Source organism: Elaeis guineensis, chromosome 6 (genome assembly GCF_000442705.2).
Source record: "Elaeis guineensis isolate ETL-2024a chromosome 6, EG11, whole genome shotgun sequence".
In the NCBI taxonomy this organism is placed as follows: Eukaryota; Viridiplantae; Streptophyta; class Magnoliopsida; order Arecales; family Arecaceae; genus Elaeis; species Elaeis guineensis.
In genome coordinates this window covers 133,005,917-133,078,005 of record NC_025998.2, presented here as the reverse complement: position 1 = coordinate 133,078,005, position 72,089 = coordinate 133,005,917, and the positions used below count along the sequence as shown (strand labels likewise).

General features: G+C 38.6%; 1 protein-coding gene and 1 long non-coding RNA gene across 14 annotated transcripts; both read left to right on the top strand.

Annotated features, from left to right (window-relative positions):
- The first annotated feature begins 33,618 nt into the window (after positions 1–33,618).
- On the top strand, positions 33,619–41,596 carry LOC109505974 (uncharacterized). 13 transcript variants are annotated; one of them, XM_073259929.1, is made up of 5 exons: positions 33,619–38,265; positions 38,895–38,991; positions 40,988–41,039; positions 41,158–41,322; positions 41,434–41,596. In XM_073259929.1, exon 1 carries the CDS (start codon positions 34,728–34,730, stop codon positions 35,727–35,729), a length of 1,002 nt encoding a protein of 333 aa, XP_073116030.1. In that variant the 5' UTR covers positions 33,619–34,727; the 3' UTR covers positions 35,730–38,265; positions 38,895–38,991; positions 40,988–41,039; positions 41,158–41,322; positions 41,434–41,596. The 13 variants fall into 13 exon arrangements, with proteins under 13 accessions (XP_073116030.1, XP_073116026.1, XP_073116028.1 ...); XM_073259925.1 differs by having other exon boundaries at positions 40,988–41,058; XM_073259927.1 differs by having other exon boundaries at positions 38,895–39,014.
- A 2,909-nt stretch (positions 41,597–44,505) lies between these two features.
- LOC105046399 (uncharacterized) lies at positions 44,506–61,509 on the top strand. The gene is made up of 3 exons (XR_832263.3): positions 44,506–44,613; positions 59,430–59,607; positions 61,337–61,509. It is a non-coding gene; the product is annotated as an uncharacterized lncRNA (long non-coding RNA).
- The last annotated feature ends 10,580 nt before the right edge of the window (positions 61,510–72,089 follow it).

Below are 72,089 nucleotides of genomic sequence, written 5' to 3'. Positions count from 1 at the left end.
TGGCCTGGCCCACCCCAGTCTGTTTCCAATCCTATTTGCAATCTTATTCAGTACTTTGGAACCATCAAGATTGGATTTGCCTGGATGCTATGCGGGTGTGCTCGTACAGTCTAGTCATCTGGCATGCTCCAAGTCTGCATGCACAGGACACGCATCCCGACTGTCTCTGTTTGCAATAATGTCTTTTACTTAGAAACTCAGTATTTTAAAAATTTTAAAAGTATTTCATTGCATATAACGATAGACCCATCTTTTGATTAATGTATATATTCTACAGCATCCATATATTTATATATTTTTATACGGATTGAAAAATTATATACATTGATCAATTGACTGTCTAGTTTGAACAGTTTGAGAATTACAATTAATTCTATAGGTAATTACAGTAATCAAACGATATGTTGAGGGTTTGAAAAAAATTTTAGACAGTATTTTTCTTTAGTTCTCCCCACACATCTTCAGCTGTGTGGAGAGAACTAAGAAAAAATATTATCAAATTTTTTTTCAACTTCTATTGCATATCATTTGATTACTGTAATTGATCTATAAAATTAATGCAATTTCTAAATAGGATAGAACCTTTTATACCTATTAGTTGATGATAGGATGTATTTATTATGTAAGTCATTTTAAATGATAAAATATTTGATAAGTATTTTATCTTATATTTGTATATATAGAATCCTTAGATAGTATGTCATGGACTGTACTTGGATGGACCGTCGAGTAGTTGACGGGATAATTTCTGTTGAATATAAAGAATCTTCGAAGAAATGATCAAGTTGACCTACCTTGAAAGTAATAGTATCATTTTATTTAAGTATCGATGGTTTGATACTGATAATTGTGTGAAGGTTGATCCATGGCATGAGCTTATTGAAATTAAATATGGATCAAAAGTATATGTCAATAATCCCTTTGTGCTAGTCCAACAAGCTGTTCAAGTGTATGATACTCTATTCCCATCAAAGGAGAGAGGAAGAAAAAAATAATGGACTATATGCAAAACTAAGTTTCAGACCGTTCATTACGCACTCGAAGAAGAAGAAGAGCCCTATTTACTAGAATACTTTCAAAAGGATGAAATATCTGGAGTTCATCAGTCTTTTATAGATGCAGAGTTGGATGCTCCATATTTTTTTCTATGTGATGGCCAACATGAGGAGGTAGATAATTCTGAGTTTGTTTTAAAGGACAATCCTATCCAAGAAGGAGAAGAAGAGGAAGAATTAGATAAAGAATCTGAAGGGTACCAAATATTTGAAGAGGCCAATGAGTAATGCTCCTCGCTTGCGATGAACTTCACCATCTCTGACTCGTTTTAAATACTTGTCTTGTATTGCCACCCATCTGAAGGATACCAAATATTCGAAAGATACCAAGAAGCTAGACCAACCAACTGATGTCGATCTTCCATCAGAGAGATCAGACTCTATATAATATCAAGCATGAAAAGCAGCTAGATGTGCATAATATGCTGGAGGAACTGCCCAAGACAAGATGTTATGTAAGATTGTTAGTTCATGATATACAGTTAAATAAATATGATACATAGTTATTTTATTCTGATATATAGTTAATCCAATATCATACATAATTATTTTTATTTTCAAAGATTATAAATCGTATCTTTTCGAGGTCGGAGCCGTCGCAATCGAGGAGAGAGCTCTTATGTTGCCAGCTCGCATGCTTCTGCGCTACACATACCATACGATAAATACTAATATTTTAGATATTTTTTTATATTATTTTATTTTTTACTATCTAATATAACATTCTTTATGATGTTTTGATACCCTAAGGTTCGGACGACATATGGTCACCAGTGATCCCACAGTCACACAGAGCCGCACCCAGCTCTCAGAGTCAGAGGCGTGGTAGAAGACCTGCGTGACTTGTGGCACCTCCGACTTGGCTAGAGGATAGAGTCGAAGGAAAAGTATCCGATCTGATTGGATCGTCAGGGTATGTTTTGAAAATTTTTCTATACAAAAGCTTGCATAACAATTATGGATTATCTTGATCACAGCGGAATAGGGATCAAATCTCCAGAGATTGCTTGAATTCGATGTCTCGCAAGGCTTGAAAGCACAGGCCCTCTACTTAGTATGCACGTCAGGCTCCATAGAGAAGAGAAATGATTTTCTTTTCACCAAACCTTCAAAAGGGATGGAGGAAATGGATGAGATCTGATCTCACAAAGAAGGAATGCCTCAGATGAAGTTCTCCACGCCAAGAGGATGAGCGTCAAGAAAATTCCATGCACCAAAAAATATATCGTCCGCCCTCTTCTTTCTTACATAGTGTTATGGTATTATTTTGTCACACAAAATCACTTATTCAGCAATGGTTAGAGGGCTTTCCTTTAAATAGGTGAGGCATCCCATATTAGATCAATGTCCTGAGTTGGTTAGGTGTCCTAACGTAATCCAAAGAGGGGTCCTACAAGAGAAAGGAGAGTCCCCAAGATACCTCACGCAATACCCATCACGTATGCACTTCATAAGGGCAGAATATTTAGTGCTCCTCTTTTTTTATGGTCGACTAATATGAGAGAGAGAGTCCTAGCTATTTGGGACTCTTTGGTTCTAAACCAATTTACTTTAGATTTGACTCATTTTGGATTCGATTCAAATCCGATTCGAACCAGATTCGAAGAGCCTGTCAATCCTAATTTAATTAAAATTTTGATCTAAGTCTAACTTAAATTTTTAATCTAATTAATCTTTAATTAAATCAGATCTAATCTGAAATTAATTAGGACATAAATTGACTCTCTCATAAATCTCATGGATCATTGATCAGATCATTATCATCTTTGGATTAAACTTGAACCTCATGTCCAGTGCTATCTAGACATAATCAACTTGTTTAATCCCGTATGACCCTTAACTTAATTCTTAATCAAGCTAATCTATTCATTCAATCAAGTCACGTACTTTCAAATTAAACTCATAGACTTAGATTAATTCTTTTCTATATTGTCTGACTTTGTACGTGACTCTATAGATTCGAATACTAAGTTGGTAGCACAGAAATCATTTTCTGTACTAATCAAAATAACCCTCTAGCAATGGTTCTCGATGTTCGGATAGGTCAAATATATGCAAGGCAATATTCAAGAACTAATACATATGATTATCGCATAATTTATCTCTTTGATCTCGAATGCTCGATGATGACTTAGGATTTAACTGTCAACCTGGATGAGTCATCGATATTGTATTTCAACTTTTCATATCCATCACATAGATTATCCAGATCTAAATTTTACTAAATTAAAATACAGTGATGCATTAACTCTTATAATTCGGAGGGATCAATCCTATCTTGATCCATACACAGACTTCGCAAGTATTTATCTGAACCCAGTAGCCTTCCATCACTGCATTAGAAATACAGGTAGTCTGGCACCAAAGCATAGTGAGTTGCTTGCAAGTCACTATGGTGAGCTCAGATCTGAGAGATATTTATAGCCATATGCTTCGCGAGTTGCTCTTAATAGCAGAGCGCTCTACAGATGAGTCATTTATTCGGTGACGATGCACTCTTACATCTCATCTGTATGCCATACCAGTGTCTCCATACTCCTAGATAAAGAGGACAACCAACCTATATGACACACAATGACCTACACTCGATGAACGTCATCATCCTTTAATGACGTATCATTTGGTTGTGAACATATTTAAAAACTATTCGATAAATCTCTTTTATCGATGGTCATATAGTTCTAAGGACTTCATCACAACATAAGAGTTTTAATAAGAAAGATGTACATCTTGTGATAAAAATATTAAAATAATTTTTATTTATTTATAATTCATATATTATTACAAAGAGCACAATCGTCTAAATGATTGACTTTATGATATATTTCTTAACAACTTCCATTTGGACTAAAGCCAATCAGTACATTATCTAATATCCATCTTCCATTTGTATTCATTGAACTCTTTGATTTTGAGGACTTTAGTAAATGGATCAACTAAATTTGTCTTTCCATCGATCTTCTGAAGCTTGACTTCACCTCGATCTATGATCTTTCGGATCATGTGGTAGTGGTGCAGAATATGCTTGGTATACTGATAGTACTTCGGTTCTTTCGCTTGAGCAACGGCTTTAGTGCTATTGCAGTACAGCAAAATAGGACCATCAAAGGAGGGTGCAATTCCAAGCTTGCTGATGAACTCTCACAACTAAACAGCTTCTTTCGCAGCATCAGATGCTGCAATATATTTCGCCTTTCAAGTTGAGTCAGCTATGGTGTGCTACTTGAAATTTTTTCAAAAGATTATTCTTCCATTTATGGTAAACACATAATTCGATATGCTCTTGCTGTCATCACGATCTGACTGAAAGCTAGAATCAGTATATTTCATAAGTTTCAAGTCAGTATCTCCATAGATAAGCCATTGGTTCTTAGTATTTCTCAAATACTTAAGGATTATTTTTACAATATTCTAATGGTTCTCACCCAGATCAAATTGGTATCTACTCACTATCCTTAGTGAGTGTGTCACATTTGGTCTCGTACATGTTGTGACTTACATGATAGATCCCACTACTAAAATATATGAGATTCTACTCATATGCTCTCTCTTGTGGAGTTATCGGACAATCCTTCTTAGAGAGAGTAATTCCATGACCTATAGGAATATAGCATTTTTTAAAATTCTCCATACTAAATCGTTTCAGCACGGTGTCAATGTATGAGATTTGAACAATCTAAGCAGTCTCTTAGATCTATTCCTATAGATCTTTATACCTAAGATGTAGGATGCTTCTTCCAAATCCTTCATGGAGAACTGTGAAGACAGTCAAAGCTTTACACTTTATAAAGCAAGAACGTCATTCTCCATTAACAACATGTCATCTACATACAGTACAAAGAAGATGACTACAGAATCATTAGTCCATTTATAAATACATAGTTCTTCTCTGTTTCTATCGAAGCCATACATTTTGATCATCTTATCAAAATACATGTTCCAATGTTGAGATATCTGCTTTAATCCATAAATGGATCTTTAAAGCTTGCACACCTTTGATTCATCTGTGAATGTGAACCCTTCAAGTTATATCGTATATACCTCTTCTTCCAACTCTCTGTTAAGAAAAATGATTTTGACATCCATTTGCTAGATCTCACAATCAAAGTATGTTGCTATCGCAAGTTTAATTCAGATGGACTTGAGCATTGTCATTAGAGAAAATGTCTCGTCATAGTCAGTATCATAATGTTGATGATATCTCTTGGTAACCAAACGAACTTTATAGATTTTCACTTTTCTGTTTGCATCTCTTTTCCTATTAAATATCCATTTACACCCTATAGGTTTAATCTCTTCGGGTGGATCAACAAGTATCCATACACTATTAATTTCATAGACTCCATCTCAGATTTTATGATCTCAAGCTATTTCTAAGAGTCGAACCTTTGCATGGCATCCATGTAGGTAATCAGATCCTTGTCGTTCTCATTGAGTCCAACAAGATCACTATCTCGAAACAAAAAATCATAGTATCTGTATGATCGATGCAGTACTCTATCGAATCTCCTTAAAAGTGGCTCAACAATGGGCTCTAGATTTGATCTTATCAAATCTGGTTCTATATTTTTACTTATTTATGTCGGTTCTTCTACTGATCGAACTTCATCAAGTTCAACTTTAAAGGCATCAGTTCCTTCACTAAGAAATTCTTTTCTAAAAAGACTGCCTTATTATTGATGAACAAATTTTATTCTTCAGTAAGATAGAAATAATATCCTTCAGTTTTCTTAGGGTATCCTATAAAATAATACTTATCGGACTTAGGTCTGAGCTTGTCGATCTGTAAATATTTGACATAAGCTGGACAACCCCAAACCCTAAGGGGAGAGAGTGTCAGCCTACGTTCAGTCTATATCTCATATGGTATTTTTGTGACTGATTTGCTCGAAATGTTGTTCAGAATATAGCACGCAGTCTAAAGAGCATAACCTCAAAAAGAAATTGACAGACTCGCAAACTCCATCATGGATCGAACCATGTCTAACAGAATTTGATTCCTTCTTTCTAACACCCCATTATACTGTAGTGTTCCCGAACGGGTCCATTATGAGAGAACCTCATTCTCTCCTAAATATGTTAAAAACTCATTGAAAAGGTATTTACATCTTCGGTCGGATCGAAAAATTTTAATAATCTTCTCAGTTTATTTTTCTATCTCATTACGAAATTATTTAAATTTTTCAAATAATTCAGACTTATGCATCATAAGGTAGATGTACCTATACCTCGATAGATCGTTAATAAATGTAATGAAGTAGTAATATCCTCCTCTAGTATCTATATTCATAGGTCCATATACATCACTATGTACTTGACCTAGAACATCACCGGTCCGTTCATCCTTTTCAGTGAAGGTTGACTTGGTCATCTTCCCAAGAAGACAGGACTCACAAGTTGACAATGATTCACAATAATTGATATCGAGGATTTTCTTTTTAATTAACCTATTTATCCTATTCTTATTTATATAATTGAGCCTATAATACCAAAGGTAGGCATCCGTCACATTATCTATTTTAGGATGTTTGTTCGATGTGTACATTATACTAATAGGTTGTGATAATATGTAAATGCCATGTTTCAATGTCCACGCATAATTATGATACTATTCATAATAATATCATAGTAATTTTTTTTATAAAAAAATTATAATCATATTTGCTCAAAAGGTCTATGAAAATAATATTCATAAGGAAAGATGGACAATAATGATAGTCATCTAAAACAATGGTGTTTGAATTTAGAGCAAGCTGAATTTTTTTTATAGCTAAAATTAGAAGAGCTCTTCCATCTCTAATATTCAGAAATCGTTCATTATTATCAAATTCTCTACTAATCTGAAGTCTCTGCAATGAATTACAGATATGAATTGGACTTTCAGTATCCAATACCCAGATAGCAGTATCACAGACAAAGAAATTATAAGCAGTACAACAGAGCAGGATATTAGCGACGTAAAAAATTCAACGCTAATACTAGATTTTCGTTGGTAATAGTTATTAGCGATGAAATTATCGTCACTGATATTTCATCACAAATAATGACGTCATTGATAATTTTTTACGATGAAAAAAAAATTTCATCGCCACTAATAGATATTATCGATAAAAAATTTTATTATTAAAAAAAGTTTTTTTTTCAAAAACTATTCACGATGAAAAATTTTCATCATAAAAAAAGTAATTTACAACAAATTATTACGTCACTAAAAAAATAATTTAAAAAATTATTTACGATAAAATATTTTTATCGCTATTAATTTAATTAAAAATTTTTATAAAATTCAAATTTATAAAAAAAATATTAGCAATATAAAAGTTTCATCTCAAATATGATAATTATCAATGAAAATTTTTATCGCAAGTAATTATTTGTGATGAAACTATTTTTATCATAAATAATTTAATATAAAATTTTAATATTTTAAAATTTATTAAAAAATTATTTATGACCAATTACTTTTGTCTTTAATAGATTTTTTGATGATCAAAATTTCATCAAAAATAATTTCATCGCTAAAAATTTACACATAATTTTTTTTGAAATAATTTATGAATATATATTTTTAATTTATATTTATAATATTTTTATTTATAATATATAAAATAAAAATAAAAAATTTATATAATAAATTTATAAATAAATTTTATTATTTTATTATATTAAATTAAAATTATAAGAGATCTGAAATAAAAATAAAATGTAACATATACAGGCCATCAAATGTCGGTATCTGTAGAAGGAGAACGGACTGGAGAAGGAGAGCATTCGAAAGAGCTCAGACCGACCTACTATTGCCTCATCAGCTGCATTATCTGCTCCATCTGTGCCATCTGCTTCATCATCTGGGTCTGGAGTTGCTTGTACTCGTCGATGTTGGAATATGTAAGCGATTTTATGTATGTATTTTGAAACTTTTCGAATAAATTACAATAAGAAATAATTAGATTAATTAAATTAATCTAATATGCATATGATCTAGTCATCAAATCAATCTACTCTAGGATTTATGGTATGATATGTTGCATATAAAATCTAAAATAATTCGAAGATAAAATCAGCATACATGCATGTGAGTAGGAGATCACATCTACTTCTAATATGAGTTCAGAACTCGATACTTGAGTGTGGGTTGACGATCATCACTGCTGAAAGATATAGTAGAGAGGATCCTCACTGGTTGCTCGCAGCTGCACATGCATTCGATCTCTACAAAAAATTCACTCAAAGCCCCAATCTAATCGATTTTCTCGAGAGTGCTAGCTCGTGCGAAGACCTTCTTCTTGACTGATCTGAATCTTTTTTTCAAATCTCTAAAATCTTTTCAGCGGCTGAAGATAAACTTCTGAAGGATATGAGGATATGAAAGAAGAAAGAAGAAGAAATAATTTTTCTTCATATTTTTTTCTCTTCCCAAACCCGAGGACCAAAACCTAGAATTCAGCTTTTATGCTAACCCCAAGAGAGAGGACTCTCCTCCTCTTTTCACACCATGAACCAAATCCAAGCTTCCCTTCATGTGAAGACCTCTCTTCCTTCTCTCTTACATGCATAAAAACAAAAATAAAAACCCATTTTTATAGGCGTGTAAGAAATAAGGGTGTAGAGTCCTAAAGATCATGGACTCTTACAAGATATCGCCTCTCTTCACAATTCCATGTCCCAAATATACCAAAAAAATATGGGACACCTCTTTCCATATTTTTTCATAGTAAATCAGTTCTCTAACTAATTTTTCATAAAAAATTTTCTCAAAATGTTACACATATAAGGAGAAAAAATAAGTTGGCATGGAGAGGTTGATTTGGATAAGAATAGATTCTCTTGATAAGAAATATTTTAAAATTTAATTTTAAAACCTTTTTTTTATCAAAATTAAATTAAATTTGGATATTAAATAGAGAAAGAAAAGAACTCTTTAGTATAAAAAAATCTCACACAAAAATTATTTGTGGTGGAGATAGATGGCATGCAAAGTGGATTGGCATAAAGGAGAAGAGTCCTATTCCAATAAGGACTTTTAATTTCTTTATTTGAATCCAAACCAAATCACATCTGATTTAGTCAAATAAAATATATAAAATCTAATTTAATTAGGTTCATAAATTTTTAATTAAATCTCAATCAAATTAAAATTGATTGAACTAAAATCTTGATCAAATCAGGGATAATCTTCCTTAGCGATTAGTCATCTCATAATCTAATCGGATCAAACTTAATTGAGTCCAATTCAATTAGACTTTATTTAATCTTTTTTGTCCAATCAAATTGAGCTAATCAGCAATCTAATTACTAATTAATCTTTTATTAATTCACTAATACTTGATGAATTAATTTATTACAATTTTGTATAAGGTTAACCATCAATCGAATTAATGATTGAGTCCTTGAATGATTCTCAATCATTGATTAGCCACATAATCAGTCAAAAACTTTTTTTGAATGTTACCCAATAGATTCGAACCTAAGTCGGTGGCATAGAAATAACTTCTTGAATCAATCGATATAACCATTTAGTAATGGTGATCCAACATTCGGATAGATCGAATGAAGGTGAAGCAACATTCAAGAATCTATTGATATATGGTTATCGTATAATTCATCTCTTTGATCCTAATACTCGAGGATGACCTCGGATTTAACTGTCAATCCTAGATAAGTCATCCACATTATATTTTAATCTTTTTCAAATCCATCACATGGATTATCCGAGCTCAGATTTTGCTAAATTAAAATATATTGATACATTAACTTTTCTAATTTAGAGAGGTCAATCTCATCTTGACTCATGCATTGACTTGATAAGTACTTGACTGCATCCAAAAATCTTTCGTCACTAAATTGAAAACTCAATTAATCCGACATCAAAGTACAGTGAGTTGCTTGCAAGTCATCGTGGTGATCTCAGATCAAAGATACACTTATATCCATACCCTTCGCGAGCTACCTTTGACAGCAGAGTACTCCATAATTGGTCACGTTCAGTGATGATGTACTCCTACATCTCATCTGTATATCATACCAGTATCTCCACATCATTTGATTACAAGGACAATCAAAGCATATGGCACACAATGACCTATACTTGATATCACTATCATCCTAGTAATAACGTATCGTTTGGTCGCGAACCAATTTAAGGAGTACATGATAAATTCTCTTTTATCGATCAAAGTAGTCCTAAAGACTTCATTACAACATATGAGTTTATTAGAAAATATAATCTTGTGATGATAAAAATCAAATAACTTTTATTATTGATCAATTCATATACATTTATAATTAGCACAATCGTCAAACGATTGGCTTTAGGACACATTTCCCAACAACTCCTACTTGGACTAAAGCCAATCAGTATAGTATCATATATCCATCTTCAATTTATCATATCAGAACTCTTAGATACTGAGGTTTTAATAAATGGGTTGGTCAAGTTCTCCTTTCCATCGATCTTCTAAAGATTGATGTCACCTTAATAAATTTTTTGAATAAGGTGGTACCGATGTAAAATGCCTAGTAAGCTAATGGGACTTCAGCTCCTAGACATAGCTATGGCTTTGGTGCTGTACAATATAGCAGGATCATTATTGGAGGATGTCACTCCTATCTTGCCAGTGAACCTGTACAATCACATAGCATCCTTGCAAGCATCGAATGCTGCAATGCATTCTGCCTCGCAATTTGAATTTGGCTATATTGCTATGCTTGAAACCTTTCCAGTAAATTGCTCCATTATTTAGGATAAGGATGTATTCAACACGTTCTTGCTATTATTATATCTAACTAAAAATTAGAATCAAATTTCATAAGTTTAAGTCAAATTCTCCATAACCGAATCACCAATCTTTAGTATTTCTTAAATACTTAAGGATAACCTTTCAGTGATTCTCATCCGAATCTTAAAGTATCCACTCGCTACCCTAATGAGTATACCATATCCGATCTCATACATGGTATACATGATAGAATACTCTATGTATGTTGGACTGAAAAAACTCAAGTAGTCTCTTAGATCTATCTCTATCGATCTTCATCCCTAGGATGAGGGATGCTTTTTCTAAAATCTTTTATGAGAATAATAATAACAGTAAAATTTTTATTTTCTATAATGTAAAAATATCATTTCTGATTAAGAAAATTTTATTTACATACAAAATAAGAAATACACTTATAGAACTATTAACCATTTGTATTTGCAGAATTTTTTTCATTCTTAACGAAGCCATGCATTTTGATCACTTATCAAAATAATGTTCCAACTCTGAAATATTTAGCATTACTACAGAAAAAAATATCTCATTATGTTCAATACCATATTATTGATAATATCTTTAGGCAACTAGACGAACTTTATAGGTCTCCATCTTCTCGTCTGCACTCTCTGATCCTATTGAAGATCCACTTACATCCTATGAGTTTTTCCCTTCAAGTGGATCAACGGGTGCCCACACATCGTTGATGTTCATGGACTCAATTTGGACTTTATGGCTTCAAGCCACTAATCAGAGTTGGACCTCTGTATGGCATCCATGTAGGCGATCAGATCTTGTTGTTCTCATCAAGTTCAAAAGAATCACGTCCCGATCTTAAATATCGAAGTATCTATTCGATGATTGTGGTACTCTATCAGATCTCCTTAATGATGCCTCTACAATAAATTCTAGGTTTGATCTAATCAAATCTATTCTATGGATTCACCAGATTGTGTCGGTTCTTCTACCTGTCAAACTTCATAAGTTCTATATTAAAAGTATCAGTACCTCACTAAAGTACTTCTTTTCTAAAAGAAATACCGAACAACTTTTGTTCTTTAGTATGGTAGAAGTTATATTACTTAGATTCTTTGAGGTTATCCTACAAAATAATACATATAGGATCGGGATCCAAGCTAATCGATCTGTAAATATTCGACATAAACTGAACACTCTCAAACCCTAAGGTAAGAAAGTATCGGCTTATGCCTAGTCCATATCTCATATGGAGTCATTGCGACTGATTAATTTAAATCCAACTCAAAACATGATAAGAGTCTTAAGAGTATAATCCTAAAAGAAGACTGGCAGACTTGCAAACTCCATCATAGATCAAACTATGTCTAACAAAGTCGATTTTAATAAGAGAGAATCTTATTCTTTTTAGATATGTCAAAAACTCACCGGAAGAGCATTCTCCTCTTTGTTCTGACCAAAGGGTTTCAATGCTCTTTTCAGTTTATTTCTTTACCTTCTTATGGAATCATTTGAATATTTTAAATAGTTCAAAATTTATGACAAATATATTTGTAGATCCAATACATCAGTCTGTATCGGACTCAGAATATCATTTGCTTGTTCATCTTTTCCAATAAAAGATGAGTTGGTCATCTTACTAAGGAGATAGGATTGACAGATTGATCATGATTCACAATCATTGACTTCGAGAATTATCTCCTGTTGATCCTATTTTTGTTTATATGATCGAGCCTAAATCGCCAAAGATAGACATGCGTGACATTATCTATTTTAAGATGTTTGTTTGATTGTTGTGTACAGTACACTAACAAGCTGTGTAAATATTATTTCTTAGTTGTCCACATGATTTTAATATCATTCATAATGATATCACAAAAATCATTAGATAATAGCGACAATCACTAAAATGATATTGTTAGAATTAAAAATAGACTCGAAAATTTCTAAAATCAGGATTGAAACATAACTTCCATTTTCAATATTCAGAAATCTCTTACGATTTTTAATCTTTCTACTAATCTGAAGTCATTGCAACAACTTACATAGATTTTCGATATCCAATACCCAGGTAGTAGTTTCATGATAGAGAAATCACAATGTGTTATCATATAAGTATCTTGTCCAACAACCCTTTGTTGATTTTCTTCTTTAGCCTATTCGGGTCAACAGACTCTATCAGACTAGGTTAATTTTAGACTTTTTTATCAGTTCAGACTCATTAGCCAAGCACGACTCTTTTGCACATTCTTTTTTTTTTCTTTCTCAAAGATTATTACCCACCGAAGATACATCTTCAGAGGTGCAAAAGAACTTCTTCAATATTTAAAAGTTTTTTGTCATTGAGATCATCGAATTTACAACTAAATTCGTGTTCTTTACTACTCTCAAAAAATACCACCGGATGATATGATCATTTGGCCACTTCTGATAAATACCTTTGATCACATTATGTGTGTTGGATGTGAGAATATCAGGTGCTGGATCCATAATCATATTTAAGATTCATTCGTGCTTTAGAATTATTTGCGACTTCTGATACTATCTATCGAAGTTGGATCCTATAAATAAGTCACTGTCAAATAGTGAATGGAGCAACGAATATCTAACCATAATTGAAAGAAAAATACAAGACCTCTATATTAATGAATTGGTTAAGCCTAAAGACTTGAACTTTAGTCTAAAGATTCTCTCACTATTTTGGTCGAATTGATAGCCTCTACCTCTAATCTCAAAAATTACTCTAATTTTTTAGTGGGTACTAGATCCACACAGACTGCATACGAGCCCGACTTTGGCCGGCTCATCCATGTACATCTATGGATAGGTTCTTAACCAATTATTTCACTAAATAATTTTTAGTAATTGATTTAGCCCAGATAACTTTTCAGTTAACTTTGATCTTCTCTGCAAGTCCTAGTTAGGTCCAATCATTAATATGATCATCCTTACGAATCCAACTATCAAATAATCAGGTCCGATTTTGGTCGGCTAACCTGACCACTTGACAGAGAGACTCGACTAAGTCATCATATTATGAATGATAATTTCAATAGCAGATGAACATCATGCTTTTAGGCCTCCAATGATCATCATACTAATGGACCCATTATCACTCAACTTAATGGGAGGCTATGATCTAGTTATTCTCATAATTAGCTCATTTTAGGGACATAATAATTTAGAAGATTTAATTTATGAGTCAAGAGAAGAGAAGAGATCAATCAGTAAACCACAATTCTTCTACTGACTTCATCAAGTCATTGAATTGGATTAAGGTTATGCTGGTTGAACTGGCTCCTAGATCAGTCACACTGATCAACCTTAATGGCATGGGTCAACTTGAATCACTTAGCGGTCTAATCAAGACATAATTCATCAAATTGATCAGATAAGTGAGATCGATGGGAGGATCTACTAAGCTTGCCTTAGACACCATCAAAATGGTCAGATAAGCCGCTCTCAATTAAAAATCAACGATCAGAATGTCGAACTTATCTTAGACACCAATTGATTAATTAGTTTCGATTTGATCGATCTAATGATTCGGGTTCAACCACTGAGCCATAATCAAAGTCCATTTGGTCTAATCAAAGATATGGACTTGACCATCTACAACTATTATATTAGTTCTAGAGAAATTCAGATTTAATCTAATTCAATATTTGATTAGATTTAATCAATTTTTTAATTAGTCCATTAACTCTTTGATTCTAACCTTAGGTCTAATCTAATTAAGAGGACCTGATTTAAACTAACCCATGCCCCCATGTTTTATGCAATGTCATTAGATTTTAAATCATAATTCTAGATCTAATCGATCCTTTACTTAATTCTCAATTAAGTTCAGCATCAACATGGATTTAGGTTACGGTTTGAAATAATTTTAACCTTTTCATTTTGTAAATAATTTACAACAAATTATATGCAAAGATTATCTGTTCTGAAATTGGATCGACTCAATCAATATTGAGTAGGCTACATAAGGGGACTAAATCAACTCAGTTCAAAATTGGATCAGCTCAGTAATTATGTGAGTATGATTTAAAAAATTTCAGATCTGAAAATTCTTACATAATACTAAAATAAAATCAATCGTAATATTTTAGATCATATCTAAAATTTTTATGATTTGAGATCTTATTTTTTAATGATTGAAAAAATTTTAATCATATAGATTAGATACTTTATTTTTCATACAACTTTGTATCACATACAATAAACCTAAGATTTCAAGATCTAAGATTTTGTAAAAAAATAAGTTCTTTCTTTCGCATTCTTCTTCATGGGATCTAATCACATGGCACGTCTACATGCCATAAGAGTATCCCATCGAATAGAAAGAGAAGGCCTTTAAACCCTTCTTGCTCCTATGACTAGATTACCTGGTGATCAACTCAATCAAAGTATTTGCTAATCAGATTATTTAATCTAATCACATATCATATATGTATAAATTTAGATCTAATCTAAATTATTCAAATCTGATTATAACTTTAGATCACATCTAAATCAGGTCATAAACATCACATGCAACACCTAAAATCAGATTTTATCAACGATCAGCACAAACTAGGACAATCTTTTCACTGTAAGGGGTAAACTCTATAGCATGATAACCTTATGTCAGTTCGTGCGATCAATAATTAATTAAATTTAGATCAAAATATTATATATTAAATCTAAATAAAATTAAAATTTAGATTTAATATATACATATAATATGTCATAACGAATTTAGGCTCTGATATCACTGTTGGAATACGTAGGTGATTTTATGCATGTATTTTGAAATTTTTTGAATAAATTATAGCGAAAGATAATTAGATTAATCAAATTAATCTAACATGCATATGATCTAATCATCAAATCAACCTACTCTAGGATCTATGACATGATATATTGCATATAAAATCTAAAATAATCTGAAGATAAAATCAACATTCATGCATCTGAGCAGTATATTACATCTACTTCTAATCTGAGTTCAAAACTCGATATCTGAGCATAAATCGATGATCACCGCTGCTGAGAGACATAGTAGAGAGGGTCTTTGCTGGTTGTTTACAGCCACACATACGTCCGATCTCTATGAAAAATCTACTCGAAGCCCCAATCTGATCGATCTTCTCGAGAGTGCTAGCTCGCGCAAAGACCTTCTTCTTGGCTGATCTGAATTTTTTTTTAAAAATTTTTAAAATATTTTTAGAGGTTGAAGATGAACTTCTGAAGGATATGAGGATGTGAAAGAAGAAAGAAGAAGAAACAATTTTTTTCTCATATTTTTCTCTCTTCCCAAATCCTGAGGATCAAAATCTAGAATTCAGCTTTTGCGCTAACCCCAAGAGAGAGAACTTTCCTCCTCTTTTCACACCATGAATCAAACCCAAACTTTCCTTCATGTGAAGACCTCTCTTCCTTCTTTCTTACATGTAGAAAAACAAAAATAAAAATCTCTTTTTATAGGCGTGTAAGAAATAAGGGTGAAGAGTCCTAGAGATCATGGACTCTTACAAGATGTCGCCTCCCTTCATAATTTCACATCCCAAAATATACCAAAAAAATATGAGATGCCTCTTTTCATATTTTTTTATAGTAAATTAATTCTCCATCTAACTTCTCATAAAAAATATCTTCAAAATGTAGCACATATAAGGAGAAAAAAATAAGTTGGGATGGAGAGGTTGATTTGGATAAGAACAGATTCTTTTGATAAAGAATATTTTAAAATTTAATTTTAAATTTTTTTTTTATCAAAACTAAATCAGATTTGGATATGAGATAGAAAAAGAAAAGAACTCTTTGGCATAAAAAAATCTCACACAAAAACTATTTATGCGTGGAGATAGATGGCGTGCAACATGGGTTGGCGCAAGAGAGAAGAGTCCTATTCCAATAAAGACTCTTAATTTTTTTATTTGAATCCAAACCAAATCACATCTAGTTTAGTCCAAATAAAATATATAAAATCTAATCTAATTAGATTTATAAATTTTAATCAAATTTTAATTAAATTAAAAATTGATTGAATCAAATTTCTTATCAAATCAGGAATAATTCTCTTTTAACGATTAGATCATCTCATAACCTAATTGGATAAAATCTAATTAAATCTAATTTAATTAGATTTTATTTAATCTTCTTTGTTAAATCAAATTAAGTTAATCAGTAATCTAATTACTGATTAATTTTAATTAATTTACTAACACTTAATGAATTAATTTATTATAATTTTTGCATAAGGTTAACCATCAATCGAATTGACGATTGTACCTTTGAACGATTCTCAAACGTTGATCAGCCACATGATCAGTCAGAAATTTTTTTTGAATGTGACCTCATAAGTTTGGACCTAAGCTGATAGCACAGAAATAACTTTCTAAACCAAAAAGATGAATCCCGACGTCTGGATAGGTCGAATGAAGGCGAAGCAACATTCAAGAACCTATTGACGTATGGTTATCGTATAATTCATCCCTTTGACCCTAATGCTCAAGAATGACCTAAGATTTAACTATCAATCCTAGATAAGTCATCCACATTTTATTTCAATCTTTTTCAAATCTATCACATAGATTATCTGGGTCCAAGTTTTGCTAAATTGAAATATATTGATACATTAACTCCTACTAATTTGGAAGGGTCAATCCTATCTTGACTCACGCACTGATTTGACAAATACTTGACTATACCTAGAAACCTTCCATCACTGAATTAGAAACATAGTTAGTCCGATATTAAAGTACAGTGAGTTGCTTGTAAGTCTTTATGATGATCTCAGATCAGAGGGACACTTATACCCATACCCTTCGTAAGTTATCCTGGACAGCAGAGTGCTCTGCAGTTGGCCACGTTCCGTGATGATGTACTCCTACATTTCATCTGTATGTCATACCAATATTCTCACACCATTTGATTACGAGGACAACCAATGCATATGGCACACAATGACCTACACTTGGTATCGCTATCGTTCTAGTAATAGCGTATCGTTTGATCACGAACCAATTTAAGGACTACGCGATAAATCCTCCTTTATCGATCAAAATAGTCCTAAGGACTTCATCACAATATAGGAGTTCGTTAGAAGATATAATCTTGTAATGAAAAAGGTCAAATAACTTTTATTATTGATTAATTCATATATATTTATAATTAGCATAATCATCAAACGATTGGCTTTAGGACATATTTTCTAATAGTCGATGCGTGCGGCCAACTCATCAGCTCGCTGCTCAGCCCGCTGTCGATCCTCAATAGCCTGTCTCTGCATCTCTGCCAGTCGAGCATCACAGGCAGCATGGATGTCAGTCCTAGATGAGCGTGAAGATGAGGGAGCACTGATCCCATGCTCTCGATCCCTAACATAACAGGGTCTCATACCAAGCACCTGATCATAGATCTCGTCATTTGTGGATACGATCGAGCTCTCAGGGATAGGCTGAGATCTGATGTCTATCATACGATCTTGAAAATTAAAGTTATAGCTATTTTAATTTTATACTGAAAATTAAACTACAAATGAAAAAAATAATTAAAAAAATTTATAAAAAGCTCCTGACTTTCCATCATCCACTCTCCTGACCGTCCTTGATGGGTCCGCTGGTAGATATCGATCCTATCAGGAAGTTTGCCACTCTCTGCATCTCTCTGCAATTTGAGAACAGTTAATTAAAAAAATTTTAACTAGTTAGAGAGTTAAAATATATTAATTAGAAATTACTTACCATCTGCTCTATATGACGAGTGAACGATCTTGAACCTTTATAATGCGACACGATCTGTCTCGCTCGATTCATGGTGTTCTAAGCACATCATCTCTATACAGTTAGTAGTCAAATTAGTAGATAACAAACTAAATTTAAGAATAAAAGATTCAATCATTAAACTCTAAAAAAAAAAAGTTTGGATATGTAACTTGATATGCTGAATTCTCATAATGCCGACATAAGAGAGTCCAATCATCCATAGTGATGCTGTCATATGGCCGCTGCAATACTACCTCCATCCCATGATCCTGTATCATATGGTACCAGTGCTAATGAATATGATGGTGATACTTTTTAAAATACAAGCATAAATGGGCGTCCACAGCTCACCACACGCGATCCTCCTCAAAATCAATAATATCAAATATGCTCTGCCAATAACAAATATTAGAAGAATATCGTGCTAATTAAATATTCATAGTATAATTTATTTTATCTGTAACTAGATGTAAAAAATCTCTCTCTGAGCTCGCATAACGTGACGCCAATCGAAAAGCATCATGGAGGCATAGCTACGGCATATGATGTCCAGCTCAATCTGTCACGGCTCGCACCATCCCTTAATGGGCCTGGTATAGTCGGATGGTATCTCAATACAGAGATGCTATCCTGGGTGCTCGTGTCTCCAACGCTCTAGTGCGAGATTCTTCGATGGATCTTGCCCTCGCCTCACCACCGATGGAGACTGGTCTGAAACAATAATAAATAAATCATTAGTATGATAGTTATCCAAATAAAAAAAAATCAAATTTTATTATATAAAAAGTATAATAATACCACTCGGATCCGCCTCACTCGGACCTGCCTCACTAGGACCTGCCAGTGCAGGACCCTCTGACGACTCTGCTGGTGCGGCAGTGAAAATGGGTGAAGGTGCCTCAGCCTCAGGGATAGGCTGCGAACGCGAATGTCGTCGTTTGTCTCCTGGTGCCATACTTGCAATTCTTGATATATAAATAAATATAATATTGAACAATAATAGTAAAAAATAAATTACATTCTAATGAATAGAATTATATCGCATACCATTATTGCAAGAGAAGATTCAACAAAGAATATAGATCTACTCATCGATATTCGTATCTTCTTCGAAGTGTAGGTCCTCCTCCGAATCACAATAATTGACTAATGTATCATCTTTTATCTCATCATCATTTATGAACTAATTGTTGCCCTCTGACTCATCAAGATTAAATACAAAATCAGCTTCAACTTCATTGGACGGCAGATCAGCCCTATTCAAAGAAGCTGTTACAAGTTCTTCATCAATAAGAAGCTCGACTAATATTTATTCTTCCTCTTGAAAGCTTTCATATAAATATGAATTTTCATCCATCTCTAGTTGGTTGGTATTCATATATGTATCTAGTGTTATTTTTTGTACGATATGCAATTACCTTGATACTTTAGATCTTTCAAATATATTACTTGTTTCGCTTGAGTTGTTAATATATATGGCTCATTCTGGTATCATATTTGTGCAAAGTTTATATTGATAAAGTGTGGATCGATATGAATACCGATCTTTTTATTACTAATATCTCACCATTCACGCTGAAACAAGAATACAGAATTACTGGATCTATACTTCAATTCTATGATATCTATCAGTACACCATAATATTTAATCTCTTCTTCTCCTTCATATCCTATCATAGCAATTCTATTATTTTGGATCCGTCGTTGCATCTCAAGCTTCCTTATATGAAATCTCATTCCTCCCATGATACAGGATGCGTAATGGTTAACTCTTCGATCATGACCACAAGCTAAATTGTATAACTCATATGTCGTACTCTCTTCTTTATTGAAATACTTATATTTTATCTACACCATAACATAAAAAATTATGTTGGTTCAAATAATTATTTTATAATTATTAAAAATAATATATTACTAGTCCAGCAATCTTTTGTTGATTTTTCTTTCTAAGCTTGTTCGTTTCTACCAAACTCCGATCTACATTAGACTGCTTAGGATCACCATGATTTTTTTGCACCTTGCATTTTCTTCCTCTCTCAGAGGATCTATGCCATGTTAAGGACAAATCCTCAAGTGTGCCAAAGAACTCATTCAACATATGAAGCATCTCTTTTGGTTGAGCATCATCGAATTTACAACTAAATTCGTCACTCATAGTAATCCTCATTATGCAACATACTGTCATACAGTCATTGAGCCACTTCTGATAAGTGTCTCTCCTCATCGCATCTAAATTGGAAGCTTGTACTTTAGGTGTTGGATCTATAATCACATATAGGATCCTCTCATACTCGAAAACTATTCTCAACTTTTGATATCAATTATCAAAATTGGATCTCATAAATTTGTTACTATCTAATAGTGAGTGGAGTGATAAACTACTAGCCATCACTGAAAGAAAAATAAAAGATCTATTAGTATATAAATTATTTAATCCTAAGATTTGAACTATTTTATACGAATTGGTAGCATCTATCTTCAATTTGAGAAATTACTTTAATTTTTTAGCGGGTACTAGAATTCACACAGACTGCACACGAGCTCGACTAGAGCCGACCAACCCATGTGCATCTATGGTCAGATTCTTAATCAATTATTTTTCTAAATAACTTCTAGTAATTAATTTTATCTCAGGTTTCATTTCATTAGGCTAGGGTCTTCACTGAAAATCCTGGTTAGGTCCAACCATTAACATGACCATTCTTAGCCTATCTAACCAATAAATGATCAGATCTGACTATGGTCGGTCAATCTGACCATCCATTAAAGAGACACAATTGAGCCATCATATAATGAATAATAATTCTAATATCTAAATAAACACCAGACCTATGGGTCTGCAATGCTTACCTAGACTATTGGATCCATTATCATCCACTTTAATGGAAGGCTATGATCTAGTTATCTCCATAACTAGCTCATTTTATAGACCTAATAATTTAGAAGACTTGATTATAATATTTTGATAAGTAATTGACTAGCGAGTCTTAAATCCTTCTATCGATTTCACCAAGTTATAAAGAGGACTATAGACAAGCTGGTCCAATGGCACCTAACTCAGTCGAAATGATTTAATGATTTAAGAATAAGAGAAGAGATCAACTAGCAAGTCATAAATTCTCCTACTGACTTCACCAAATTATGAAGAGGATCAAAGATAAGCTTAGTCAAGAGACACCTAAATCAGTCATACTGATTTATCTTAATGGCATGAGTCAGCTCGAATTATTTAGTGACCTAATTAAAATATAATCTACCATATTGGTCAGGTAAATGAGATCGATGGGAGGGTCTGCCTCGACTTACCTTAGACACCATCGAAATAGTCAGATAAACGGACTGTCAATAAAAAATTATCGATCATATTATTCAGCAATATTTTCAAACTTATCTTAGACACCAATTAATCGATTAGTTTCGATTCAGTCAACCAAAGGACTCGGATTAAACCATTGAGCCACAATTATGTCTATTTGGTATGAGCAAAAATATGAACTTGATCAAGCTACAACTATTGAGGTTGATCTAGAGAAATTCTGATCTAATCTAATTTAACTTTTGATTAGATTTAATTAATTTTTTTAATTAGTACATATTTATTTTAATACTAGATCTATCTAGTTAGAAGATCTGATTCGAGCTAACCTATGACCCATCGATTTATGAGGTTCTTATTAATTCTCAATTAAGTGTATGAAACATGTGTTTCAGTTTGTAAAATTATTTTATTAAGATTTTAAGTGTGGCATATATCATATGTCATACAATTTTTAGATCTTAAAATCTTATTTTTAGATTTATATTTAACAATTAAACGTATATAAATTTGATCTAAATATCATATATATATCACATGTATCATGATCACTTTTAGATCATTACTGATTACATCGTATGCAAACTACAATTCAGATTTTAAAATAATTTTTACATCTGAATTTATATTGTTAAAATTATAATTAATCATAAATTATTTTAGATCTAATCTAAATATATTTATAATTAAAATAATTTTAAAATTTTTGTCATTGTTCTTCTTCATGAGATATGATTACAATGACACCCCTACACGTCATAAGAGAATCCATCGAATGGACAAGAGAGGAATTCAATCTCTGCTTTCTCTTATGACTGGATAGTCTGGTGATTATCTCAATTCGAGTACTAAACTACTAAGATCTAAAATCTAATTTCAAAAATTAATTGCATCTACATATGCAATAATCAAAAAATTCAAACGTGCACTGAATATGATCATATCATGCATATTATGTAATCTAATTAGATCAATGCATCAGATTAATTTTATATAAATTTTACATAAATTTTAGATCTAGATCTACTTTTATATAGCATATAAAATACTTAATTAGATCTGAAATCTCATAGAAAAATAATGCAAACACACACATGAATGCGTAGAAAAAAAATTTCTGGTTTGACCTAATTTTATGTTGTACAAAATTTTGCTTAAAACTAGATCTAAAAATCTATCAAAATAGATTTAATTCAGATCTTGATTAAATCTAACTTCTAATCCAAAATAATATCATAAAAATTTTGTTAGAATAGATTTAAAATAGATTTTAATTTAGTTATTATTTCAATAAAAATCAGCATAAAAAAAATTCTGTTATAACAGATTTATAATTAATTTCAATCAACTATTGATTTTATTCTTGAAATCTGATCAAAATTAGTTCAAAAAATTTTTAATTAATAGGTAAATTAGTTGTAATGTCCTATATAAAAATTTGATCATATATCTCATATAAAAATATCAGAAAAAATTAACTATGTATAGCATGTATTAATTCTGCTTTGATACCAGTTGAAGAGAAAATATCCAATCTAATCGGATCGTCAGGGTGTGTTTTGAAAATTTTTCTATACAAAAGTATGTATTACAATTATAGATTACTTAGTTCATAGTGAAATAGGGATCAAATCCCCAGAGATTGCTTGAATCCGATGCCTTGCAAAGTCTGAAAGCACATGTCCTCTGCTTTGCATGCACATCAAGCTCCATTGGAAAAAAGGATGATCTTCTTTTTGCCAAACCTTCAGAAGGGATAGAGGGAAAGGATGAGATCTAATCCCACAACAAAGGGATGCCCCAGTTGAAGTTCTCCATGCCAAGAAGATGAGCGCCAAGAAAACTCCATGCACCAAAAAATATATTGTCCGCCCTTTTCTTTCTTACACAGTGTAATGCTATTATTTTATCGCACAAAATCACTTATTCATCGATGGTTAGAGGGCTTTTCTTTAAATAGTTAAGGTGTCCCATATTAGATCAATGTCCTAAGTTGGTTAGGTGTCTTAACCTAATCCAAAGAGGAGTCCTGCAAAGAAAGGAGAGCACCCAAGATACCTCATGCAATACCCTTCACGTACGTGCTTCATAAAGGTGGAATCTTCAGCCTCCTCCTCTTCTATGGTCGACCAATATGAGAGAGAGGGAGTTCCACTATTTGGGACTCTTTGGTTCTAAACCAATTTGCTTCAGATTTGACTTATTTTGGATCCGATTCGAATTCGATTCGAATCAGATTTGAAGAGCCTGTCAATCCTAATTTAATTAAGATTCTGGTATAAGTCTAACTTAAATTTTTAACTTAATTAATTTTTAATTAAATCAGATCCAATCTGAAATTAATCAGGACATAAATTGTCTCTCTCATAAATTTTTGGATCATTGATCAAATTTTTATCATCTTCGGATTAAACTTGAACTTCATGTCCAGTGCTAGCTAGACATAGTCAACTTGTTTAATCCCGTATGATCCTTAACTTAATTCTTAATCAAATTAATCTATTCATTCAACCAAGTCACGTACTTCTAAATTGAACTTATAGACTTAGATCAATTTTTTCTTACGTTCTCTGACTTTGTGCGCGACTCCATATGTTCGAACACTAAGCTGATAGCATAGAAATCATTTTCTGTACTAATCGAAGTTACCATCTAGCAATGATTTTCGACGTTCGGATAGGTCGGATATGTGCAAGGCAATATTCAAGAACCTATGTATATGGTTACCACATAATTCTTTCTTTGATCTTGAATGTTTGAGGATGACTTAGGGTTTAACTGTCAATCTTGGATGAGTCATCCACATTATATTTTAATCTTTTATATCCATCACATGGATTACTCAGACTCAGATTTTACTAAATTAAAATATAATGATGCATTAACTCCTATAATTCAGAGAGGTCAATCCCATCTTGATCCACACACAGACTTCGTAAGTACTTGACTGTATTCAATAGCCTTTTGTCACTACATTAGAAATACAGGTAGTCCGACATCAAAGCACAATGAATTGCTTGCAAGTCACTATGATGATCTCAGGTCTGAAGGACACTTATATCCATACACTTGGTGAGCTGCTCTTGACAGTAGAGTGCTTCGCAGGTGAGTTACTTGTTCAGTGACGATATAATCTTATATCTCACCTATATGCCATATCAATATCTCCAAACTCTTTGATCAAGAGGACCATCAACCTATATGGCACACAACGATCTATACTCGATGAACGTTATCATTCTTTAATGACGTATCATTTGATCATGAATATGTTTAAGCACTATTCGATAAATTCTCCTTTATCGATTGTCATATAGTTTTAAGAACTTCATCATGACACAAGAATTTTAATAAGAAAGATGTACACTTTGTAATAAAAAATATCAAAAAAATTTTATTCATTCATAATTCATATATAATTACAAAAAATACAATCATCCAAATAATTGACTTGAGGACACATTTTCTAATAGATAGAGAGCTCATTCACGTTCAGAGTCGCACGTAAGTACTATATATCTTCACTGAATATATTTAAATTTTAGTCATTTTAGAGTCTAATATTTATTGTTCAAAATAAATTTTATAGTATATTTACAGAGCTTAGGGTGCCTTATGTGGTTACCGACATCATCCGATGATTGATGCCAGGGCTGATGAATGAGTTCTCCAGTTGGCCATCGAGGGCTCGTGATGCAGTCTGAAAGATGCTCCTGATAAGTCAAAGATGTTTAATTTTTAAATTTACGGTAGGTTTGTATTTTATTTATTAATACACGGTTGCTTCTACTTGCAGGGGTACTATCAATTCGAGATTCCTTAGGATGAAGAGGCTGACCGTCGGACTTCGAGAAGGTGGCCACATAGAGGTTTCTAGATGAACTGTACAGCTTTCAGCAGTCCATCATAGAGTACTCCAATTTGAGTCATCATTGAACTGAAAGTCTTATACAGATCACTAGATACAGACGGATATATGAAAGGCCTTCTGTGACCAATGAAGTACTGAGGAGTACTATGATAGGCGACAGAGGGCACGATAGAAGCGATCCACTCAGTAGCATCTGATCAAGTATATTGACGGCTCTGTTGGCACACATATTGTGACCGACAGATTGATAAAAATTTATCTTTAAATTAATTTTATATTGAATTAATCATATGTATATTTTAATTAATTTAATTTTATTATTTATTTATTATAGATACGACAGTTGGATCGTGCATTAGGGCAGCTGCAGATTCGAGAGACCACACATCAGTCTAGAAGGACTGGTGATTACTTAGATTCTCATTCTCGACAGATCGTGATAACAACATAAAATCTTATTTATTAAATTTTTATATATACTGATATATATGGAATGATAAATTTCTAAACTGTATAGGTGGATTATATGGAGTATCTCATACCATGGCGAGGATCTATCCTCTCAGCCCCTCTTTGACCTCGAGAGATGGCTCAAGGCCACCGGAAGGATAAGTAGGAGCTAGGTCATAGGATATGGCCACAGCTTCGATCCTCCTCCAACTCGAGGATCTTCGTCGACATCCTCCTCTCAGGGTTCGACGACCCAGATGTGGACTAACGCATATGTGGAGGAGGTCATGCACAAACTTTGAAACCAGCGATCTCAGAGTTTTCGAGATGTCATTCATGATACGATCGTTGAGATTCTTTAGAACCCGCATATGTATGATCAGCTAGGCTCATTGTCATAGCCGTCATAGCAAATAAGTCTATTAATAATTTTTTTATTTATTTTAAATTTTTATATTTAGAAGCTTCACATATTTAGATTTGAGTCCGAAAAGGAGATATAGGAGGTAAAAATTCAATCTAACTATTTAAACAATCGGTTAGGGATGTCTATAGCTCTGTATCATCGAATGAAATATGTAAGAATAATCTGTTCAAGAATAGAAGTAGTATATCAAATATACATCTTCATATCGATATATATACTTTCGTATCAAAATTTATTAATAATATTTATTTTTCTTCATTACAGGATGTTGAGACATCCGACTCTCATCCATCAATTGTTAGAGAGGACGTACAGGAGCAGGAGAATGAGGATGATGAGAAGGATCGTACATAATTTTTTTTTTGATATGTATGTAATTTTGATACTTGTAATACAGTATCTGTATGTAAAATTATATAATTTATATTTTAATATAATATAATTAATTTTATATTTATAATTATATTACATAATTATTATATTATTTATAATAGATTTTAGAAAATATTATTGCTTGTTACTGTGATTAAAGTAAGTTTTAAATATTTAATTATAATTTTTTAAAAAAATTTAAAACTATTAGCGATGATCTTAGCAATGCAAACTGTCATTACTAATTTTTTTAAATTTTAATTAAAAAAATTTAAAAATTATTAGCAATGACAGTAGTGATGAAATCATCATCACTAATAGTTTTTTAATAGTTTAATTAAGAAAAAAATTAAAATTATAGCCATGAAATTTTGTCACTAATTATCTTTATTAACGATGATGGATTTACTATTGCTAATAATGATAATTAGTGATGAGATTATTTCTGTCAGATTTTTAGCGATGGTAAATTGACTATTAGCGACAGCAATTAGCTGTCGCTAATAGTTTTTTTTTTATAGTGATATAAGATCTTTAAAAATAATAATAATTTACTTACAAGTACTAGAAAAAAATAATAATCTTGAATATAAAGTGCTCTTACATGCCAAAAGAATAAATTTAAATATCAAATATACTTATGTTGTAATATCATGAGATAGGAAAAAGTCTATCACTACACATTCTTTTTCTGTTATTAGGTTGCATCTGGGATACTTATGATTGCCTTTGTACCTATCATTGATATAAGATCTTGTAACCATATGCTTATAGCTACTATTTGAGCCATGTCAGCATCTATTACAGCAATATTCTGCACACAATGAAGTATCAATTGGCACTTAAAATATATCAAATAACTTAAGAAAATATCAACTAACTACAAAGCAGTATCAATATACTACTAGAGAAATATCATAAAACTACCATAGCAGTATTAGAAAAACTAGAACTAAGCATCAGTTAGCACTAAAAAATATCAGATAACTTAAAGAAAATATCAACTAACTATAAAGCAATATCAAAATATTACTAGAGAAGTATCAGAAAACTACTAGAGCAGTATTAGAAAAACTAAAGACAAAGAAATATCATTTAGCAAAAGAAACGTACCAAATGACAAAAACAGTATCCAATAATTTTAAACAAGTATCTGTCTACTATAGAGAAGTATCAGATAAACATCAGAGTGATAACAAAAAGTACCTGACCACTATCAAAAAATCAAAGATTGAGAAGTATCATATAGCACCAGCAAAGTACCAGATAATATAAAGAAAGTATAAAGTAACTCTAAATAAGCATGAGTATACTATCACAAGTATCAAAAAACTGTCAAAGCTGTATCAGAAAAACCAAATACAAGGAAGTATCAATTAGCACTAATATAGTACTAGGTAATTTAAATAAGGTATCAAGTAACTATAAATGTTATTTGCATAGGATTCTTGTCACTAGGAGTAGAAATGGTTATTGCAGGGTTCTTGTGTGTCCTCTTGTACTTCCTACCAACTTGATAGTCTTTTGACATCTTAGTTAATGTCGACTTTCTATCCACCTTCCCCTTCAACCTCATGATAATTGAAGAAGGGCCTCCATCCTTCTTATCCTCCATAGTGTTGGCATCCTTGTTACCCCCATGACCTCCACCAAGGTCATGGTCATCATGATGATCATGATCATCATCACTTTTGCTCTTATTTTCCCCCTCCTCCTCCTCTTCTTCTTCTTCCTCCTTTTTCTTTCCCTTCTTTGCCTCCTCTTTTCTTCTTCTTCTTGTTCCTCTTCTTCTTATCCCTTGTTCTTCTCGTCGTTCTTTTTCCCTCCTTCTCCTCCTGCTTCTTGTTGTTCTTCTTGTTGTTATTGGTCTTCTTATTCTTCTTCAACTTTCTTCTTGGAGTTGGCATCATCATCATCCTTATTGTCAGATGTGAATACATATGATTCAGATCTAGAGTCGGATGAGTTAAAACCATAAAACATCAATCCATGGTTCTTTCTTTTTAGAATGTGGTAAAACTTTCTACAATTTCTCTTCGATGACTTGATCTTCACAAGATCTCCTCATCTTTCTTCTTATTGCTTTCTTCAAGCATCTTAACCCTCCACGCAAGATTTTGGAAATCCACACCATGAGATGTGCCGGCAACATCCATTTGTTTCTTCTTTCTTCCCTCCCTTTTAGTATTAGCTGCCTATCACATGTACGTAAATAACATTTGCACCAATAAATGCTCACTTCTGAGGTTCTTTGCTCGAAGGGGGCAAGCCGATACTATTTGATCTGATGAAAGTATAAAATATCAATAAGATAGTATTATTACATTTTAAGGTAGTATGATATCAAAGTATTCCAGTACAAAATAACATATGACAATATTATCTTATCGACGATAATTTCGCTGATCTTCTCTTCGACCTTGTTGATTTTTCTCGACCATTTCACCTTCCACTTGAAGAGATGGGGCTTCACTGCTCCACCACCTCGGGACGTCAAGATGGAGGGAACCCTCTCCAGAAATCAAGCCTACATCAAATAATAAAAAGATATTAAAAAGCTTATTACTACTATAAAATTATTCGCTATAAAATATAAAATTAATATAATATAATTGTACTTGATACTTACCAACAAATGATAGCACAACCATCTAAGTAATTGGATGATGGCTTCGTCTTGTTTTCCCAATCATGTATCGCTCGACAATTGGATGTAATGTTCTCTATAAAAAATGTATAAACAGCCGTCTCCTAATCGAAGTCACACAACTTGTCAACATGGTCAACATATTGGTGCAAGATCGTGGCATCACACTCGTAGACAAGAGGATGAGTATCGTGTTTAACACAGCCAACATGAAGACACGAGCATAAGCTTTCGTCTCTTTCATTGTATATTTTACCTTTCGAGGGTGCCCCCTCCTATTCAAGTTCCACCAGTAGGTTGGTGAGAGGGAGGTCAAGTATTACGGCGAGCTCATCTTTTTCAAACTTCAGCTCTAAGCCATTGCTGATGATGAATGCACCTCTTTGCTCATCGAGCCGCTTGATGAGCACGTGCAACCAAGTCAAGCTGATAGACAATTCTGGAATATCAAGGAAGTGTGCAAATTGTGTCTTCTGTAGAAGCTCCATTTACACATTCGATATTGATTCCTTTACACTCTTCTTGCCTTCCTCTTTTGTATTCAACATTCTATATAATGAACTTGGAGAGCATCTACTCTCCAACCTCCCAATTGCCTTTTTTTTCCTACTTCGCCCTCTTGTATGTTGGGTGTGGAAGTTCTTGCTTTGCTTGAAGTCTCAATCCTCTTATGTTTATTTTGAACATGTAGCACAACAAAATATAAAGAACAAGTTAATATGGATGCATGAAAACCTAACATAGCATGAAATAAAATTATCATGGTATGGATCTAATCCAAAACAATATTACTTGCAATTAATACAGTATAAAACTCACATAGTAAAGTATCAATGCAACCTAAAAGAATTTATATCTACTCGATGGAGTATTAAATTTTCTAACCGTAATATGATAACAACTTGTTAAAGTATGGAAATATGCTTTAATACACCCTATCATTTCTTTACACCTTATGGAACCCTAAGTTTATGAGAAATACCTCATATGGATTCATATTAAAAATCTAGACAACATATTACAGCCTTAATAATTTTTTATTAAAATCTATAATCATCATGATAAAATTTATTCTTAGGGTTGCTAAGCTATGACAACATCAAACATATTTTTCTTTATGCTTATATCATCAATATAGATAGCTTTTCATGGCTCAAAAGAAGTGGACAGGTTTATATCTTAATGACTAACATTATAGAAAGCTTCTTTGTACATCATAGGGCATTAGAAAAATGCAAATAGTTTCATAAAAGTGCATATAAAAATCTGGATAGATTGATCTTAATATTGTAAATTTCTGGAACAGGATACACATTCATTAAAGATCATCAATTTGAGTTTTTAATGCATGCAAACAACTTAGATAATCATCATGATGCCCTAAGGAAATTTGGAAGCTTCATATTAAAGGAAAAAAAATCCAAAGTACAGCCATCATATAGCAAGAATATGGTATAAAGTAATAACCAATTAGTTTCTTAGATCCATAGAAGATATAGAACAAGTGATTAAAGTTTTATTTTATTATCACAATCCTAGTAGGAATTGTGTGCGTCAAGTGAGCCTAACTTTGAATTATTTCACCTTAGAATTCATGGTGTAAATCTGGACGGATTCCAAATAATATATCGATAAATAAAATAAGAATTAATTACTAGAAACTTTATCATATATTAAGGTCTAAGATATCATAGTTTATTTCTAGTTGATAACTTAACATTACAAGAGCCAATTATTAAGAGATTCATGCTTTCCATCGTCTTTAGTAAATTAGGATAGTTTCTAAGCTTTAAAGAAATCATCGTAGCCTCTAACAAAAAGCCAAATAATGCATCAAAATCTATACTTCTAGCATATCATGGAAACATCTAGTGGAGGTCTTGGCATGACACGTAATGTACAAGGAAACATCTAGTAGAAAAAATAACTCTATTTTTCCATTCAAGGATCCTAAGCTTTAAACTTGTATGAAAGTACTAAATATGCATAACAGTGTACAATTAATACATAATGCAGTACAAATTACCTTTCATCTGTATCAATTAAGCATCATTGAGCATGCAATTTGAATTATTTCTCATTTAATCATGACAACAAAAATTTGAATCAAACCATATATTTCTAGAATTTTAGTTGGGGAAAAAAATGCTTAACTATAGGGATTTTTCAGGCAGGCCTTCCGATGTAGACATTGCTCTGATATAATGGAGGGAGATAAAGCACCGGTGGGGAGATGAAGGTATGCTCCTTTGGCATGATGGGAGGAGGTGGCCAACAGTGGGGGGATCAACAACATAGAGGAAAGAGGACTCCGACAAGACAGCAATGTGATGGGGGAGGGATCGACAATGAGATAAGCACCGTGTGGGTATAGTGGTTAGTGGTGATTGTGTTCGAGGGTGAGGAGGTGGTGATCATGTTCGACAGTGAGGAGAAGAGAGGGAGTAGCAACATGAGGGGAGGGATTGCCGGAGATGTGTAGTGAAGCACCGGCAGGGAGGTGGGCATACTCCTCATGGCCGGTGGCGATCATGTTGGAATGTGAGGAGATGCACGGTGATCATGTTGAGGGTGAGGATGAGAGAGAGAACGAGAGTTTAAATTTGTTTAAACTTTGTTATGGTTCTGCAAGGGCAATTGGACTATTTCACATCATTTGGATAGTTTCTTTTATGTTACATTTCTAATAGATAGGATTTTTACTTGAAACTAAAATGGATAGTTACTTTTAAGTTTAAAGTAAAGCTGGAAATTTATCTCTAGTTTCGAAATTTTAAAATCATTTAAAAAATCCATCTAAATAGAATATGCACTCATCCGAACCCTTTCCAATCCCCACATGCCATCGAGGTTAGCATGCCGAAAAGTCAAAATTTGTACAGCTGCTACAAAGTCAACACATCGGAAAGTCAAAATCTGTATGGCGGCACCATGCTAGCGGGACTTTATTGAGATTGTTTCTTTATCGTATCCATTTTCCTTCTCTATATGTTATCAAAGAAACCTAATATATAACACGGTATTGCATTCCCACACATGACACATCCCTTATTCGCCTCGCTCTATCTTAGCTCACGAATAAAAATCATATGGGATGGGCACTTTAATAGATCATATAGGATGAGGCTCTTTTTATAACATATTTAATTATTTATCCTTCTTAAGAGAAAATCTAAAAGTCAAATAAGGATAAAACTCTTCCTACTAATGGAGTCCGTCAATTCCATAAATTAAAAAAAAAAAAAAAAAAAAAAACTTCATATGCCAAGAGAGATATATACGTAGAGAGACCGTCAGTTTCCTTTCTTCTTTCTCGAATCTTCTTCGTCCGTAAGTCTTTTTCTCCTCCTACAAATATGAACATGAAAGTGTTAGGCTTTATTGATTTCACAGCTCTTTGAATGCTTCCTCGAGATTGACTACGTATCGATCAAATTTAGTATTCTTGACCAACATATCATTGATGTAGACTTCAATGTTGCATCCAATATGGTATTTGTACATCTTGTCGATGAGATATTGGTACGTAGCTCTTATATTTTTCAATCCAAAAAATATTATTTTATAACAGTATAAATTTTATTGGTTATGAATGTAATTTTTTTCTCGTCTCGTCCTCAGGCATCAGAATCTAGTTGTAGCCTAAGAAGGTGTCTATGAAGCTTAAGGTTGGTGTTCCAAAGTGACCTGCTTGTTTAGGTGAGTGTCGGATGGTGATATTCAGTATCTTAGAGGTTTTGGGGGATGATTCTGGTTCCCTCTACCCACGTTGAAAACCTCATTTGTCTCATTTTTATTTTATTTAAGTTATAATCTGATGTGGAACGTGTATCTTTGGATTTTATGGAGCAGCAAGACATGCGGATGGTCAATTGCAGGAATTAATTAATTTTATTTAAATTTTTATTATTATTAATTTTAGGCGTATGTTTGGGAGTTTGTTTAGGTCTTTTAATACAAGGGAGGGTTCTGTATAAATACTTTGTAACGGAGTTTTGCTCTGCAGTTCACGTCTTTAATTCAGATCTGGAGAATTTTCTTAAATCCCTCTGGTGCGCCACAAGGTCGTGGGTATAGGCGTTTGCTTACCCATCTCGTTGTCTACTGCGTTAGGTGGTATCAGAATGGAAGTCTGATCCGATGGCCAACCAAGGAGTTGACGACAACCTTCCTTGTGACGCAGGTCAGGGGATGAAGGCCCTGAGGGCGGAACTGCAAAGCCAAACCCAATGCATGAACCGGATGGAAGAAAGGATTCTGGAGATCCATGAGATGTTGCATGGGCTAGGGTTGCAGGCAAACAGGAATCGTGCAGGTGCGGGGATTCGTATTGATGATGGAGCCCGAGGCCAACCCGTTGTCCAGTCTATGGGGATGATGCAGATGATGAGTTTGATATGAATCTACCAGAATACGAGCCGAATCAAGTGCAGGTGGCTAATCTTGGGTTTCAACCAAAGAGGCAACCAGATGAATTTCGCCTTAAGGTTGATATTCCCAGTTTCAGTGGGAATTTAGGCATTGAAGATTTCCTAGATTAGATTGCAGAGGTTGATCGGTTCTTTGACTACATGGGGATATCAGAGGAGAGGAAGGTAAAACTAGTGGCTTATCGTTTGAAAGGGGGAGCCTCTACTTGGTGGGATCGACTGCAAAACAATCAACGTCGGTAATACGGACAGCCTATTCAGTCTTAGCGAAGGATGAAACAATCGTTGATGGGCAGGTTTCTTCCTCCAGATTATGATCAATATTTATTTAATCAATATCAGCACTGCACGCAGGGTCAGAAGTCTGTACAAGACTATACTGCTGATTTCCTTAGATTGTCCTCACGAAACAATATTTTGATGGAGACGGAAGGGCAACGTGTGGCTAGATATGTTAATGGCTTGAAACCTGCAATCAAAGAACGCATTGATTGTCAGATCTTGCTTCGCTTGCCAGAAGTTCAAACTATGGCACTTAAAGCAGAGATGACGCTTTGAAAGTCCTATTGGGGTGGGGTGAGACTTCGCGCAGAATCACCACGGATTGCCTCGAACAAAGGAAAGCACCACAAAATCTGGTGTCTTCACCTACAGATGTCAATAGTGGAGAAGAAAGGATGACTAAGCAGACCAAGGAGATACCTAAGAAGAATACCAACCCATATGCCAGGCTTGTACCAGAGAAGTATTTTAGGTGTGGCAAACCTGGCCATCGTTCAAATGAATGTCCTGCTAGGCGCCAAGTAAATCTAGCTGAACATACTTATTGTGAAAATGATTTGGAAGATGAACCCCAAGAGGATGAAGGGATATGCGAGCCTGATGGTGGAGATGACTATGACAAGTACAATTATGTAGTCAGGAAAGTAATGTTGGCACCAAAACATGAAGACAATACACAGTGCCACAACCTATTCCGTACCACGTGCACTATTTTTGAAAAGATTTTTGATCTTATTGTTGATGGTGGTAGCTGTGAAAATATTATTTTTAGGGATATTGCTAAACTTTTACAATTACCTGTGGAGAAACATCCTGAGCCCTATGTGATTAAATGGATAAAAGAAGTTAAAGGGATCAAAGTTACTGAACATTGTAAGGTTCCTCTTTCTATTGGCAAGTATTATAGGGATGAGGTTGTTTGTGATATCCTCGATATGGATGCTTGTCATATTTTATTTGGGAGGCCATGGCAGTATGATTTAGATGCTACTCATTCTGGCAAAGATAACATTTACCACTTTGTGAAAGATGGCATAAAAATTACTTTATTGCCTTTGAAAGGAGAAATCCGACCCAAAGCTTCTAGAGTGGAGGGGAAGAACTTTCTCACTATCACTAGTTCAGAGTATGATTTTAACGCAGATATCAAGCAATCCAGGGAGGTTCATGCATTGATAGTGAAGCCATTACTCATGGTTGAAGAGGAAAAGAAGGACAAAGAACTTCCTACAGGGGTGCAGTTGTTGTTAGATGAGTTCAAGGAACTTATGTCGGAGGAGTTGCCTGCTGGTCTTCCACCTATGCAAGACATACAGCACCACATCGATTTGGTGCCTGGTGCCTGGTGCCTGTTTGCCAAATCTGCCACACTACAGGATGAGTCCAAAGGAGAGTGAGATCCTTTAACAGCAAGTTATAGATTTGTTGGAGGAGGGATTAATTAGAGAGACATGAGCCCCTGTGCAATACCTGCTTTGCTGACACCGAAGAAAGATGGTAGCTGGCATATATGTGTTGATAGTCATGCTATCAATAAAATCACAGTCAGGTACAGGTTTCCAATTTCTCGGTTAGAAGATATGTTGGACAGGTTGGAGGGGTCCAAAATATTTTCTAAAATTGATTTGAGGAGTGGATATCATCAAATTCATATCGGACCTAGAGATGAATGGAAGACTGCCCTCAAGACGAAGGAGGGGTTGTACGAATGGTTAGTGATGCCATTTGAGTTGTCAAATGCTCCAAGCACCTTCATGTGACTAATGAACCAGGTACTTAAGCCTTTCATTGGTAAATTTGCAGTAGTCTATTTTGATGATATTTTGATCTACAGTACCAATGAGGCTGTTCACATTGAGCATTTGAGGGAGGTGTTGACTGTCCTACAGAAAAATAAGTTGTATGTTAATTTAAAGAAGTGCAGCTTTATGATAGCCAAGCTTGTTTTCTTGGGCTTTATCGTGAGTGCTAATGGCATTCATGTGGATGAAGAGAAGGTGCGACTATTTGAGATTGGCCTACTCCTAAATCAGTCAGTGAGGTATGTAGCTTTCACGGTTTAGCCATTTTTTATCGGAGATTCATCCGTAATTTCAGTACCATTGTAGCTCCTTTGACTAACTGTATGAAGAAAGGAAAGTTTCAGTGGGGTGGTGAGGAAGAGAAGAGCTTTGCACTGATAAAAAAAAATTGTGTACTGCTCCTGTCCTTACTTTGCCAAATTTTGATAAACTATTTGAGGTTGACTGTGATGCATGTGGTGTTGGGATAGGTGCTGTTTTATCTCAGGAAGGGAGGCCAATTGCTTATTTTAGTGAGAAGCTTAGTGAGGCTTGCCAAAAGTCGGCTGCATATGATCAAGAACTTAATGCTGTATATCGGGCATTGAAACACTGGGAGCATTATTTGATGCGCGATCAATTTGTGTTGTTTACAGATCATCAAGCCTTGCAGCATCTTAATAGTCAGAAACTTATTAGCAAAATACATGCTAGATGGTCTTCTTATTTTCAGTAATTTCCTTTTACTCTTAAGCATAAATCAGGTGTGCAGAATAAGGTTGCAGATGCCTTCAGTAGGAGGGCTGCGTTACTTGTCACTTTGAGCCATGAGGTTGTGGGGTTTGAATTCTTGAAGGAACTGTATGAGGATGATGTTGATTTCAAACAGATTTGGGGCAACTGCATTGCCAAACAACCTACTGGTGACTATTATATTTTTAAGGGCTATCTTTTTTGTGGAAATCGCCTGTGTATTTCACGTACATCTTTAAGGGAGAAACTAATTAGAGATTTGCATGATGGTGGTCTTGGTGGTCATTTGGGAAGAGAGAAGACTATAGGTAGTGTGGAGCAGTGGTATTATTGGCCACAACTGGAAAGAGATGTGGGGAGTTTTGTTAGAAAGTGTTATGTATGCCAAGCTGCAAAGGGACAATGTCAGAACACTGGGCTGTATATGCCTTTAGCAGTTCCTGAAGCTATTTGGGAGGAATTGTCTATGGATTTTTTTCTTGGTTTGCCACGAACTCAATGAGGAATGGATTCTATATTTGTTGTGATTAACAGGTATTCCAAAATAGCCCATTTTATTCCATGCAAGAAGACTACTGATGCTTCCCATGTTGCCAGTTGTTCTTTAGGGAGGTGGTTCGTTTGCATAGAGTGCCCAAATCTATTAGTTCTGATCATGATAGAAAATTTTTGAGTCACTTTTGGAAGACATTATGGCTACTGCACACCCACAGACGGATGGTCAAACTGAGATGGTGAATAGGACCTTGGAAATTTTGATTCGTTGCATTTGTGGGGATCATTCTAAGAAGTGGAATCATGCCTTGGCCCAAGCTGAATTTGCATATAATAATGCAGTTCATAGCTCCATTGGAAAATCTCCATTTTCAGTGGTTTACATGAAGCCCCCTAGGCATGCTCTGGATTTGGCTAAACTTCCTAAGGTTTCTGGTTTGAGTGCAGCAGCAGAAAATATGGCCAAAGATGTGCAAGCTGTTCAAGCAGAAGTCAGGTGGAAGCTGGAGAAAGCCAATGCAAAATACAAGGCAGCTACAGACAAGTACTTCAGGCCAAACAATTCCAAGAGGGTGATATGGTAATGGTGTTCTTGCAAAGGGAGAGGTTTCCTGTTGGTACATATGGCAAGCTGAAGCCAAAGAAGTGTGGATCTTACAAAATTTTGAAGAAGATCAATGATAATTGCCTATATCGTTGACTTGTCTGATTCTATGGATGTCTCAAGGACCTTCAATGTTTCTAATCTCTACCAGTAATATCCATCTGATGAACCCTTATATCCAGAATCTCAACTAAACTCGAGGGCGAGTTTTTCACAAGTGGAAGGGACTGATGTGGAACGCATATCTCTGGATTTTATGGAGCAGCAAGACATGCAGAAGGTCAAGCACAGCAATCGCAGGTTAATTAATTTTATTTTAATTTCTATTATTATTAATTTTAGGCGTATGTTTCGAAGTTTGTTTAGGTCTTTTACTATGAGAGAGGGTTCTCTATAAATACTTTGTAACAGAGCTTTGCTCTGCAGTTCACGTCTTTAATTCATATCTGGAGAATTTTCTCAAATCCCTCTGGTGTGCCAGGCTGTTAACTTCCTTGTTTTACAAGGTCATGGGTATAGGTGTTTGCTTATCCATCTTGTTGTCTACTACGTTATAATCATTTGTATTTCTGTCAATACTAACTACTAACAGATTAGGTTCGTGAAGAACTAGATATTGCATGTACTTGTATTGTAGGTTTGTTTTAATCTCATTTTTTGTTTGCCTGACCATCAAATAAGCATACAAAATTCTTTTGATAATACACCTCCAGCTCAAGCCATCTAGCCAACTTACAAAATTAGTTTTCCCAGTGTTTCTCTGATGTAATGTCAGAGTACAATATTTTTGGCTGCAGTGTATTAATTTTTCAAGTACTGGAAGCTATTTGGCGTGGAAATTAATAGACCTTTATCTTCATTCTGGGTGTATTAGACAAGGCCGTTAGAAGTGTTATTGATATGAGTAACTATCTCTTATCTTGATCCAGAGGTACCCATGATGGTGATATTTGTGTAGTTGAAGTGAAAAAGATGAAGATTTGTCACTGGAGCCAAAAACTTCACCTGGGCACATGCATTTCCTCAGTTGAGTTTTGCCCTACAGAAAGGTTACTTCATGAATGCGAATGTCTCATTTCCCTCTTGTTAAACATTGTTCTCTGTTTTCAGTTGTTTCTGGAATCACACACACAATTAAAGAAAAAAACAATATATGTATAGATATTTATGAAATAACAGTTATAAGTAGTGGCAAAAACACACTTTTTTCATATAAGATATATAGAAAACAGCCACTTAGTTGTGGACCAAAAGTTGAAATTGATGTCAGTTATCCTTTTAAGTTCAAGAGGAAGAAATAAACTATGCTTAATTTTCAGAAGGACCAGCAACTTAGCGTTAGTGGAAGTACCCAAAATAAATAATACTGCAAGGCTTTTATCATCTGAGTGATGTATGATTAGCACATGTATATTTTTTTCTTCAAACATGGCATGGATAGTTGGTTTGGATAATGTCAAGCCAATTGATATTTAGCTGATATTGCAATGCACACTTTATAATTAGATTATTTGGTATAATCTTTCCCTTTTCTGTTCAGTCGTCATGATTGGAAACTAACATAGTCCAATCCTTGTGTGGCACCAATTGCTGTATACCACTAGATCATAGGCATAGCCTTTATCATGGAGTTCACACTAAATAGTTTTTGGGGTACAAGACATTTTTTTGAACTCAAAAAAAACATGTTTGAAACAATACTAATATGCCGCATAATCATAGGCCATTTAGGAGAGCATGAAGGGTCAGAGCCCCCAAGTAGGAGCCACGTTAGGTGCCACATTGGCATTTAACTGCTTTAAGATCCCTCACTTTATTGTTGCTGCATCAACAGCAGAATGATCCCTCTAATTGCTTAAGCATCAGTGTCTTAAAAAGGTAATGTTATAAATCTCAAGTGGATTAACAGATCTAAGACTATAAGATTGGAAAATATGGCTGAGACATATTTGTAATAATATTATTTTCCTTTCTTGTACATCCCAAGAAGCAAGTTCTCCTAAACTACTTCACTCGATATAAAAATAATCTCATTCCATTAGTAATCGGTCGAAATATGTGTATTTTGAATGAATTGTGTTTACTTTGATGATCTTGGTTAAATAAGATGTGGCACAAAATGTTTAATTGATTTATCTTTCAAATAATTCAAGATTTATTATATGAAGTATTTGTTTGTTCTCAAAGGGCTTTTGTCTGAAATATGTCATGTGCAAATCCAATGATTACTTATGCTACCTAGAAGACATTATGTCATTGTAAAATAAGAGCAATTGCATTGGATTTTGACAAAAAAATTCCAAAAATCATCTGTGCCTGATGCGCATCAGGCACTCTTGCACGAAAAATGAGCTCAAGGGTGCATCAGTTTCTTTTTTTACACTTTCCATAATGCTTCTCTGTGAGACCTTCTTGCTCAATATTTCCCTTGAAGATAGTTCCATATTACTCGTTGCTCTGTGATTATGCACTCTGTATAAGTTTCTAGTCCTCGCGTTAATAACACCTTTGGAATTCTGTCTCTGGAGAATTTCTTATGTTTCCAGTAGGTTGTGAAGCTTAGATATTACTAACTTGGAGGAGACAGAATATCAGGAAAAATGTTTTCGTATTTGACTGTTTTGATCAAGGAATAACATGCGGGGCAGAATGGAGGAAATGATTCATGTAGCCGACCCCAGCTAGTTTGGGATCAAGGCTTAGTTGAGTTGTGTTGACTTAGGGATAACATTTGGGGCCTTGCTGGTTTCTTATCCAGTTATTTAACCTTGTATAGATAGCGAGCCTGATGTTTTTTAATTTTAAACACACACACATGGCATTTTGTAGCTTGAGTCAGAATGTAAAGTAATAACATGTCAATTTTTTTCGACTTTCTCCTCACCCTTCACCAACCTGGCATCTGGACTTGAAAACTACTGTACAGCATGTTTTCTAGGCATGCACAATGTGTCATGGTTATGTTTTCTGCCTGCGAATTGGTTAGTGATATTATTTACATTCCTGTCCGCGAACAATGCAGGGTTGTGATTTCAACTTCAAATCAATGAGGAGCTGTAGCTTCTAAACTCAGTGTACCTGCAGACTGCATAGGTTTATGTTTTCTTGCACGTCCTAGTAATCTGCCCATTGGAAGTGACTGACCATTTGTTTCTTATTTCCTCTTTTTTGTGTGTGTGTGTGTGTTTGCAGAGTGGCAGATCTACTTGCTACTCCTCGGTCTTTTCTTGGCCTCAGCAGTTCTGTTGTCTATAATTTACGAAAAGTCTGATTCATTCTTCGAAGAAATCAACATGCAAGGCCATTGATGGGAGCCTTTGTCAGGGATCCTCATATTTCAGATGATCAAAGGCCATGGTAAGGAGCTTCATCTCGCAATATACAACTTGTGTTCACGTTCTTCCGAAGGCAGTGTCGTGGTCTTGATGCACCTTACTGACATTCCAAACGTTGCTTTGTATGCTACAGGAATTCTGTTTGCTTTATCGATTTGACGAAATTATGCACATGTATTTGAGTTGTAAAGCTTGTTGTCTGATATATCTGAGGCGAATTCATGATAGGGTTAATCCAGTGTAAGAAAACTTGTTTCTGGGAGCTTGCAGCTTTTTCAAAAGAATTTCAAAATGCATTATTAGTTACATTTTAGTCTATTCACATTGGCTATGATGCAATGAATTCTGATTTAATCGCTGAGAGATGGCTTTCAATTAGTGCATGATATGATACTTTACCAACTTGCTAGTGTTTCATTACGGGTCTAAGACGTCTCGGCCGAGACTTAATGAAGTGGTGCGACGATATGATAGTGAATTAATGGTCCGAAATACTCGATTAATGAGAGGAGCAGTCAGTAACCAAGTCAACCAAATTCTTGGTTGTCGGCTAGAAAGGCAATACAGCACCAGATAAACAAATGATAAAGGAGAGCCTGTGACCAAAGAAACAGACACGGATATGAGCCAGTCCTACCTTGGTTGTCATAACTTCTCTCTGATTCAGGACTCCACGGGAATCTCGGACTCCCATCAGCAGCCATCCATATATTATTGAAGGCTGGTGATTGACTGACTTGATCTGCATTCTGCTTCTCCCATATTAGAGGGGTTCCAAATGAGCATGGAATAGATCAAGCCAACCTCACCAGCTGAGCCATTTGATTTTTGATGCAAGGGTGTCAATTTCAAGTGCAAAAAAAAAAAGAGCAGACATGCGTGCGTTCAAGAATTCAAACTTGAAGGGCAGTTGGTCAAGCTTTCCTGCGTTGACCCGTCTCTAACCAACGACTTCTTGCGTTGAGTAAATCGATTTCCGAATGTTCTAACCATTCTGATCATGGAACAATGAATTGCAGTGTAGCAAGTCAACCACCATTTTGGTCAGACATGGCTCCTGCTGCAATGAACTTGAGATAGTTTTAGGGACTTGGCTGTATATCTTCAGCATGAAAATATGATTAATTTTCTTTCACAATCTCAACCACCGGATCGCGTTTTGCATACCTTTCACAGCACGGTGCGAGCTTTATGATGCATGTTCGTCATGTTTTGAAAGATGTGCAAAACACGATGGTGGAGGTCGTGAAAAAAGATCAACCATTTTTTCGCATGAATGATACAACTCGAGCCCTAGTTTTACAAGGGCTGAAGTTTAGCCATCATGCTGGAATTTCTGTATAAATTCCAAGAAACCTTGAAGTGTCGATGGATTTCGAGTTTATGGCATAGGTCTCAAAGTTGTTTCTTGGACGTATTTGTGGTACGACTTAGACTCCTAAACCACACAACATGTTTGCAGTCCGCGAAATATTGCACCTATGATGTGTTTCGCAATCAAAACTTAATGACGCACGCTCCCATGCAATTTATAACAGCATGGCCTCTCTTGATCGCTATCATTGAAATGTTAGGAATGGGGGTAATGCACATGAGCTTCCTCTACCACGTAATAGTTGATGTTGGCCTAGAACTAATGTTAAGAGTGCCAATATTGCCAAGTGTCCATGCTGCGAGGCATACGTTTGCATATCGCTGTCTGATTTTAATTGGTTAAAGCCCTACCATGTCAAATCATAGCATGGGGAAGAAGAAAACTGGAAAAAATAAGAAATGAAGATATATGCTTTTCTGAAAGAATGTTGTTTGTGGTTTCAATAATCAAAACTCACCATTGCAACGCCAGTGCTTATGTTGCATTAGTCACATGGTTTATGAGGATATAGGCATTGACTGAGAAAAAGATAAAAATGCTTCCTTTTATACAACTGGTCGGCCTAAAACCAGAAATTAAAAAAGGATAGCCAACATTCAGAAGAAAGGAAAAAAGCTTTGGAAATAAATTATCAGAATTTGAGATTCAGATCGAAATTCTCATGATCCATTAGAATTTGCCAATATCACCAACCCACATTCTTTATAATGTGTTTGTCCATCCTTATTATTCTGGCACAACCTATAGGAGGTTTTTTTACGTTTTTCCCCATTGAGACAAGCTATAGGAGTTATTTAGAGCTTGCTGGACTAGCAAAGAGCTAGTATGAGTCATAAAAAACCAACTGATAACAATTAATTATTTGGGACAAGCAAGAACGTGCAGAATCCATCTATTCAAGACACTCGAGACCATTCAATAATCCAATGTTCACTACTTCACTCTACTTGAACAGAAAAGAGCAACTCATTCCTCGCCGAATTGGCCAAGTAATGTGACAAGCCGACACTATAAGAATTTTTACAAAACTTTTATGGCAACAACAAAAAAAATTCTTGCCAAAGATGTCATATTTGGCGAGGACACAGTCGAGTCCTTCCCAAATATTTTAGAATCATTTTTTTTTGACTAAGATAGCATAGTTGCCATGCCAAAAGTTAGATATTTAGACAAAAATATTGCATGTCCTCTCTAAAAATAATAATTTTAAACAAGAATATTGTAAGTTCATGCCGATAATTTTTTAGATTTAAATATTTCAGAGCTAATTTTTTTGACAAGAACTGCATAGATATCTATATCAAAAATTAGATATTTAAATGAGGACATTGCATATCCTTTCCAAAAATAATGATTTTAAACAAAAATATTTTAAGTCCTCATCGAAAATGATAATTTTTTTGATTTAAATAATTCAAAGCTAACTTTTTGGCAAGGACTGCATAAAAGTTCATGCCAAAAATTAGATATTTAGATGAGGACATTGTGCATCCTTTTTCAAAGTAATAATTTTACAAAAAATAATTTATATTTTGCTGGATGTGATAATTTTCGGACCAGAACATTATATATCCTTACCAAAACTAGTATTAAATACCAAAATTTTTGATGTTCATGGTTCCAATTTCTCTTGAACTTATAAATAAATAATAAATAATATAAAATTTTTTATTATATTATTATTATACTTAATTATTTTATAATTAATATTAAATTCTGTAATTAATCTAATTATCTATCTAATAAGGCAGCTGATAGAATAATTATAGTATTTATCATTATTTTGGGAACTAAACCGCCTCCCATCCTTCTCTAATTTTTTTTGGCCATGCAGGATTCTTCCCAAAACCTACTTTAATACTTTTTGATGGTAATTCTGCCCAAAACCATCTGGTCCTTGGTTTCGCTCCGACCTCTCTTCTACTCCAACGACCAGAGGTAAGTTTTTTTTTTTTTTAGTTTTTCATGGATGCCCACAGAACCTAGGTGGGAGATCACCCTCCTCTTTTCTCCCATTAGAAGAGCATGGGAAATCACAGAGGAGGCCGGCGGATGGGGAGTGAGAGCCGGGAAAAAAAAAGCAAAAAAAAAATGGAGAGGGAGCAGCAGGAACCGGCGGCGCTGCGAGGGGAGGGAGTAGATGGAGGGGGAGAGGGAGCCAGAAGCTGAGGGGTCGAGGGTGAGCACGGAGGACGCCGGTGGCATCACAAAGCTTGCAGCGGAGGGGAGGGAGCAAATGGAGGGAAAGAGGGAGCCGATAGTCGGGGGAGTCGAGGGCGAGTGCGGAGGACGCCGGCGGCGTCACAGAGTTCGCAAAGGAGGGGAGGGAGCAGACGGAGGGAGAGAGGAAGTCGGCAGAGTCGAGGGCGAGCGCGGAGGTCGGCGGAGTCAAGGGAACAGTCAGAAGGGGAGGGGGTGAGCCGGAGTGCCGGCGGGGTCGACGGTGAGCACGGAGGAGGCCGGCGGCTTCTTGGTCAGATGGAGAGGGTGAGGGAGACGGAGGGGTTTAGGGCTCTGTGTGGGTTTAGCAGAGTAAAGGGATTTGGGGGAAGAAAGGGTATTTGATTTTATTTGAATGTTTTATTTATTTTATTTTATTTTGTAACTTCGGAGGTATGCATAACTAATAATTAATTAATTAATCAAAAATTAATAGAGATCGTTAATAATTTTTTTGGTAAGATAGTTTGTTTGTTTATGTTTTTTTTTTATAACATTGTTTTGCTAATATAGAAATGATGGTGTAATTTATTTTGTAGGAAATTGATACATTGTAATAATGATATATGTGATTTATTTTGTTATACAGGATCAATTCAATAATGACTATCAGTAAATAATGGATAAAAATTAGGGATAGACGTCAATCTGAATATATACAGGAAGTTGTGACTTTTATTAATTTTGTATTTGAGTATTCTTTGACATAGGATGCAATTCAATGTCCTTGTACCAAGTGCAGAAATGTAGATTTTAAGGAAAAGCTTGAGTTCAAGTTTCACTTATTAAAATATGGGACTATGAGAAATTATACAATATGATACTATCATGGAAAAGAGGATAATTCTACAGAATTGGATGATAATTATGATGATGATGATGATATTGTAGGTGATGGGGAGCTTGATATGGATGACATGATTGGATTGGTGAATGATGTTTGCGGTAGAACCATTGAAAATATTGATTTTGATAATGAGCATAGTAAATATAATTTTGGTGATGCATGTATGTCTGAAGAATTTGACATTGAAGCTATTAAATTTTACTATATGTTGGAAGAAGTCCAAGAGATATTTTATCCCAATTATGAATATTCAAAATTATCAGTTATCATTAAATTGCTTCATCTTAAGTAGTTTCACAAATGGACCAATAGTTTATTTGATAACTTACTTGAATTATTAAGAATGCTAACTCCTGATGGAAAAAAAAACATTGCCCAATTCATATTATAGTGCAAGAAAATATAGTGCTGAATTTGAACTTAATTATATGAAGATAGATGCTAGTAAAAATGATTATATAATTTATTAGGATAAATATGCTGATGCAAGTAATTATCCAATTTGTGGCTTGTCTAGATGGAAATCCATTTGAGATAAAAAAAGAATATCTCTCATAAAGTATTACGTTATTTTTCATTAAAGCAGAGGTTACAAAGATTGTATCTGTCAAGCAAAACAGCATCCAATATGAGGTGGCATAAAGAGAAGCACGTGGATGATGGGGTCATGAGACATTTGGTGGGTACTATTGCTTGGAAGTTATTTAACGAGCAACATAAATCATTTACTGATGATCCTCGAAATGTTAGACTTGGTCTTACTTATGATGGATTTCAACCATTTGGGAATATGAGCTCACAACATAGCATTTGGCTAGTTCTTTTAGTTACTTATAATCTACCTTTTTGGATGTATATGAAAGAACCTTATTTGATGTTATCGCTATTAATACCCAGTCCCAACTCTCCTAGTATGGATATAGATGTGTATTTACAACCATTGATTAAAGAGTTGAAAGAATTATGAGAAATGAGTGTAGAAACTTATGATGCTCACACGAAACAAAATTTTAGTTTACATGCAGCTATATTATGGACTATTAATGATTTTTCTACATATGGTGATTTATCGGAATAGTCAACAAAGGGTTATTTGGCATGTCCTTATGGTCATAAAGAGCCATGCTCTCTTACATTAGAAGGAGCATAAAAATTATGTTATATGGGCCATCATCGATTTTTACCCCAAGGCCACAAGTGGCATAGAAACATGAAGTCATTTGATGGTAAAAAGGAAGATCGATGTAAACCAATTTCACTTACTGGTGATGAGGTGCTTAGAGAACTTAATATGTTTTCTCAAAGGCCATTTGGTAAGGGTGCAAAGAAAAAGTATGATACAACAAATAGTGTATATAATTGGAGAAAGAAAAGTATATTCTTTGATTTATCTTATTGGCGCACAAATATATATGTTATATCATAATTTAGATATTGTACATATAGAAAAATATTTGTGATAATGTATTGAGTACAATTATAAACATTAAAGGCAAAATAAAAGATACATCAAAAGGATGCTATGATTTGCTCAGAGTGGGTATAAGATCAGAGCTTCACTCAATTTCAAGTGGAGCAAATGTGCAAATGCCTGTGCACGCTATATATTATCCTCTGAAGGGAAGAAAATAATTTGTAGATTTTTAAATGAATTGAAGGCTCCGGATGGATATTTTTCTAATATATCCAGATGTGTAAATGAAAGAGAGAAAAAATATCAGGAATGAAGAGTCATGACTATCATATACTTTTGCAGCAACTTCTTCCAATTACAATACATGGATATTTATCTAGAGATGTTTGTAAACTACTCGTTGAGTTGAGTGCATTTCATAGAGACTTGTGTTCTAAGAGTATGAAGTTAAATATTTTGGATCGACTTAAAAAGCAAATTGCATTAACATTATGCAAGCTAGAAATGATTTTTTTACTAACTTTTTTTGATGTGATGATATACCTAGCTATGCATTTGCCTGAAGAAACCAGATTTGCTAGGTCTATACAATATAGATGGATGTATCTAATTGAGTGATACCTATACATCTTGAAAAAATATGTGCGTAACAGAGCTCGTCCAGAAGATTCAATCGCTGAAGGTTATCTTGCAGATGAGTGCTTAACTTTTTGTTCAAGATACTTGGTGGGTATTGATATTAAACTTAATCGGCCTCCACGAAATGATGATGAACATGATGATTACCCCTTAAATTGTAGTTTGGACATATTTTTACTAGGAGGTCGTCCATTAGGATCACCTAAGCAACATTATCTGAATTCAGAAGAAAAAAGACAAGCTCATTTATATGTATTGAACAACTATGAAGAGGTTTGGCCCTTTATTGAGTAAGTTATTTGATTTATTTATCTTTCTTTATATTTGAACAATATCTAAATATGAATTTAAAATCTTTTTTTTATAGACAATTTAAAACTGAACTACCGAATGGGAGTGAAAATTATTTACTGAAAATATTTAATTTTGAATTCCCAGAATGATTTTATAATGCTATAAGTGACTTTTAAATTTTATAGTTATTATTTCTAAAAATATAGTAATTTTTGTGTATCAAGTTTTCTAATATTCAAAAATACATAGGTGTCTATGTTGCATGTATGAAAAGATTTAACTGATGACTTGTACAGTCTTGCACAAGATCTACTTGCCATAGCTACTTTATATAAGGGTTATATTGTGAATGACTTCAGATTTCATGCTCGAGAATGTGAAGAATGTAGAAAAACTCAAAATAGTGGAGTGTTGAGCCGAGGAGATGATAGTTCTTTAGATAAAGAATACTATGGTATCTTGATAGATGTTTTTGTACTATATTATGTGGGTGGAAAATGAGTTACTTTGTTTAAATGTGATTGGTATTGTTGGGTACAAAATACCCACGGCCGAAGCTCTCAGCAGGATTAGCCCTTGCGAGCCCCGCCCGGCCTCCTACGGGAGCCGGGCTTCGTCGCCAACGTCAACTGCCGGTAAGATCCGCCCGGACTCCTACGGGAGCCGGGCTTCGTCCTCGACTCCAACGGCTACAGACAAACTTCGTCCGGACTCCTACGGGAGCCGGACTCCGCCAACAACCTCAACCGCAAGAAGACTCCGCCCGGACTCCTACGGGAGCCGGGCTCCGTCCTCAACATCAGCTGCCGATAAGCCTTGTCGGACTCCTACGGGAGCCGGACTTCGCCTTTAGCTTTAATTGCAGGAAGACTCCGCCCGGACTCCTACGGGAGCCGGGCTTCGTCCTTGACTCCAACGGCTGCAGACAAACTTCGTCCGGACTCCGCCAACAACCTCAACCGCAAGAAGACTCCGCCCGGACTCCTACGGGAGCCGGGCTCCGTCCTCAACATCAGCTGCCGATAAGCCTTGTCCGGACTCCTACGGGAGCCGGACTTCGCCTTTAGCTTTAATTGCAGGAAGACTCCGCCCGGACTCCTACGGGAGCCGGGCTTCGTCCTCGACTCCAACGGCTGCAGACAAACTTCGTCCGGACTCCTACGGGAGCCGGACTCCGCCAACAACCTCAACAGTAAGAAGATTCCGCCCGGACTCCTACGGGAGCCGGCTCCATCCTCAACATTAGCTGCCGGTAAGCATTGTCCGGACTCCTACGGGAGCCGGACTTCGCCTTTAGCTTTAATTGCAGGAAGACTCCGCCCGGACTCCTACGGAAGTCGGGCTTCGTCCTCGACTCCAACGGCTGCAGACAAACTTCATCCGGACTCCTACGGGAGCCAGACTCCGCCAACAACCTCAACTGCAAGTAGACTCCGCCCGGACTCCTACGGGAGCCGGGCTCCGTTCTCAACGTCAACTGCCGGTAAGATCCGCCGGGACTCTTACGGGAGCCGGGCTTCGTCCTCGACTCCAACGGCTGCAGACAAACTTCGTTCGGACTCCTACGGGAGCCGGACTCCGCCAACAACCTCAACCGCAAGAAGACTCCGCCCGGACTCCTACGGGAGCCGGACTCCGTCCTCAACATCAGCTGCCGGTAAGCCTTGTCCGGACTCCTACGGGAGCCGGACTTCGCCTTTAGCATTAATTGCAGGAAGACTCCGCCCGGACTCCTACGGGAGCTGGGCTTCGTCCTCGACTCCAACGGCTGCAGACAAACTTCGTCCGGACTCCTACGGGAGCCGGACTCCGCCAACAACCTCAATCGCAAGAAGACTCCGCCCGGACTCCTACGGGAGCCGGGCTCCGTCCTCAACATCAGCTGCCGGTAAGCCTTGTCCGGACTCCTACGGGAGCCGGACTTCGCCTTTAGCTTTAATTGCAGGAAGACTCCACCCGGACTCCTACGGGAGCCGGGCTTCGTCCTCGACTCCAACGGCTGCAGACAAACTTCGTCCGGACTCCTACGGGAGCCGGACTCCGCCAACAACCTCAACCGCAAGAAGACTCCGCCCGGACTCCTACGGGAGCCGGGCTCCGTCCTCAACATCAGCTGCCGGTAAGCCTTGTCCGGACTCCTACGGGAGTCGGACTTCGCCTTTAGCTTTAATTGCAGGAAGACTCCGTCCGGACTCCTACGGGAGCCGGACTTCATCCTCGACTCCAACGGCTGCAGACAAACTTCGTCCGGACTCCTACGGGAGCCGGACTCCGCCAACAACCTCAACCGCAAGTAGACTCCGCCCAGACTCCTACGGGAGCCGGGCTCCATCCTCAACGTCAACTGCCGGTAAGATCGCCCAGACTCCTACGGGAGCCGGGCTTCATCCTCGACTCCAACGGCTGCAGACAAACTTCGTCCGGACTCCTACGGGAGCCGGACTCCGCCAACATCCTCAACCGCAAGAAGACTCCGCCCGGACTCCTACGGGAGCCGGGCTCCATCCTCAACATCAGCTGCCGGTAAGCCTTGTCCGGACTCCTACGGGAGCCGGACTTCGCCTTTAGCTTTAATTGCAGGAAGACTCCACCCGGACTCCTACGGGAGCCGGGCTTCATCCTCGACTCCAACGGCTGCAGACAAACTTCGTCCGGACTCCTACGGGAGCCGGACTCCGCCAACAACCTCAACCGCAAGAAGACTCCGCCCGGACTCCTACGGGAGCCGGGCTCCGTCCTCAACATCAGCTGCCGGTAAGCCTAGTCCGGACTCCTACGAGAGCCGGACTTCGCCTTTAGCTTTAATTGCAGGAAGATTCCGCCCGGACTCCTACGGGAGCCGGGCTTCGTCCTCGACTCCAACGGCTGCAGACAAACTTCGTTCGGACTCCTACGGGAGTCGGACTCCGCCAACAACCTCAACCGCAAGTAGACTCCGCCCGGACTCCTACGGGAGCCGGGCTCCGTCCTCAACATCAGCTACCGGTAAGCCTTGTCCGGACTCCTACGAGAGTCGGACTTCGCCTTTAACTCTAACTGCAAGTAGACTTCGTCCGGACTCCTATGGGAGCCGGACTTCGCCTTTAGCTTTAATTGTAGGAAGACTCCGCCCGGACTCCTACGGGAGCCGGGCTTCGTCCTCGACTCCAACGGCTGCAAACAAACTTCGTCCGGACTCCTACGGGAGTCGGACTCCGCCAACAACTTCAACCGCAAGTAGACTCCGCCTGGACTCCTACGGGAGCCGGGATCCGTCCTCAACATCAGCTGCCGGTAAGCCTTGTCCGGACTCCTACGGGAGTCAGACTTCGCCTTTAACTCTAACTGCAAGTAGACTTCATCCGGACTCCTACGGAAGCCAGACTCCGTCTTCTATTCCGACTGCGGGAAGACCTCACCCAAACTCCTACGGATACTGGACCTCGCTACCGACTCCAACCAAACTTCGACCGACAAGTCTGGACCCCCTGGCAGGCCACAGTAACGGACAACACTGCTCAACTCCCTGCGGCGGACCCTACGCAGCTCCATTACTCCCTGACAGGCCGTATTAACGGCCACGATTCTGCTCCACTCCCTGCGGCGGATCCTGTGAGATCCCACCACTCCATGACGAGCCACGACAGCGAACGTCGCTCCACTCCCCGTAACTGACTCCACGTGGCGCACCCCGGTGATAGCCACGGGTCCACTCCACTACTCTTCGCAGCAAACTCCACCTGACCCTGGGCAGCCCACTGTCAGACGGTTACAGATGTCGCTATCAGGCTACTGCCCCCTCCGCCTATAAAAGGGGACCCCAGATACGTTATTCTATAAGCTCTAATCTTTCATCTAAAAACTCTGCTAAATTCTCCATTCGAGCACTCCATTCTTGTTGAGGCAGAGAACTGACTTGAGCGTCGGAGGATCTTGCCGGAGCAACCCCACCTCCGATTTAGACTTCCTTTGCAGGTCCTGCGGCGACCGCGACTTCCCCGACTCCAGCTTCTCCAGCGCAAGTGAATTTTTGCACCAAAAGGATTGGCGCTAGAGGAAGGGCGCTGTGCCTTCGCAGTACCCTTGTTCTTAAAGGAGCGCTCAGCGGATACACCTCCGATCATCTTATCCGGCACCCACTCCTCCTTTCCTCATCTGATGTCTTCTCGCGAGGCCTTCGCACAACTACCTCCGGCTATGGTCGCCGACAAGGAGTGGCCGGACGATCGGCCTCTTTCGGATTCCGTCAACACCATTTCGGGGGGATCCCAACGGGAGGCAACCAACATACCATCTGTATCCCCCAAGCGGCAAAAAATTGAAGAACCCATAACCTTTACCGAAGAAGACACCCAGGGAGTCCAATTCCCTCATAACGACGCGGTCGTAGTTTCCTTGAATATAGCAAATTACGACATCCGTCGCATTCTTGTCGACAATGGAAGTTCGGCCGACATCTTGTTCTACGACGCCTTTTCAAGAATGTCTGCTCTTAGCGGTCATCTGAGGCTGATTTGCTCCCCCCTGGTGGGGTTTACCGGTGATGCCATTCCGACGGAAGGAATGATAGCTTTGATTGTGACCGTGGGTCAATATCCAAAGCAATCCAGGGCTCTAGTGAATTTCTTGGTGGTGAAGGCGCCATCCGCCTACAATGCAATCCTTGACTGACCTGGCCTCAATGCCCTCCGAGCTGTCGTTTCGACCTACCATTTAAAGTTGAAGTTCCCCACCAACCAGGGGATCGGAGAGGTCCGGGGAGACCAGGCCCTGGCCAGACACTGCTACAACATCGCTTTGCAAAGAAGCGATCAGGCTGACCCCTGTCCCGTCGATGGACTAGATGCTCGCGATGATCTCACCGAAGAAAGGGGCGGCCCAATCGAAGATCTAGTACCAATCCCTTTGAATGATGGGAACGCGGAGCATGTGGCGCTAATCGGCTCCAACCTGGGGGGAGAGGCCTTACAACGCCCATATGAGCCCCCACAGCCCTGTTAGGGACAGGAGGAGAACCTCGCCCTAACTTGAGCAAAGTCGAAGGCCCGATTCCATTTAGACCGGATGGGGGGAGAGGCCTTACAATGCCCATATGAGCTCCCACAGTCCTGTTAGGGACAGGAGGAGAACCTCGCCCTAACTTGAGCAAAGTCGAAGGCCCGGTTCCATTTAGACCGGATGGGGGGAGAGGCCTTACAACGCCCATATGAGCCCCCACAGCCCTGTTAGGGACAGGAGGAGAACCTCGCCCTAACTTGAGCAAAGTCGAAGGCCCGGTTTCATTTAGATCGGATGGGGGGAGAGGCCTTACAACGCCCATATGAGCCCCCACAGCCCTGTTAGGGACAGGAGGAGAACCTCGTCCTAACTTGAGCAAAGTCGAAGGCCCGGTTCCATTTAGACCGGATGGGGAGAGAAGCAAAGTCGAAGGCCCGGTTCCATTTAGACCGGATGGGGAGAGTGTTGGGTACAAAATACCCACGGTCGAAGTTCTCAATAGGATTAGCCCTTGCGGACTCCGTCCGAACTCCCACGGAAGATGGGCTCCGCCTACGACTCCGACCCCAAGGGGGACTTCGCCCGGACTCCTACGGGAGTCGGGCTTTGTCGCCAACATCAATCGTCGGTAAGATTCATCCGGACTCCTACGGGAGCCGGACTTCGCCTTTAACTTTGATTGCAGACAGACTCCGCCCGGACTCCCACGGGAGCCGAACTTCGCATCTGATTTTGATTGCAAGGAACTCCGCCCGGACTCCTACGGGAGCCGGGCTCCACCTGTAACTCCAATCACAGGAGGGTTCTGTCCGGACTCCCACGGGAGCCGAACTTCGCCTTGACTTCAGCGAAGAAAAACTCCGAGCGAAAAGGAAAAAGGAAGGTAACGGACTATGACAGCTATGATTGGAAAACAGACAGCAATCGAGGTACAAAAAACTCTGTCACCGCAAGGACTGGGGGCTCCCACAGGGAGTCCCAGCTTTTGAGGAAGTCTTCGACACAAAATAGGACAACCTACTTAGGGTGACAGAAGCTCGGATCCCCGAACTCAAGCCCTAGGAGGGACCCCAGACCCGATTGGCCCCAAGCAAGCCCGCAGCCATTGACGGAAAAACGACAACCAGGTATCTGCGAACGGCGTAAAAGTTGAAAAGGAGCTTGGCAAATAACAATCCAACACAAATAAAAGAGACCGTCGACGACCTTGGGACAACGTGAAAAAGAAAAGAAGAAAAGAAGGAAGAGAGAAAAAAGAAAAATAAAGAAGTTCGACAGACGACTACTCGATACAAGATGCAGACGAGGTAACAAAATCTCCTTTTCATTTTTCAACTGACAAGATGTACGTTACAAGACCCGGTGGGCCAAAAAAAAAAATGTGTATACATCATTGCAAGTCTCGCTAACACAGTTTGAAAAGGATGCACCGGAGGCCACTTCAAGCTGCCAACTTCTCTTTCCAGTCGTGTCGTCCAGTACGTGTGATGGGCTCATCGGCTTTCGCCCCGCCTTGTTTCGCTCCACCTCCGAAGTCCCAACCTCAGGGGGAAAAGGATGGGATAGATTCCCGGGGACGGTAAGGGCAACGGCAGCGGCGACGAAGACTTGTTTCAAGAAGAACCGGAGTCACCCTGGGGGCAACGGTGGCGCCAGAGATATGCGTCATCACCGAATACTCCGTGGTAGCCATCATCCAAAACGCTCCGGCAAGGTCGGCATGCGCTACTTCCACCGCCCCCGCAACAAGTTTTACTGCCCCACCGTCGACATCGACCGCTTCTGGTCCCTCGGCCCCGACGGCATCAAAGATCCTGCCACAGCTTGTGACGACAGCTCTGCCCTCTTGACCGGTATCACCCCGCCGTGCTACTCCGAAATTCTCGGGCAGAATATCTTTACCGGCGGCCCCCGTTATTAAACCCTGTTGTTGAAGGAATTCTTCCTTGAGCCCCCTTTGAGACGACGGGGATCCTCAGCGGCCACTTGATGACCGGAGAACTCACCGGCCGCTGTTCTCCTCCTCGCCTTCCTCCAAGCCCTAGACATCCCTTCGAGGATGGCCTCCGGGGTGGAGGACATGACGTGGGAACCCCTTAGAGAAGAATCGAAGAGCTGAAGACGGCAAGGACCGGTGCGGAGGAAGTGGCTGAGTAGCTAGGCTCTCAGACGGAAGAAAGGTGCCGTCCTCTCGGCAGGATGAAGCCCCGAAGGAAGAGCAGGGGGTTTAAATAGCCAACGGATCTTAGCGCAGTTATGGCGGCGGGCGTCCCTAGGCCAACTGGTGCGTGCCACGTGTCCCGCGTGTCCCACTCGCTGCTATCAAGGATTGACTGTTCGCAAATTTCCGTAATACGATGCTTGGGATCACGTTTCGACGGGAGTTTCGAAAAGACTCTTCAGGTCGCCCTAACCGGAAAAAGGGCTCTGACGTGCGCACATTAAATGCCAACATATCCGAGGGCGGTTATGCGCAGGATTCGAGGGGATAACTTCGGCCATCTCTCTGTACTTCCTTCATTCGAACTTCAAACTCGGAAGTAGGGGGACTAGTGTTGGGTACAAAATACCCACGGCCGAAGTTCTCAGCAGGATTAGCCCTTGCGAGCCCCGCCCGGCCTCCTACGGGAGTCGGGCTTCGTCGCCAACGTCAACTACCGGTAAGATCCGCCCGGACTCCTACGGGAGCCGGACTTCGTCCTTGACTCCAACGGCTGCAGACAAACTTCGTCCGGACTCCTACGGGAGCCGGACTCTGCCAACAACCTCAACCGCAAGAAGACTCCGTCCGGACTCCTACGGGAGCCGGGCTCCGTCCTCAACATCAGCTGCCGGTAAGCCTTGTCCGGACTCCTACGGGAGCCGGACTTCGCCTTTAGCTTTAATTGCAGGAAGACTCCGCCCGGACTCCTACGGGAGCCGGGCTTCGTCCTCGACTCCAACGGCTGCAGACAAACTTCGTCCGGACTCCTACGGGAGCCGGACTACGCCAACAACCTCAACCGCAAGAAGACTCCGCCCGGACTCCTACGGGAGCCGGGCTCCGTCCTCAACATCAGCTGCCGGTAAGCCTTGTCCGGACTCCTACGAGAGCCGGACTTCGCCTTTAGCTTTAATTGCAGGAAGACTCCGCCCGGACTCCTACGGGAGCCGGGCTTCGTCCTCGACTCCAACGGCTGCAGACAAACTTCGTCCGGACTCCTACGGGAGCCGGACTCCGCCAACAACCTCAACCGCAAGAAGACTCCGCCCGGACTCCTACGGGAGCCGGGCTCCGTCCTCAACATCAGCTGCCGGTAAGCCTTGTCCGGACTCCTACGGGAGCCGGACTTCGCCTTTAGCTTTAATTGCAGGAAGACTCCGCCCGGACTTCTACGGGAGCCGGGCTTCGTCCTCGACTCAACGGCTGCAGACAAACTTCGTCCGGACTCCTACGGGAGCCGGACTCCACCAACAACCTCAACCGCAAGAAGACTCCGCCCGGACTCCTACGGGAGCCGGGCTCCGTCCTCAACATCAGCTGCCGGTAAGCCTTGTCCGGACTCCTACGGGAGCCGGACTTCGCCTTTAGCTTTAATTGCAGGAAGACTCCGCCCGGACTCCTACGGGAGCCGGGCTTCGTCCTCGACTCCAACGGCTGCAGACAAACTTCGTCCGGACTCCTACGGGAGCCGGACTCCGCCAACAACCTCAACAGCAAGAAGACTCCGCCCGGACTCCTACGGGAGCCGGGCTCCGTCCTCAACATCAGCTGTCGGTAAGCCTTGTCCGGACTCCTACGGGAGCCAGACTTCGTCTTTAGCTTTAATTGCAGGAAGACTCCGCCCGGACTCCTACGGGAGCCGGGCTTCATCCTCGACTCCAACGGCTGCAGACAAACTTCGTTCGGACTCCTACGGGAGCCGGACTCCGCCAACAACCTCAACCGCAAGTAGACTCCGTCCGGACTCCTACGGGAGCCGGGCTCCATCCTCAACGTCAACTGCCGGTAAGATCCGCCCGGACTCCTACGGGAGCCGGGCTTCGTCCTCGACTCCAACGGCTGCAGACAAACTTCGTCCGGACTCCTACGGGAGCCGGACTCCGCCAACAACCTCAACCGCAAGAAGACTCCGCCCGGACTCCTACGGGAGCCGGGCTCCGTCCTCAACATCAGCTGTCGGTAAGCCTTGTCCGGACTCCTACGGGAGCCGGACTTCGCCTTTAGCTTTAATTGCAGGAAGACTCCGCCCGACTCCTACGGGAGCCGGGCTTCATCCTCGACTCCAATGGCTGCAGACAAACTTCGTGCGGACTCCTACGGGAGCCGGACTCCGCCAACAACCTCAACCGCAAGAAGACTCCGCCCGGACTCCTACGGGAGCCGGGCTCCGTCCTCAACATCAGCTGCCGGTAAGCCTTGTCTGGACTCCTACGGGAGCCGGACTTCACCTTTAGCTTTAATTGCAGGAAGACTCCGCCTGGACTCCTACGGGAGCTGGACTTCATCCTCGACTCCAACGGCTGCAGACAAACTTCGTCCGGACTCCTACGGGAGCCGGACTCCGCCAACAACCTCAACCGCAAGTAGACTCCGCCCGGACTCCTACGAGAGTCGGGCTCCGTCCTCAACATCAGCTGCCGGTAAGCCTTGTCCGACTCCTACGGGAGTCGGACTTCGCCTTTAACTCTAACTGCAAGTAGACTTCGTCCGGACTCCTACGGGAGCCGGACTTCGCCTTTAGCTTTAATTGCAGGAAGACTCCGCCCGGACTCCTACGGGAGCCGGGCTTCGTCCTCGACTCCAACTGCTGCAGACAAACTTCGTCCGGACTCCTACGGGAGCCGGACTCCGCCAACAACTTCAACCGCAAGTAGACTCCGCCCGGACTCCTACGGGAGCCGGGCTCCGTCCTCAACATCAGCTGCCGTTAAGCCTTGTCCGGACTCCTACGGGAGTCGGACTTCGCCTTTATCTCTAACTGCAAGTAGACTTCGTCCGGACTCCTACGGAAGCCAGACTCCGTCTTCTATTTCGACTGCGGAAGACCTCGCCCAAACTCCTACGGATATCGGACCTCGCTACCGACTCCAACCGAACTTCGACCGACAAGTCTGGACCCCCTGGCAGGCCACAGTAACGGACAACACTGCTCCACTCCCTGCGGCGGACCCTACGCAGCTCCATTACTCCCTGACAGGCCGTATTAACGGCCACGATTCTGCTCCACTCCCTGCGGCGGATCCTGTGCGATCCCACCACTCTATGACGAGTCACGACAGCGAACGCCGCTCCACTCCCCGTAACTGACTCCACGTGGCACACCCCGGTGATAGCCACGGGTCCACTCCACTACTCTTCGCAGCAAACTCCGTCTGACCCTGGGCAGCCCACTGCCAGACGGTTACAGATGTCGCTATCAGGCTACTGCCCCCTCCGCCTATAAAAGGGGACCCCAGATACGTTATTCTATAAGCTTTAATCTTTCATCTAAAAACTCTGCTAAATTCTCTGTTCGAGCACTCCATTCTTATTGAGGCAGAGAACTGACTTGAGCATCGGAGGGTCTTGCCGGAGCAACCCCACCTCCGGTTTAGACTTCCTTTGCAGGTCCCTGCGGCGACCGCGACTTCCCCGACTCCAGCTTCTCCGGCGCAAGCGGATTTTTGCACCAACAGGTATGATGTCCAACATCGAGATATTGGCTATAGGATAAATCAGTATGGGCTTATGATGGTTAATACTAGGCATCGGTTGAAAACAAATAAATCATTTATATTAGCTTGTCAAACAGAGCAAGTTTTCTACATTGAAGATCCTAAGGAGTCAAGTTGGTTTGTTGTTATAAAAAATCAATCTCGAGACTTTTACAATATGTCCGAGGCATCAAATAAGGATACAGTTGGGAGTATTTTAATGGATGATGAAGATGTTGCATACCAACAAGTAGAGTATGATAATTACAATCGTGCTTTGAGGTCATTGGATGATGATGATAAAATTGCTGTATTAGATCGTGATGATGTTGTACCTGAACAAGTACCTAGTAATATTGCACGGCAGATGCAATAGCAAATGATGGATAGGAGAGAAGCTGAAGATGACTTTATTATTGATAATGATGCGAGTGAGATGGATGAGGTAACAAGTGATGAGGGTATAAGTGATGAAATGTTTGATGCTTGAAGATTACTACTTAAATTTAATTCATTATCATTAATGATGATATATACTATTGATTACTAATTAGAATGCCAATTTAAGATATGTGCTTAGATTTTTGGGCTTATACTTATGTAAATTATTTTAAATGAGTCATCTATGTATGTTTACATTTTACTTGTTCTAATGGTTTTAACTTGTTGATAATGTATTTATTTTAGATCATGCCAAAATATAGGGTGGTGACTGCATTATTTGAGACCCAAAGAAGAGAGGAAGTAACATCAATCCAAAGAGATGAACAAGTACAAACAACAACTCCAATTAATACACTTGGTACCATACAAAGAAATAATTCAACAACTGATGGTGATGCTTTACTTACTGTTAGTAGTGCAGGTATGTGTTATCTACTTTTATGTGATATCTATTTGATATTTTATGAATCTCATGTCTAATTAATGAACTAATTTTTTTGAAAATATTTCTATTATGATAATTTCTTGTAGTACCAAAAATAGGAGAGGAAGATATAAATCTCTACATATTTAGAAAGATACTCATGGAGGATAAAAATAATTAGTAGTGGAGATTGCTTTAGGTTCATCAAGCGTTATTGGTGATAATGCAAAAAGATTTAACAATTATTGTGGACTTGTTCTTAAGAGTACAATAGTAATACCAATACGTCCTTAGAAAGAAATTGCGGCATAATATGGTGAGCGTATGTGGAATCAAGTTCAGATAAATCAATTAAATTTATCCTTTTATATTAAGTATCCAACTAAATATTTTATTTAATTAGTTGATATATAGTATATCTTTTATAATATAATATATAATACAGGAGTACTTGGTATCCAAGACAATGAAATCAAGTTACAAATGACTGCTATTGAAGAGATGCACCGAGAGTATGGATATTGGAAAGGTAGACTTTCTACTTATTATAAGAAGTTTCAAATCGATAAAGAGAGATTGAAAAATCCTCTCAAAGACTTGACTCCAGATATGTGGAAGTAAATGGTGGAGCATTTCAGTTCAGAAGCATATAAAGTATTAGAAATTATGTTAATAATTGCTATAATTATAGGCATATCATATTAACTTGAAATATATGCATGTCAAGTAAATATGTTTTTTTTTATTTAAAATTTATTAAATATTGATTATTTTTTATTTGTTAAAATTAAAATTACAAGGCCAAAAGTAAGAGAAAAATCAGAAAACTATAAAGGGGCAAGGTGTAGGCATACCACGAGACCAATTTGATTTGTGGAGTATGAGTATAATATAGTACATTCTTCCATATACAAAATAATCATCAATATTTTTTTATAGTTACTTAATTTTATTGATACTTATTAGTGAACTTAATTTTTTTATCATTACAGATAAAAAAGAATAATGGACAAATGCCAGATGCAGCTAAAATTTGGTTTCATGAGCAAACTCAAAAAACAAATGAAGGAAACATAAAATTTGTTGATAAAAGATCTGCCGATGTTCATGTATGTATACTTACTATTATAAAAAATATTTGAATGTATAATATATACTTCTATTATTGTTTACGATCTACTATAATGTAGTGTAGGAAAAATTGAAGGATTTTGTTGACCAACAATCGCAGCCAGATGGTACTCAAATGAGGCGAGATAAGATGCTAGTTGAGGTTTTAGATACAAGATTAGGACATTTTCGTGGCAAGAGGTCAGGATGGAGGAGTTATTCTGAAGGTGCTCCAAGCTCTCGGTTTGCATATCAACAAAGGATAGCAGAACTTGAGGAGAATTTAGAAACTCTGTGTAATTCAATAGAGACAGAGAGTTCGAATGGAGGAACTTTTCCAACAGCGAATGGAGTAACAACTTGAACAAAGAATGCAACAACAATTTGATGAAATATTTAGAATACGATGTAGCAGATGTTTCAATATATGCCATCGAAAATGTCAGCTTTTCAATCTCAACAAAGGATAAATGATTTTTATAATATTTTATCTGATAAAACTCTTGCTTTAAAATGACTTGTATTACTAGTTAGTATTTAATTCATTTCTTTAAATAGAAATAAAACAGTAGTTTATTGACTATGAATATGATTGTTTCTTGTTAAATTTTTGTAGGATGAAAATGATCATGGACTTGGACGTGAAAATGAAGAATGATGGGATGCAATGATATAAAGATTTTAATATTATTTTAGAGCTTTTCTTTTTGACATTCTAAAGTGATGATTTAATTTTTGTTTGAATTTTATTTGGATTATGTATATTTTGGAGCTTAATATTGGACTATGTATTTGGTGCAGATTTAGTTTTTATTTGAATTTTATTTCTTAGATTTAAAATATGTTTGTTTAGTAGTACTTTATTATTATGATGGATATTAAAAGATGTAAATTATAATTAATGTGATATTAAATGTAGGTCTTGAAGTTATTATGTATGTGTATATAGATAAAATACAAAGGATAATCTACTAGGAGTGTCTATGCTAAAAGTCCAGCTTAAACAAGGATTTTTCTTGCCATAAAGATAGTAAGGCATGTCTATGCCAAAAAAATCTATATTATAACCTTAAGTAAGGATTTCTCTTACCATAAAGGTATTACTCATTATTATTAATAAATTTTAGCTAGGATAATTCTTGTTACAAATTTAATATTTTTGACCTTGAACAAGAATTTGCATTGTCAAAAGGATAGTGGTTACATTTTTATACTCGGATTATCTTGTCAAAAAGTTGAATTTAATTTTTAGCTGGAACTATCCTTGCCAAAAAATTGAATATTTAATTTTTAACGCAGGTTATTCTTATCAAAAAGTTAAATATTTAATTTTTAGTTTCGACTATCCTTACTAAAAAGTTGAATATTAAATTTTTAGCTTGGACTATCCATGTCAAAATATTGAATATTTATAAATAATTATTTTTTATCAAAAAAAATGACAAAGATGTTTTTTTTTTTTTGACAATAATTTTTGTCTTTATCAATACATCAATTTTTGATAAGGACTATATTTGTCCTCGTCTAAAGAATAGACAATAACCATATAAGTAAGGACCTAATAAAGATTTTTTGTCCTCGCCAAAAGTATTCGGCTAGGACATTTTGATGTTTGGCAAGGACAAAACTTCTTGCTAAAAGTTTATTTTTTTTGTAATGCGATATTTGCCAATAAACACCAGTAAAAGTTCTCTTAAAGAAAATTCTGAATACCATGCGCTCAATTATCTTAATAAAGCTTGTGGAATGCATGTTTTATAATGTTTGTTTGAAACAAGTAAACAGCATTAAAGTAGATTTGGTTAGGGTGTCGCCATCATGGACAGCGGCTCTATGAAGGAGATGATTATTAATTTATTCTTGTTTAAGATATTTAACTAGGTGCCAATTAGGATCGTCTAAGTAGACAACGTCACATCGAGGTGACAATTAATAGAAATCTGCAAGGGAGATCACAGACACGGCACTCAACTATTTTTATTTTTATTTTTTCCTTTTTGGTATGCATGGTTTTCTTTGAATTATCATTAATAGGATGGTGATCTTATACATCATGTGGTTGGTACCCTTCTCCAATCATATTAGGCGGTTTCAAGTCGTATTCAGATGCTTCTTGAACTTTTGGGATAGATGGAGTCACATCTAACACAAAATACGTACATGCGACCAAGTCTAATGTGGAGTTGAGTGATGATTACCTTAGAGCATGGATAGTGTGGAGCTGTGCGGGCAGGGGAGGGGAGCTTGCATCCAATCCCATTCTTGAAGCCTCCGGATAGAGAGTACATGTTAGGGTCTCTCTCACACGCACGCGCTGATGCATGCGCGCATGCACATAATATATAATATTTTATTATTTTTATTTTAAATAAAATTTTTATAGTCGATCGATTTTGAAAAAAATTATAATCAAATTATCATTATCTGCCGTATATCTCCCATCCAAAAAAAAAAAAATTCTTCTTTTTCGCACCCAACCCCCTTTCGGTGGCTCCGTCCTTACGCTTGCACCCCGACCTCTCGCCCCCGCTCTGCCCCCTACCCCATCCTCCTGCCCCGACTCCTGCATCCCGACCCCGACCGCCTTCACCTCGATCCCCTAACATCTACGCCGCCCCTGCCGCGGCCCCCCCTCCCCAAGCATTTGCACCCTAGGCCCCCGCCCCGCCCCGCCCCCGCCCTCGCCCTCGCCCTGATGCCTGCACCTCGACCCCCGATCGCTTGCACTCCGGCCCCCACCATCCACACCGGCCCTGCAGCGGCCCCGCCCCACCTCTCCCTTCCTCCAGCTCCGGTGCCACCAATCCCCCTCCCTCCCCTCTCCTCTCCTCCCTTTTTTTCCCTCTCTCTACTTCTACTTTGTGATCCGTGAGATGGGAGATAGTGGCAGACGATGACGGTTCGATCATAATTTTTTCTATTACGGTGATTACTGTGAGCACTTCGGATCAACGTTATATCATAACATATGTCAAGCTCACAGATTATTAATACGACCGCTGACCGCCGTATGAGCTGAGGAGTCTATCTTCATATTGAGCTGAGGCATCTCCAAGGTCTGACCTATATATGAACTGTTCAGCTGACTTATCTCTTTGACGTGTGCGATAGCTGTCCATCTCGAATAAGATAAGATTTGGCACAACCATCTCCCCTAATCTCATGGGAGCATTTAAGGACTGAATTATCTCGTCCAATTTGGCATATTTAACGGCCTGACAATCTCGGGATCATGCAATCTCACAGCTAATAACCTAGCTATTCGATATTTTTCTATATAAACAATCAGAGCTCTGAGGACCAAGGTAAGTTCAATCAAACCCCTCTTAGAGAACTCGTTGCTGCTTCTTTATTTTCTATTTTTTTGATTTGAGCATCAGACGGTCCTCGTCGGAGCCACAATCTTCAGTTTAGAACTTATTTTGTGGGTCGCTCCAGCACCAACACTACCACTCGAGGTTTCTAGGTATCTGTCTCCCGACTCCGACCGATTTAAGCAGCAACAGATAGAGGAAGGGTCTACATTCGCATTTATGGCTCCAAGACGGACATCTTCTCAGCTTTCCAATGCCGCCGCATCCCAACAGATGACCAACCAGGCTGACAATCAAGTTCAGCCGCTAGTGCCGAAAATTTCTCTATCGGTTCAATCGATCGTCCTACCACTGGTTCAACTAGTCTTGCCAGCGCCAGTTACGAACGATCAATTTGGTTAGCTCTTCCAACAAATTCAACATCTGACGACTGCAGTTCAAGCGGTCCAAACCTTTCTCGTGCCCTTTCAAGCAGTGCCACAGCCTCCTCAGCTATTCTTGCACCCCCTACAGCGGTGCGTCATGCGATTCTCTCGATGGTACTGCCTGTGCCTTCTACAGCAGCGCCCCCATAGAATCTTATTTTATTTGCGGCTCCACAGTCACTACCTCAACCAGAGCTGCAAGCACCTCCTCAAAGTCTGGAGAGGAGATTAACTCATCAAAGTCGCCTTAGAACCCAACAGCCGGCCAGGTGATGCTCTCCAAGCCCATAGTCGGGCCATGACTCAACCCCCGAACATCGATCTCCTCTACGCTCCGAGACTGATACTATCCATGAAGTTGACTTTGAAAGATGGTTCCAGGAGCTCGGCCAGCAGTTGAGCTAGAAAATTGAATAGGTCCTTAATAATAATGGCTCCTCGGTGCTGCCTTACGAAGGGTATAACAGCCAGCCGCCCTTCGTCCTGAGGTTTGTGCAGGAACCACTCTCCTTGCACTTCAAACTACCTTAGCTAGAGGTCTATGACTGGACCATCGACCTCGTCGATCATGTGGAGACCTTCGAGGCAGTCATGCTTTTTCAGGGATCGTCGGATGCAATCTTCTGTCGAGCATTCCCTCCAACTTTTAAAGGAGCCGCTCGGTAGTGGTACTCGAGTTTGAGGCCGACGTCTATCCATTCCTTTGAACACTTATGTAGGTCTTTCATCGATCATTTCATCAGCAATCAGTGACAGCAAAAGCGGTCCGACCACCTTCATACCATCAAGCAAAAGGAGGGCGAGTTGATTCGCTCTTTTATGAATAGATTCAACATGACGACCCTGGAGGTCCAAAATCTAGATCAGTTGACCGTGATGGCAATAATGATGAGTGGTCTTTTGAAAAATAATATAAAAAAGTCATTAGTTAAGATTTATCCTCTGGATCTCTTGGATATGCTTACCTGTACGGAGAAGTATGCCCACATGGAAGAGGCCTTTACCGATGATACTCTTATCGGTTCAGCCACGATGGGACGCAGCAAAGAGCACCATCCAAGGTGAGAGAAGAAAAGACACCATCACTCCCAATCTCCATCCCCGAGGCAGAATAATGGGGGTCGACATCGTCGATCCCGCAATCCTCCTAGAAAGATTCAAAAACCATCACCTCCTTGGCTGTACGATAGCTGCACACCCCTGAATGTTCCTCAGAGGAAGGTGTTGTTACAAGTAGAACCTAAGTTACTTGAGCCTCGACTGATGAGAATAAGATCGGAACATCATTGGAACCTGAATAGATACTACTTTTATCATCGTAACCATGATCACAATACTAAAGACTGCCACCAGCTCCGCGACGAGATCGAGAGGCTTGTTAGATAGGGGCGGCTGAATCATTTTGTTCGAAGAGCGTCCCTCAACATCGAGCTCTGAGAGTTCAGCAGCTGCCCCCTTTGCCTCAGTAGCATCTCCCTCAACCTCAGCTGCAGCAAGCACCAGCACGACAGGAATGATAGTAGGGTGGAGGGCAAATGGCGAAAGAAGAGGGATCCATCCGAGAAGAAATCCATATGATTACTCGGGGGTCATCTGAAATTTGAGCCGAATGGTGAAAATTGGCCCACATCTAGATGAGGTAACCAAATTCCAACTAATTACTCTTTTGCAAGAAAATGCGGGTCTTATCTCCTGATGATCAACTTTGATCTGGTGATCTAATGATCGGTAAGTCAAAGTCTCATAGTCTACCGAGCAGGCGTTAGAAGGAAGACTATTGCCCAATCGAGTGGATGAAGTAGAATGCCTAAAAGCTTGTAGACTAAAGCAGCTCGATGGAACTCCAATATCAAGGCTATAGAACTCAACGAATCTTCACATATATCACCAATGATGTAACTATTTTCTATGGAAATAAAATTTACAGGGCTATCAGTTTGTAATTGGCACCCGAGTTCTCCAAAAGTCACTTCCTCTTTCTACTCAAGATTCTGAATTATAACTACGGTCAACTAATGTGAGGGCTAACTTACCAGATCCTTGAGAAGACCTTAACGACTTTAAGGTGGGGCTAACTTACCAGACCCCAGCAAAGCCCAAATCGCATGAGAAGCGGAGGGAGACCCTTAGGAAACCTTCGAAGGGCTAACTTACCAGACCCTTAAGAAGACCTCGACGACTTCGAGATGGGGCTAACTTACCAGACCTCAGCAAAGCTCAAGTCATACGAGAAGTAGAGGGAGGCCCTTAGGGAACCTTCGGAGGGCTAACTTACTAGATTCTCGACGAGACCTCGACGACTTTGAGGCTGGGCTAACTTATCAGACTCTAGCAAAGCCCAAGTCGCGCGAGAAGCGGAGGAAGACCCTTAGAAAATCTTCGGAGAGCTAACTTACTAAATCCTCGAGAAGATCTCGATGACTTTGAGGTGGGGCTAACTTACCAAACCCCAGCAAAGCCCAAATCGTGTGAGAAGTAGAGAGAGACCCTTAGAAAATTTCCGAAGGGATAACTAATCAGACCTTCAGAATACTATCGAGAGCGTGAGATGCCATAGGCACAAGCTCATCGCTGGCACATACTGCCTCTCGCACGAAGATGAGAAGTGCTAGATGTCGTAGGCACAAGATCACCGCAAGCACAAAACATCACTCGTAAGAGATAACTAACCTGACCCTCAGAATATCGTCGAGAGCATCGGATGCCGTAGGCACAAGCTTGCCGCTAGCACACACTACCTTTCGCGTGAAGATGAGAAGTGCTAGATGCTGTAGGCACAAGATCGCCGTAGGCACACAACGCCATTTGTAATGGATAACTAATCAGACCCTCAGAATATCATCGAGAATGCGAGATGACGTAGGTACAAACCCGCCGCTGGCATACACTGCCTCTCACACGAAGATGAGAAGTACTAGATGGCACAAGCCCACCGCTGGCACAAGATTGCCGCAGGCACACAACGCCACTCGTAAGGGATAACTAGTCAGATCCTCAAAATGCCACGAAAGAGCCCTAGATGCTATAGGCACAAGCTCGCTGTCGGCACGCACAACCTTTTAAAAGAAGAATAAAAAGATAGACAACGTACGACTAGAGGCATTACCTCAATAAGTACTCCTTCCGCCTAAAATACTCTCTCAGACTCAGGAGTAAGAGGATAGTGTTGAGATAATTATTACGATGCCTCAGATTTATGAACAGTTGAATTATATTTAAGTTACATTCAAGTTGTTCTAAACTGCTCTATGCATATTCACTTCAATCGAAGTTGCCCTAAGAATATCTATGCTAAAGTTGAGCAACCTCAAACCTTACTCGTGCTGAGCTGCACACTGAACATTTTTTTATACTAATTCGAGTACCTATTTGTGTTGTTCTCTACGAGCCGAGTAAAATTTACAGTCTACAGATACAAATTTTTTAGAATAAAATATTCTTTTTTATTCATTAAAATCTTTACAAAGAAAAAAATAGTGCTCCAAGTACTTTACAAAGAAAAAGTCGATGTTTCAAACACTTTGAAGGATGGTTGCTCCAGGCACCATCTTACGAACAAGAGAAGAAAATGAGAAAGGTAAGAGGAAAAACAGGAGGATAGCAAAAGAAGAGGAAGATAGCGGAAGATGAAGAGAAAAAAGAGGAAGAAGAGGATGTGAGGATGGATATCCCGCTGCAATCGACGAAACATCAGATCGATCAAGTGAGCTGGTTCGATCTTCGTCCATCGAAGACTTCGCCTCCTCAACATCTGGATGAGCTGATTCAATCTTCATCCACTGAGGTCTCCACTACTTCATCAATACTACCAGTCTGTATGCCATGAAGTTTTAGATACGGTATTATCCTCGGTAGACAGGCCTTATAATCATCAAAGCTCTGGATGAAGGCAGCGGCAGCAATGTCGAGCAACTCCCTCCGAAATGTCGTGGAATCTCAAAACTCCATGATGCAGTACTTCCGAACTATAGGCGAGATGTGCTCGAGCTGATGGAGAGATTGATCGCAGGAGGCAAAGGAGGTGGAGCCCCATGAGAAGTGGATGCACTAGCCCATCTAGCTCTCTCCCTTTCATGGGTTAAGTACTTCTGACGGGCATCCTTCGCAATGGTATTCCGCTCTCTCACCCATCTCTTAATTAATTCCAAGGGTGGTAGGTTTAAAGATGACGACATGATAGCAGACGAAGAAGGAGACTTCTTGCCACAGAAGGAGAAGTGAAGATCCCTTTACTATCTGACCCCCTATTTATAAGCACTAGCAGTCAGACCAATCGCCAATCAGCACTTCTCAGGAGTTAATGATCAAGTGGTTAATGACGCACCTTCTCCAAAGAGGGAATAAATTTCTGCGATGCTTCGCAAAACAAAACATGCCCACGTGGCACATCTTTATAGACCCCATGTCGTTTCCCAGGCGTAGCCTTATCGGGTGAGTCATCGATCGTTATTTTCCAAAATTTTTCGTATTTAAGGGAGCAGAATAAAGTTAGCATCTACTTACATTGTCTCAGATCGACATGAGTAAGTTCACAAAACAAAAGCATGATAAAAGACTACTCATTTTATTCCTTTTGAGATTCTCTTACAATGACCCTAAAACTTGAAAAAAGAGAAATACAGAAATTACAGTGTGACGTCTGGAGCTGAGGTGCCAGTCGCTGAGACATCTGCTGCAGTAGGATCTCAGATTTCATCTAAAAAATTCAAATTCAGATCCGAATATTTGGCAATAACTTGGTTCGAATAAACTGCCTTTCGATGTCATAAGCGTCGATGGAGTGCTCAGCTCTTTCTTCTTCATATTCTTCTAAAAATCGAAAGTCCTCCACAGCCTTAGAAGTGGCCTCGATTGTCAGCTTCTCCTTCGCCTCCAGTCGGGCCTTCAGCTCTTTTTTTTTTGCAGATGAGAGTTCTCCTCGCAAGTGGCTGCATTCCTCTTCGCCTGAGCTTCGAGCTCTGCTACCTTGCCCAGTAGTCGAGAATTCTTCTCAACAGCTTTTCTCAATGCCGCCTCAGCATCTTTGGCTCTCCTCTCGATAGCGTCGGCTTTCATGAAGACTTTTCCGACTTCTCTAACTTTTTTGAGCAACTCAGCTTCGAGTCTAGATTTTTTTGCCTCTTAGGCCAATTCATGGGAGCTTTCAATGGATCCATTCAAGTAATGGGCAAGCTGACAAGTGAAGAAAAAACTCATAAATAATAAATAAGTTTGCAGTAAGTGCTAAATGAGAAAGTTCCAATATATCCGAATGAGGCAATCCACTGCTCTTCTACTTATCTCCCTCTAAGAAATACTCAGTAGCTCGTTTGCATCGACAAGGAGGAGCAGTCCGGAGAGTAACTTGCTCGCCAACATGGGATCCCTCAGCGTCGAGGCTTTCAGCTTCAGTCAAGCTGGCGTAGTTTCAGACACAACGATAACCTCAATTGGTACCTCATCTGAGGAGGATCTGACAGCATGTGAAGCTGGTCAGATCGGAGAGCTGAAAAGAGCAGGTAAGCTCAGAATCACCTCCTCCAAATCCTGATCTGCACGGCTTACCCAGTCACTTGCAGTAGTTGAGGTGGTAGGCGAGCTGCTTTTTACCTGCATAATCTCATGGCCTTCGAGATAAGAAGACTCAGATTTTCTGACCTTCAAAGTCAGTTGTGCGAAATCTCCGGCTCTGACCCGGAGGCTCCGCCTGATGACGGGCTTGGCATTTCTCTTCCATAGAGTTTTCTTCTTTTTCTTTGGTGGGCTCGAGCTTTTTCCAATATCCAGCTCTGCAACCATGACAATCAAATTATAAGACGAACAAAGCTAAAAAATTTAAGGCCAAAATAGCTGACTCATGTACCTTAAAGAGTGATTTGGCTGATATCGACGTTAAACAGCGCTTGAGCCGACAACAGCTCTTTCAACTCCGAAACCTTGAGGCTCTGCAGAGCTGCCATCTCTTGCTCCAAATTTTTGTTCATCGAAGGTTCCTTTAGCACAGCCTCTCGAGGTTCGCCCTAGGAAGAAAAATTCTAATCTTCGTCTGATGTTTGCGAGACAAAGAGAAATCTTGACTTCCAACCGTTCACGACGGAGGGTATACCCAAAAATATCAGGCAGAAGCCATCCTTCTTCTTTTGCGGAGTCACGTATCACTATCTGCGTGAGTCTGGGTGCCGTTTGAGGCTGAAAAGAAAATGAAAGAATATAACATTCTGTGTAATTCGACCAAAACGCATAATGCGGTGAAGCCACAGATATGCCACCATGCATTCGACACCATCGTACATGGCGATATCTCAAAATAATGGAGAGCGCCACAAAAAAAGATGGAGAGAAAGCTTCAGTCCAGCTCGAAAATACTCCTCATAGAAACCCATGCATCTCGAAGGCGGACGGTAGACTCGATCATCCAATTTCGGGACTTCGAGTTGGAATACAAGAGGTATTTGATATTACTCATACAGTACGATTATGTCTTGCTCCGTCAACTTTGATCTGAAGTCCAACGATGCAAAGTCAGTCTCTATGGTGGCCATCTCTCTCTCATGCAGGAAAGCCATGAAAAGATGAAGAAAAGAAGAATTCACAGTGACAGGAGAAAAATTAAAACTTAGCGAGGTCCACGTTTAGTTCTGTCTGAAGATTTTAAATAACCTAAGACCTTAACAGAACATCCAAAAGCTGCCTCCATCGATGCATTAATTGCAGGAGACATACATCGATAGAAAATTGACGTACGTACGACATGTGGAGACTACGAATAGATATGATTGCTGCCATCGATATAGTAGTTAATGTCAATAGTAGGTGAATCATATTTTGCACCACTTTCGAAGGAATACATGCAGACGTGCTCTAATTCCTCCCATACGGATACAATTCGAATTATGATCTTTTCGAAATCTATATGACAGCAGGAGCCGGCTCAAATTTTCACCTTGACTTCAGCTTGGCTCATGCCCTATTTGAAGTGTAGCCCAGGCTAAGTTTTCACCTGAGCTATTTACTCTAATCGGATTTTGTAGTTACAGTCAAGGGTTGAGCACATATTAAAGACTAAAAAATCTGATTTTTATTCATCAAAAAAAGAAGAATGCATTTGTTTCTATGGAGACTTTAGTACAAGACCAGAAGTCTTGGATCACACAAAAAAAAAGAAAAGGGCATGAATCACTCCTCAGGAGGATTGCTGGGGCAATCGTCTGCGAGATGATATTTCTCAATGCCGACAATATCTTCGATCTCAGCAGCTACATCGATCTTGTCCACCTCGTCTGAAAAATAGGATGTCATTATAAATCTCGACCAGCTATCCGATGATACTGCCTATAAATCTTTATCCAGACAATCAATTTGAAGATATTTGACGAAGTCAGAAAGAAGATGCATCTGGGCAATGGACTTACACTTCTCGAAGCCCAAGAAGAATGCCGCTTTGCAAGCTTGGGCTATGATCTTAGCCCCTTTTTTTCTAGCCACTTTCTCCTGCTTTCAGCATGTTTAAGTAAAATCTCCTGATCTATAAATTTGCCTTAGAGAAGTTTGTGATTTATCTTTCTCTCTTTCAACCTCTTCTTCAAGTGCTCCACCTTTGATCCGATCTCTTGGACTCTCGAGAGCGGCTCGGGGGAGGTTTGAACTCTCT

What these genes read in the sequence shown, in the direction of transcription:
- LOC109505974 (XM_073259931.1), top strand. Translation starts at nt 34,728, where the DNA reads ATGACTAAGCAGACCAAGGAGATACCTAAGAAGAATACCAACCCATAT.